Genomic DNA, 71,535 nt, shown 5'->3' on the forward strand with positions numbered 1-71,535 from the left:
GCCAACGTTCGCTCCAGACCGCAAAGCAACTATGCTTCTTGTCCGACTCCACTCGCTCCGCCTTCTTTTCCTCTCTTCTTCCTCTTCGTCGTCCGGTTCCCGATCTGGTTTCCTGTTTCTTTTAACTCTAACTTTTTCACCTTTTGAAAACAGTTCATAAACCATGAACCTTTTGAAAACAATAATAGTACATGGAATCAAAAATGTTTACAGTGGATGAAAACCACCACAACGGAAGTGACGAATCTGTAACACCACGTGCTCGTGAAGCACTTCACCCGCAAGAACGCCCTGGAACCAAGGTGGACGGGACCATTCCAGGTATTGCTGACTACACCAACCACTGTCTTTTGCGAGGGTAAGCCCTCCTGGATCCACGCCACGCACTGTAAGTTGGCTATCCAAGCACCAGACACAACACCACAGTAATTATGTTTTCAGTCACAGGTGTAATACTACTGATAGCGGTAGCATCTATTGGTAACGCGGTTAGGTGGGGCTGATAGCGGTCGCTTCGCGCTTATATTGGTGTCAGCCGTATCAAGCCGTGATCTGGCGGCTCCTCCCCCCTTCTTCTCCGAGATGGAGCACATGGGCAATGGCGTCTTGGGGCAATCAAACGAGCCAAACCAAAGGGCAGTGAACGCTGCCTGGCTGTTACTTTGCGGAGACGCGGATGAGGCGATTGGGGAATTGAAAGGGGCCTATCTTATTTGATTAATGCAACGTAGAGTCAAACTATTGGAAACACAGCCTTACCTGAAACACATAATAATGAAATAACTATGAAGAGAGCCTATGTTTCGCTACGTGTTGCGATGTGGACTAACTAGGGGACGACCTTTGACCTTTACAAGAAATGGAGGTATTTACAAAGGGAATTATTTACAACGGGTATATTTACAACACTTTACACGCTCCAGCGATCGTTACACGTTACACGCTTTACACGCTCAAAACCCCAACAATATTTACGATATTATTATTACTATATTATATTATTACTATATACTTATATTATTTACGATATTATAAGCCTGGTGTTGGCTTAGCGGTTAGGGTGCCGGCTTGGGATCCTAGGATCCTGGGTTTGTAATCCCGGTCGATCGCTGAATTAACGCCAGGGGGGTTGACTCAGCCTGTCATCCTTCAGAGGTCGGCAAATTGAGTACCAGTTCACTGGTAATTCCCTGTGTGTCCCAAGAGGTGACTAACGGGGTTGGTGGCAGGAAGGGCATCCGGCTATAAAACATTGCTTCAAAAAGGGGACCGTGCTGCCCAAAAAAGGCCAACCCCTGCTCTGCAGGGAAAAATGGCCTCTAAAGGTGGTTCTATTATTACTATTATTATTATTATTATTATTATTACGAAAATGATACGACTGTATTAAGAAACCTGGGCAAATTTGTCCAAAGCGGCCTGAAGGTGAGGGATGAAGGTATGAAGCCTAAGGCCTATACATAATGTGTCGTTGGAAGATCCGTAATGCCTATGCTTTCGATATTTGATGGTCATTTTCACAATCGGTTTGTTTGTGTTTCACACTGAATGGAAAATTTAAAGGTAGAGGAGCTTGCAGATTGTAATGCATGACAGGGTTGACAATATATTCTGCCTGAATGGCATAGAAATCAAAATGGCGGTGTCAAAATGACATCACCCCTGTCACGTGGCCAGGTCCACAGCTCTGATTGGCGTACATTTGTGAGGGACATACATACATACATACATACATATACACATACATACATACATTAGGAACAGAAAAACACTGTTCTAGACGGCTTTGCACTATGGGCTACACTGTAAAAAAATCCGTGTCACTCAGACCAACGAACGCCAAGAAAATGAATTTTTAACATGCGAACATACACATATGTACATATATATACATGTACATGACCGATCCATTAACCTCGCTTTTCAGCGCAGTGTAAAAAAGGAATGTAGCGAGCAAAACAACTCCATACTAGGTGAGGTTTGGGAACATGAATCCCCCGAAATTTTTGAAAAATTCATGTCAATTTTTTTGGGTCATTTTGGGGGTATTTGTGTCCAAATTGAAACCAAAAAAATTGCACCCATGTCCAAAGTAAGCGGTTCAGTTTGGCATTTTAAATATGAAATAGGCACTGCCTAGAAATGAATGAAACCGTTCAGAATTACTCTTTAGAACCCCTTAGAATTATCCTTTGGAACCCTTAAGAATTAAAGTTTCGAACCCCTTAGATTTACCCTTTGGAATTACCCTTTACAACCCATTCGAATAATCCTTTAGAATCACCCTCTAGAATTACGCTCTAGAATTAAACTCCAGAAATACCCTCGAGAATCACCCTTTAGAATCACCCTTTAGAATCACCCTTTAGAATTATCTGCTGGAATTATCCTCGAGAATTAAACTCTAGAATTACCCTCTAGAACCCATTAGATTTACCCTTTCGGACCCTTTACAATTACCCTTTAGAAACCATTACAATTACCCTTTAGAATTAAAAATGGTGGGTTAGAACGGTTCTTCATTTTCGATGGAAGGACGGACATAGCCCAATATTGAAGCGGCTACAACACTTAAAAACTAAGCAAATAAAAACGTGATAATTGGAGGAATTTGGTTTATTTCACCTGAACATCCATTGCTGGGAGGATTATTTTCAGTTAATACAGCATCTTATTATCTTAAAAAAATTAATGAACACTGAATACCACATACCTTTCAAGGACTTTTGATACACTAGTAGGCCCTTTTTGTATTATTATTGTTATTTTTAATGAGATATCGCCCGGCACAAAGCCTTTAAGGACACGAGGTGGGGGGCACACAAAGGAAAGTATAAATATTTGACAGAAAGGAGGAATCTATTGACATTCTTGTTGAATTGAGGTAAGTTTGGTCCAAATTTTCATTAGCCTTCACAGTTTTGCAGCATACTTGCCTGCTTGAGCATTAACTTACCTCTCACTGGGCCCAGATATGCATGGGCCAGGGTGGGAGATGGGCGAGGGGGGTGAGGGTGGGTACAAAACCAGAGCATTCACTCACTACCCCTTCAAACTCGTGAAACTGGAGGGGTTTTCCTGAATCACTGAATTGAGAGCCCGACAGATTTATTTAATGTGGTCGTGGTGCAGCACAGGCATTGCGGGCCAAATGGTCCCCTCCTGCGTCAAGGTTCGTTGGTGAGATTTATTGGTCTGGGATTGAAGTGGTCACAAACTTCACCGTGACCAACAGACATTATCAGGTTTTGTATTTGTGTGCAGCAGAATCGCGTTTTTACTTCATGCAATGTAAAGATGGCACTTCGGTATTTTCCGTGAAGTTCACAGAAGGGAATGGGGAAGAGAAACCCAACAATGGACTCTATTTCCAAATTTATCGACGAAGGCAGACTTTCTGCTGCCTGGCTATACGGAAGTTAGTATTGTTAGTAAGTGAGTTCCGTGCTCTATGGAAGGCGTTTCACCCATGCATTTGACATTTTTAATGTCATACGTCACATGCCACAATGAAACATTGTATGTCAACTCAAAAAGCTGTACACCGTCATGTGACCCCTCCCATGTGATCCCACCCAAACTCCATCACGAGTATAACCTACTGATGTTGCGAAAGTCTGGATGCTCAACGGACGGTGAAATGGAGAGAGTGCGGTTGGTTGGTCCCATAGCCCCGGCCACAAAGCGCCTGTGGCCCGTTTCGGCCCAGACCGCATCAGCCGTACGCCTCGCCAAGTCGGCTGCCTCAAGGTTCAGTCGGTATGCCTGCGCACGCGCATCGAGGAGTGAAAAGGTCATTGTGGATGGGGTGATCAGAAAGTGCCGCATGACGGTGTCATCCACACAATAGCTTTTTTTTCTTCTTTTTTTTTGTATACAGAATCGAGGCTCGTGAAAGAGCGAACATTTATCACACAAACAAATCAAACAGACAAACAAAATATATCAAAAGATGGAGCGGTGGACAAGATGGGGAGAGAGGGAGAAGCACACAAACACAACATTTGAGAGCAGGGACATCGGGAGATGTGTGGGAGGGAGAGGGCTTGGGGGGAGGAGGCGTGGGAAAGGGGGGGGGGGCGGTGGGAGAAGTATAAAACACAAGGACACCAAGGACTTCCAGAAAAGAAGTTGGTATTTCAAAAAAGTGGATCTGGGGTGAAATAACGGGGGTAGAAAAGATCAAGGTTATGGATGGGGGAAGATAAGAGATGGTGGTGAACAGCTGTTTTAAAGACCTGGAGGGTGGAGTGGGATTGAAGGGAGTGAGGGAGTTTGTTCCAGAGGCGGGAGAAAAGAGGAATGAAGGAGTGAAGGTGAGCAGAGAGTCTTGATTTTGGCAGTTTAACCATAAGAGGGTTGCAGGCAGATCTTGTTTGACCTGTAGGAATATTTGGGGGACAGAGCCCAGAGATAGCTGGGGGAGCAAGGCCGGAGAGGAGTCGATAGAAGATGGAAAGACCACCAACCTGCCTGCGGTGAGTGAGTGAGAGGCCCTTGGAGTAAGCTTCATCGCAGGAGATTCCAATGATTCTGAAAGCTTTGGTTTCAACAGCGTGAAGCCGAGCTAGGTGTGAGGCAGGAGCACCAGCCCAGAGGGCAGAGCAGTACTCCATTGAGCTGCGGATGAAAGCCTTGTATGTGGTGAGGAGCTCAGGTGTGCCAAGGAAGGACTTCGCACGACAGAGGCTGCCCAGTCGGCGACTGGCTCTGGAGGCCAGATTTGAAATGTGGTTTTCCCAGGAAAGATCATGATCATAATAATAATTGATGATCATAATAAAATCATAATAAAATGATCATAATAATTGTCTACTTATTTGTGTACTACTATGGTCTGGTGAATTGCCCATTCCCACGTCCTATTGGATTTGGGTTTGAGATGCAACATGAGTGCGATGGACCAAATGGCCATTTCCTGTTTCAAAAATTATCTTATTATTTGTGAGAATTTCAATGAGTTGCTCGGACTGACCAGGTGAGAGAGCTGGTAATCGCTCTGTGCGACACTCGTACTGCTGAACGTGTTTGTCTCAATAATGTCCGCTCCGGCCAACAGGTAATCCTGCCACACACGACCACAACATGTTATTACATGAACAGACTCAGAAAGTTCAGTATTTTTCTCGACCTAGTAACATCTCGAGCCATTTCTGACAGGTTTCCAGCACTTTTCGCCCACCCGGTGGATCTTGCGGACCACATCGGGACGGGTGAGAGTCAGAAGGTCATTGTTTCCCTGAAGGTTGCATTTGTGCTCCGAGAACTCGCTCCCATGGAAATCACTCTCCTGGAGCTTGAACTGCTGCAGACATGTCCCCATTCCACCATCAAGCACGAGCACCCGTTGTCGTAGCAGCTCCAGCAGAGCGGCCTCCGAATCACCTGCAGCGGGAGGACAACACGTGGACCTCACGAGTTTCAGGACATCCTTGTATATCGTGAACTGTACAATGTCTTCTGTCTAAGCTCTGTCTAAGAACAGCAGTAACTGTTCACATGTTGACGTCAAAATTGTCTTGCTACGAACACGACGAACTGCTACGAACACACAGGTCAAAGGCGGTGGGAGGGATTTTCGAAGCTCCACAGTCCACACGGTCTCCACGTTTTTCGAAGTTAAGTCTGTTCACAATTGTATTTTGTCGAAACTGTATTTATCTTTCGGTGTGTGAAGTTATTGTGTGCAACTTTGGTTGTTTCTCGGTGTTTATCTTTCATAAATTGATCGTCTGTTTGCCGTGTCGCGAGCAAGGCCTTTGCCGCGTCGCGAACGATTTGAAATCGAAGTTAAGTGATTGTTCCCATTTGTATTTTCGTTAAAACTGTATTTATTTATGGTGTTGTACGTATATTGTGTCCCGACGAAGATTTTTCGGTGCAAATCTTTCATACCTGTATTGAAAATCGTGTTAATTCGTGTCGTGTCTTGAGGCCATGTACAGTGTGCACTGTACAACCTTGACGCTTTGTTTTTCTCTCAGCGGTCCGTCGTTTGTGATACAATAACTTTCGTTCTCTGTATTCCCAGTCTTTTCACCCATAGCCTACTTCCTTGTGTAAATCTCAACTCAAAAAAAAAAAAAAAAAAAAAAAATTTCCTTCTCTGTTCTCATTCGTTTATTCATACTTATTCGTTCGTTCGTTCTTCGACCACGTGTTTCTCCCCCATTTCCCCAGATAGTTTTCACTCATTAACCTTCAATGTTTACACTTTCCCCTCAAGTTATGTATTCCGTCATATTTTATAACACCTTTTTCTTCTTCTTCTTTAAAAGGCTGCTTTCGACTTGCTCATCAAATCAATTCATCCCCAAAAAAATATCCATCTCCTATAGTGCCTTTTTTCTACATTCCCTAAACTCTCCTGCACTCCATCCTCCATCCAGCGTCCTTAAACGTATTTTTAACTCGAAGGTCACAAGAAACTCATTTTGCAATAAATGTTCGTTTCCCATAAATCGTACACTTTCAAAAATCCAATCTCACCCCTCCCCTCCAAATCTTCCCCATAACCCCTCCCCTCCAAATCTTCCCCATCAACCCTCCCCTCCAAATCTTCCCCATCACCCATCCCTTTCAAATCTCCCCCCTTGCCCCCTCCCTCCTAAACTACCCCCTCACCCCTCCCCGCCAAGACGCCCCCTCGCCCCTCCCCTCCTAGACTCCTGCCTCACCCCTCCCCTCCAAATCTCCCCCATATCCCATCCCTTTCAAATCCCTCCCCTTGTCCCTTCCCTCCCAAACTCCCCCCTCACCCCTCCCCTTCAAATCTCCCCACCCTCATTGCTTCTCAATTTCCCCCCTCTCACTCCCCCTCCTCAAAGCGTCCTCCCCGCTTCTTCCCCCTTCAAACTCTCACCTCCATCTCCCCCAACCTTCTGCCTCGCTCTTCCCCCTCCTCAAATAACACCTCATTGTGGCTCACCCAATCACCATCAAACCTTTTGTCCGCCCCATCCTTCCCTTTCTCTGAGCTATTCTGAAATCTCTGACACACCTTCAACAGCTCTCCCTACCTCTTCCACCTCTTCCACATCTTACCCTACCCCTCCTCCCCCCTGTTCTGTATCTGATGCTCCCCCTTCCTCTTCATTAACGGTATGGACCTCAAACATCCGGGGCCTTCGTTCAAACTTAACTGATCTCTCCATACAGGTTGCTTCTGTCAAACCAGACGTGATCTGCTTAACAGAAACTTTCCTCCTTTATGATGTCTCTGATTCCATAGTATCTCTCCCGGGCTACTCCCTCCTCCGGTATGATAGACCTGAGCCTCGTCCTGGAGGCGGGGTTGCTATCTTTATCAAAAACTCTCTTCCTCACTCGCCCTGCACTGCACTCTCTCCACCTCACACCCAGGAATACCTCTGGCTACGGCTTCCCCTTCGCTCCCACCTCTTGTTCAAATGTGTGTTGTACCGTCCACCAAACAGTGATGACTCCATCTACATCTCGCTGTCTGATGATATGGACCAACTTCTATCTACTCATCCCAACTCTCTCTTCCTCATATGTGGTGATTTCAACTGTCATCATGCCAGTTGGCTGGGTGTGGGTACCTCTCTCACCAGCCATGGCTCCTCAGCAAAGGACTTCTGCGACTCACTGGGACTGACACAATCTGTCAATTTCCCGACCCGGATCTCAGTCAACGGAACATCTTCTCTTCTGGACTTGGTTATGACTAACTTCCCTGAAAATGTCTGCTGCTCTTCTTCTGCTCCGATCGGATCATCTGATCATGTCCTTGTTAAAGTGGACATCTCTCTGACCATCCTCAGGGAGCCTGCTCAGCGTCGACGAGTCTGGCATTTCACTCAGGCCAACTGGCACGGTCTTCAAGCAGCCATCAATCATCTGGACTGGTCTCCCATCTCTACCACCTCTGACATCAACTCATCCTGGGAATTCTTCCAAAGTAAATTGCTCTCTCTCATGCACAGATTTATCCCATCTCGTCTTCAGTTGTCATACCCTTCCTCCCGTCCATGGTACACGGAATCTTGTGGTGAGGCTGTTGCCCAGAAACAACTTGCCTTCGTCTCCTGGAAAGCAAATCCAACGGAAGGAAATCTCATTTCCTTTCACAAAGCCCGAAACAAGTGTGTGTCCACCCTCAGGAGAGCCAGGAAACAATATCTCTCCGTTCTCAAGACCGAACTCTCTTATCTGTCTCCCTCTTCCAAATCCTGGTGGCGTCTGGTCAAATCCGTTTCTGGTGTTTGTTCCCCCTCCATCCCCTCCCTTACCTCAAACGGCTACACAGCTGACTCCGCACGTGAAAAAGCTGAATGCCTCAACTCTGTGTTTGCCTCTAAATCTTGTGTCCCAAACCCATCCCTCTCTGTACCCACCATACCCAGTCGTACCCTGCTGCTCCTGGACTCCGTGTCCTTTCCTCCTGACAAGGTGGAAAAGTTTCTGTCAACCCTCGACTCTGATTCTGCAACTGGTCCTGACGGCATCAGCCCACGGGTCCTAAAATCCTGCTCTGCTGCTCTATCTCACCCTCTCTCTGTTCTCTTCACCCTCTCTTTTGCTCAAGGTCAACTGCCATCTGCTTGGAAATCAGCCAACATCACCGCTTTGCACAAAAAAGGTGCAAAAACAGATCCTAGCAACTACAGACCAATCAGCCTTCTCCCAATTATCAGCAAAGTCATGGAATCCATCATTGCTTCGGATATGAAATCTTTCCTCTTCTCCAATGGCTTGATCTCTGATCATCAATTTGGTTTCAGACCAGGTCACTCTACTCTGGACATGCTGCTTCTGCTGTCTCAACAATGGATGGAGGTCCTCAATGCCAAACAGGAAATTAGAGCTGTCTCCCTCGACATATCACGTGCCTTCGACACGGTCTGGCACCCCGCTCTGCTCACCAAACTCTCCTCCTTTGGTATCCATGGAAATCTCCACGCATGGCTGGCGGACTTCCTCTCTAGTCGTCGTCAACGTGTGGCCCTGAATGGGTTTCTCTCATCTCCTCTTCCTGTTCAGGCTGGAGTTCCCCAAGGCAGTGTTCTGGGCCCCGTGCTTTTTCTGGTCTTCATCAATGATCTCTCTGACTCTCTCGAAAATCCTCTCTATCTCTTTGCTGATGACTCCACTCTCTGCCGCTCCATTTCTCTTCCCTCAGATCGGCAGTCTGCTGCCTCCTCGCTCTCTGAAGACCTGGACAAAATCACAGACTGGTCAAACAAGTGGAACATGTCTTTCAATCCTGACAAATCTCACACTCTTACTATGTCTCTCCGAAAAGATCGACTGGACAACCCTCCCATCTACTTTCTCAACAATCCTCTCCAAGAAGTTCTGTCGCTCAAGATTTTGAGTCTCACTATCTGCCATGATCTTTCTTGGGAAAACCACATTTCCAAGCTGGCCTCCAAAGCCAGTCGCCGACTGGGCATCCTCCGTCGTGCGAAGTCCTTCCTCGGCACACCTGAGCTCCTCACCACATACAAGGCTTTCATCCGCAGCTCAATGGAATACTGTTCTCCCCTATGGGCCGGTGCTCCTGCCTCACACCTAGCTCGGCTTCACGCTGTTGAAACCAAAGCTTTCAGAATTATTGGAATCTCCCGCGATGAAGCTATCTCTGAGGGCCTTTCACTCACTCACCGCAGGCAGGTAGGTGGTCTTTCTGTCTTCTACCGACTCCTCTCCGGCCTTGCACCCCCAGCTCTCTCTGTGCTCTGTCCCCCAAATATTCCTACAGGTCGCACAAGATCTGCCAGCAACCCTCTGATGGTTAAACTGCCGAAATCTCGGCTCTCTGCTCACCTTCACTCTTTCATTCCTCTTTTCTCCCACCTCTGGAACAAACTCCCTCACTCCCTTCAATCCCACTCCTCCCTCCAGGTCTTTAAAACAGCTGTTCACCACCATCTCTTATCTTCCCCCATCCAAAACCTTGATCTTTTCTACCCCCGCTAATTCACCCCAGATCCACCTTGTTTGAAATTCCAACTTCTTTCCTGGGAGTCCTGGCAGTGTCCATATGTTTTATACCTCTCCCACCGCCCCCTTCCCATGCCCCCCCCCCCCCCCCAAAGCCCTCGCCCTCTCTCAGATCTCTCGATGTCTCCATGTCTCTCGGTCCCTGCTCTCAAATGTTGTGTTTGTGTCCTTCCCCCTCTCTCCCCATCTTGTCTACCGCTCCCGATGTTATATGTTTTATGTGTCGGTTTGTCTTTCTGTGTGATTAATGTTCGCTCTTTCACGAGCCTCGATCTTGTATACAAAAAAAAAAAAAAAAAAAAAAAAAAAACAATATTAATCATTGAACCAACCAATCACTATCCCTCAATCTCACGATTTTCATCCATCCATTGTATCCCTCCATCTACCACTCCACGAGAAACACACGTGTGCAGATTAACTATTAAAGTGAAATTTATTCAGCTGCAATACATTATATTGTAGCGGTTACCGCTGGATGTACATCATCGCCTTGCACCGGCCAGAACACGGCCAGACGCGCCTCTCCCGGGCATGCCCGGACTCACTGTTCCCGGGCACGCCCGAACCTCCCGGGCACGCCCGGTCTCGTCTTTCCCGGGCTCGCCCAGAGCGCCCGGGCATGCCCGCTATCGCCTTTCCAGGGCTCGCCCAGAGCGTCCGGGCATGCCCGCTCTCGCCTTTCCAGGGCTCGCCCAGAGCGCCCGGGCATGCCCGCTCTCGCCTTTCCCGGGCTCGCCCAGAGCGTCCGGGCATGCCCGCTCTCGCCTTTCCAGGGCTCGCCCAGAGCGCCCGGGCATGCCCGCTATCGCCTTTCCAGGGCTCGCCCAGAGCATCCGGGCATGCCCGCTATCGCCTTTCCAGGGCTCGCCCAGAGCGCCCGGGCATGCCCGCTATCGCCTTTCCAGGGCTCGCCCAGAGCGTCCGGGCATGCCCGCTCTCGCCTTTCCAGGGCTCGCCCAGAGCGTCCGGGCATGCCCGCTCTCGCCTTTCCAGGGCTCGCCCAGAGCGTCCGGGCATGCCCGCTCTCGCCTTTCCAGGGCTCGCCCAGAGCGTCCGGGCACGCCCAGCCTCGACTTGCCAGGCCGCAGCCAAACACGCCCGGGCAGGTCCAGACTCGCCTTTCCAAGGCTCGCCCTTGATACCCGGGCATGCCCGGTATAGCTTTTGCCGGGCAAACTTCCCGACATAAATGTGTATATATATTGTTGCCCGATAAACGGGCTTGTCAGAATACCTGAGCTGTTTGGTTTCAATAAAGCAACTCGGACGAATTCCGTCTTTGGTCGCGTCAATTCTTTCGACTCGCGTTGGAGCGCAGTTCCTTCAATATAACTGTTTAGATGTGAAGCTGATATAATGGACAAATTACTATATTAATACAGTAGGTATTTGTACGTGTACATCTTGTAATACGCTTAACATCAACGAACACAGTGTGCAAAGCTTTTACCCTGTAGGTAGACACTCATGGTGGAAGCTTTCACGCTGAACAGATGCGGTGGAGCGGCCAAAGCAGGGAACCCGGAATGGAGGCGGGCCGAAGCTGGGATGAAGGCGGGGCCAAGGCGGGATGGAGGCGGGGCGAGGCCGGGATGGAGGCGGGGCTGAAGAAGAAGGCAAAGCGAATCCGCGACGAGGGCGGAGCGAATCCGAGATGAGGGCGGAGCGAATCCGCGATGAAGGCGGGGCGAATGCGGGATGAGGGCGGAGCGAATCCGCGATGAAGGCGGGGCGAATGCGGGATGAGGGCGGAGCGAATCTGGGACGAGGGCTGGACGTTACAAAGGAAAAGTTTAAATGCGAAGTGGAACAGAAAAGCACAAAATAATGATGAAGTTAAGATAAAGTGGAGAAAATAAATACTTGAGGTAAAGTCCGAAGAAGCATAGGCAATAGCAAAGAAATATTTAAAAATTGTGATAAAGCCGAATCCGTCCACTCAGGCTGCGCCAAACTGAAAGACAGACGGCGAACTCCCGTGGAGTCCAAACCTCATTCCTGACTCGCTCACTGATTGGCTGTACATGTTGACATTTCCCCCCAAAGATCTATTTTCATTGGCTGAAAGAACTTGGGGGCTGCCATCGATTTACAGCTTCAAGAGGATTAGGTTAGGCCAAGTTTAAAAAAAAAAAGTTTCTCGTCCGGACTTTTTTGAAAAAGGAGGAGGGAGGCCTTACTATTTACTATTTTCATTTTTTTTGCTATTTTTTTCTAAGAATTTTTTTGTTAAGAATTTTTTTTGTGATTGTATTTTCTTTTACGAAATAAATGAAAAATCAATACTGCAGAAATCTAGGCCTACTTTATTAACTACAACAGGGCCTAGATACCGAGCTTCTCACTCAGAGACCCACGTTGTACTCCCACCTCCCACCATTAAACCTACATCATAGGGTAGGACTATGGCCTGACTGTATTCACACTTCAGAATACACGAAACTACAACTAGTACTAGGCCATCCAAGTATAGCGTTACAGCTACATATGGATTTTTTAATGCACCAAGTATTTATAAACAAGTACACTAGAAAATGTATGTCTTGATATGGCTTAAATATTTACGCTATATCACGACACTGAAGGAGCTGGGGCTCCCACGTCGATCAGAAGAATGGACGCGACAAAAAGCTGGAATTCATCTGAGTTGCTTTATTGAAATCAAACACTCAGGCACTCTGAAAAACCGTTTATCTCTCAGCAATATATATCTATTCCGCCAGGGGGTTTGCCCAGGCCCGGCGCCAGGGGGCGTGGCCCAGCGTCCTGGCTGCGGCCTGGCAAGTTGAGGGCGAGCCTGCCCGGGCGTCCTGGACGAGCCCGGCATGGTGATCGCTCCGCGTCCTTGATAGGTGCAAGGCGATTGTGAAAACTCAGCGGCAGCCGCTACACACGTCCCCCCAGAATCGACTTGCACCGGCAGGGTCAATTTGAGGGGGGTCCTGACGACCCGGCCGAAGCGACCCCTGGCGGGTCGTGGGAGGGGGTCCGGTGAGGTGGTGGGCGGTCGAGTGGGGGGCACCGTGGACGGGGGGCGGCCTCGCCGCGGCGGAAGGGCCACCCGTGGTGGGTGGTCGACGTCCACGTGTGCCGGCTTGAGGCGGTCCACAGCAATCCGGTCCGACCTGCCGCCGATGTCGATGACGAACGACTTGTCGTCCCGTCGCAGCACCCGGAAGGGCCCGTCGTACGGCGGCTGGAGTGGCCACCGATGTGCGTTGTGACGCACAAAAACATACTCCGCTGTGCGGAGTGCTGGGGGGACGTAGGACTGGGGGTCACCGTGGCGGGATGTTGGCACGGGGGCAAACCGTCGGGCGGCCTCCTGGAGGTCCGAGCGCTGGTGAGCTGCGGACCAGGGACTGGTAGCGTCGGGCACAAATTCGCCCGGGACGCGTAGCACCTGGCCATAGATGCAGTGCAAATGTTCACCGTTGTATCCCTACACCGGGACCGGGTTGTATCCCTACGCCAGAGCTCGGATGGCGCTGCTGTGAATCGGGCCTTGATTGGCAGAGTGAATAAACGCGTACGACAATTGATCGCAGTTTGTCGAGATACTTTACATGGCGACGAAGGTAAACATCTAGACCATGACATCTTTCGGCCATATCGATGAATTCGACCCTCATGAGGGGGATTTTGACACGTATTCTGAGCGTTTGTCTTTCTACTTCGAGGCGAACGGCATTGCGACCGAAGGCCTGATGAAGGCCGTCTTCCTGTCCGTTTGCGGAGGTGAGACGTTCACACTCGTTAAAAACCTGATTCGGCCTCGGACAATCCAGGAGCTCACGTATGCAGAGCTCAAGGCCGCTTTGAAGGAACATTGCAACCCATCTCCTTCAGTCATCCTGTGTCGGTTTAATTTTTACATGTGCAGACAGCAGCAAGGTCAGTCGATCGCAGACTTCATTGCACACCTCAAAAAACTGTCACATCTGTGTGAGTTTGGGGACACGATTGATGACATGCTTCGTGATTTGCTGGTGGTTGGCATGTCCGATGACCGCACTCGTAGACGCCTGCTTGCTGAGAGAAGACTGACGTTCCAAAATGCCAGAGACACCGCAATTTCCATGGAAAGTGCTGAACGCAACGCTACAAGCATCGGTGCCACTCGCTCATCTGGTACCAGCCCTGCTGTGAATCGGTTGGATCATGTTCAGCCACAACGTTGGAACAAGGCTCCTCGTCAGAAGCCAGTGCAGTCTCAAACCCACAACAACTGTTTTCGGTGCAACGGAAAGCACACTCCGGAGACGTGTCGGTTCAAAGATGCCACCTGCCATTTCTGTTCGAAAACTGGCCATATTGCTCCAGCTTGCATCACTCGCAAATCGGGAAAAGGAAAAGCTGCTGACAAGATTCATCAGTTTATCGGTTCGGAGGAACCCGAGCTTGACCAGGTGAGCTCTGTTTCCGACAACTCAGAATCGTATGACCTGCTTCATATTGATTCTCACCATAGGCGGGACCCTCTTCTTGCCAATGTTGTCGTCAACAATCGACCATTGCAAATGGAGGTCGACACTGGTGCGGCCGTCTCGCTCATCAGCCATGCTGTTTTCACAAACCTGTGGAGTGATGCTGACCGACCCCATCTGAAACCTACTACCTATGGACTCTCCACCTATACAGGTGAGAAGATTGTTCCCTGCGGTACATGTGATGTCACGGTGGGCTACGATAACCGTGAGTTTCACCTACCCCTGATCGTCATTCCTGGAAAGGGCCCTTCCTTACTCGGCAGGAACTGGTTGAGCATAATTCGACTGAAGTGGGAAAGCATTCATCAACTCCGGGCAGCCAATGTTTCTCCTACCGCAGCATACACACTCAAAAATGTGCTGGATACGTACCCGGATGTCTTCAAGGATGAGCTTGGAACCTTGAAAGGACATACGGCTAAACTCAGGGTTGACCGGGATGCCAATCCTATATTTTGCAGGGCTCGCCCAGTCCCTTTCGCCCTGCGTGAGCGGATTGACAAGGAACTGGATCATCTTGAAAATCTGGGGATCATCGAGCAAATCCAGTATGCCGAATGGGCGGCGCCCATCGTTCCAGTCATAAAATCGGACCAGTCCATCCGCATATGTGGAGATTATAAAATGACCGTGAACAGGTGTTCTTCATTGGATAAATATCCAATCCTGAGGATCGAAGACCTCTATGCTCGTCTCACGGGAGGCAAGACTTTTACGAAACTCGATCTCAAATCCGCCTATCTACAGCTCTGCTTGGACGAGAATTCGAAACAGTATCTTACCATCAACACGCATCGTGGGTTGTATAGGTACCACCGACTTAGTTTTGGAGTGAAATCTGCACCTGGAATTTATCAGCGTGTCATGGACAGTTTGTTTGCCGCCGAACGCAACGTCGTTTGTTACCAGGATGATATTCTGGTTACTGGTCGTACGGACGCGGAACATCTACAGAACCTGGAGAGAGTTCTGAAGAAGACTTCGGACTCCGGCCTACGTTTGCGTCGAGACAAGTGCAAGTTTATGGTGCCATCAGTCACGTACCTGGGTCATACGATTGATGCCGAGGGTCTACACCCGACAGATGAGAAAGTCCGAGCTATCAAGGATGCTCCTTCTCCACGAGATGTGACCGAATTGAAGTCATACCTCGGTTTGCTTCAGTTCTATGGTCGTTACATCCCGAATGTGACCGACGTTTTGGGCCCCCTTTATCGGCTTTTGAGGAAAGGAGTCTCCTGGAGCTGGGGGTCTAGTGAACAATCAGCATTCCAGACCTCTAAGGATCTGCTCAAATCGTCCAATGTTCTCGTTCATTTTGATCCAGAGAAGGATCTTGTGCTGACATGCGATGCCTGTCGGTATGGAGTGGGGAGTGTATTATCGCACGTGATGCCTGATGGTACAGAAAGACCGGTTGCATTTGCATCCAGAACGTTGACCCCGGCAGAGAAAAACTATTCCCAACTTGACAAGGAAGGATTGGGAATCGTTTTCGGCGTTGGCAAATTTCGCCAGTACCTTCTTGGACATCATTTCACGATTCGCACTGATCACAAGCCGCTGATCAGTCTGTTTGGTCCAACTAAGGCGACATCTGACACACTACCGCCCAGGATCATCCGCTGGTCCCTGTTTCTCGCTGCTTATGACTACACCATATGTTATAAGCCCGGTTCGTCTATCACAAATGCAGATGCCATGAGTCGGTTACCCCTTCCAGAATCCGTTGATGATTCGCCTACACCAGGATCCATTATCGCACTGATGGATCATCTGGAAGATTGTGCTGTCGATTCTGGCCAGATCCGCACTCATACTCGACGAGACCCCGTTCTGTCCAGAACTGTCCAGGCTGTACAGCTTGGATGGCATTTGCTACCTGAGGGTGACCCAGATTTTGCGACTTTTAAAGCACGTAAAAACGAACTCAGCGTGGAAAATGGTTGCCTACTCTGGGGATGTCGTGTCGTGATCCCGAAAAATCTGCGTTCCAGGGTCATGGATGAAATCCATGACTGTCACCCCGGGATTGTGAAGATGAAGTCACTCGCCAGAAACTATGTGTGGTGGCCGAATCTTGATGCTGATATCGAACATCATGTTCGACATTGTTACCCCTGCCAGAGCACCCGGAATACACCTGCGAAAGCGCCACTGCATCCCTGGGAATGGCCCAGCGAACCGTGGCATCGCCTACATCTCGATTATGCCGGGCCTATTAACGGCAGCATGATTCTAATAATTACGGACGCGCACACAAAATGGATTGATGCCTATGTGACGCGTGGTACTACGTCAGCCATTGTCATCGAAAGACTCAGACGCTGTTTCGCCACTCATGGTCTGCCCAGGATGATCGTGAGTGATAACGGTTCGTGTTTTTCCAGTACCGAGTTTGCCAAGTTCACACGTCGGAACGGCATCAAACATAAGTTTGTCAGCCCACATCACCAGGCTTCAAATGGCTTGGCCGAACGATCCGTGGGAATCATCAAATCCGGATTGCAGAAACTTCAGGAGGGAACCCTGGAAACAAAGCTGTCTCGTCTCCTGTTCAAATACCGCATCACGCCACAATCAACAACCGGTGCAGCTCCGTCTGAGTTATTGATGAAACGACACTTGAGATCGACACTTGACAATCTCAAACCAGACATATCATCAAATGTTTATCAGAGCCAGCTTAATCAAAAGTTGGTGCACGATAAGACGTCCAACAGTCGATGTATCAACATTGGAGATCCAGTGTTTGCCCGAAATTTTGGTGCAGGTGCGACGTGGCTACCGGGAGACATCATCGAGAAGCCAGGTCCACTGTCCAGTGTGATTCGCCTGCAGGACGGCCGCAAAATTCGTCGACATCAGGACCACATAACCTACCGTCACTGTGAGTCGATGGAGCCTGTAGCATCGTCACAGTCAGGACAACAGTTCGACCCGCCACTGCCGGAGATCGTCGTGGCCGCTCCAGCCAGCTCGGATGCCCCGAAAACCTCTGCAAACGCTACACCCTTCGTGGAGACCAAAGGAATCACCTCGGACTCTGTATCCACTGGTACACCGCGACCCAAAGGAATCACCTCGGACTCTGTATCCACTGGTACACCGCGACGCTCAATGCGTGAGAGAAAAGCACCCGACCGGTTGAATCTTTGAAGATGTTTTTTTTCACGTTGACACATGTTCTATTTTCACGTATTTTCATTATTCTCATAACCGTTTGCACACATATTTTCACATGTTTTGGAAATGTTGCTTTTGAAATGTCAATTCTGGAAATCTAGCACGTATATTGCTCTTGGTAATTTTGGACTTAAAGGGGAGGATGTCATGTATGCAGTGCAAATGTTCACCGTTGTATCCCTACACCGGGACCGGGTTGTATCCCTACGCCAGAGCTCGGATGGCGCTGCTGTGAATCGGGCCTTGATTGGCAGAGTGAATAAACGCGTACGACAATTGATCGCAGTTTGTCGAGATACTTTACAGCTGTACATGTTGACATTTCCCCCCAAAGATCTATTTTCATTGGCTGAAAGAACTTGGGGGCTGCCATCGATTTACAGCTTCAAGAGGATTAGGTTAGGCCAAGTTTAAAAAAAAAAAGTTTCTCGTCCGGACTTTTTTGAAAAAGGAGGAGGGAGGCCTTACTATTTACTATTTTCATTTTTTTTGCTATTTTTTTCTAAGAATTTTTTTGTTAAGAATTTTTTTTGTGATTGTATTTTCTTTTACGAAATAAATGAAAAATCAATACTGCAGAAATCTAGGCCTACTTTATTAACTACAACAGGGCCTAGATACCGAGCTTCTCACTCAGAGACCCACGTTGTACTCCCACCTCCCACCATTAAACCTACATCATAGGGTAGGACTATGGCCTGACTGTATTCACACTTCAGAATACACGAAACTACAACTAGTACTAGGCCATCCAAGTATAGCGTTACAGCTACATATGGATTTTTTAATGCACCAAGTATTTATAAACAAGTACACTAGAAAATGTATGTCTTGATATGGCTTAAATATTTACGCTATATCACGACACTGAAGGAGCTGGGGCTCCCACGTCGATCAGAAGAATGGACGCGACAAAAAGCTGGAATTCATCTGAGTTGCTTTATTGAAATCAAACACTCAGGCACTCTGAAAAACCGTTTATCTCTCAGCAATATATATCTATTCCGCCAGGGGGTTTGCCCAGGCCCGGCGCCAGGGGGCGTGGCCCAGCGTCCTGGCTGCGGCCTGGCAAGTTGAGGGCGAGCCTGCCCGGGCGTCCTGGACGAGCCCGGCATGGTGATCGCTCCGCGTCCTTGATAGGTGCAAGGCGATTGTGAAAACTCAGCGGCAGCCGCTACACACGTCCCCCCAGAATCGACTTGCACCGGCAGGGTCAATTTGAGGGGGGTCCTGACGACCCGGCCGAAGCGACCCCTGGCGGGTCGTGGGAGGGGGTCCGGTGAGGTGGTGGGCGGTCGAGTGGGGGGCACCGTGGACGGGGGGCGGCCTCGCCGCGGCGGAAGGGCCACCCGTGGTGGGTGGTCGACGTCCACGTGTGCCGGCTTGAGGCGGTCCACAGCAATCCGGTCCGACCTGCCGCCGATGTCGATGACGAACGACTTGTCGTCCCGTCGCAGCACCCGGAAGGGCCCGTCGTACGGCGGCTGGAGTGGCCACCGATGTGCGTTGTGACGCACAAAAACATACTCCGCTGTGCGGAGTGCTGGGGGGACGTAGGACTGGGGGTCACCGTGGCGGGATGTTGGCACGGGGGCAAACCGTCGGGCGGCCTCCTGGAGGTCCGAGCGCTGGTGAGCTGCGGACCAGGGACTGGTAGCGTCGGGCACAAATTCGCCCGGGACGCGTAGCACCTGGCCATAGACAAGCTCGGCGGTGGATGCCTGGAGGTCTTCCTTGGGGGCCGTGCGAAGGCCCAAAAGGACCCACGGCAGCCGGTCGGCCCACCCGACGTCTTGAAGGCCGGCCATGAGCGCGGCCTTCATGGAGCGGTGGAATCGCTCGCACAACCCGTTTGCTTGGGGGTGGTAGGCCGTAGTACGGTGGAGCTTTACCCCCAGGTTGCGGGCGACCGCGCCCCACTGCTCGGAGGTGAACTGTGGACCACGGTCTGACGAGATGTCCGCCGGTGCGCCGAAGCGGGCGACCCAGGTGGCGATGAAAGCCTGCGCCACGTCGGCGGTGGTGGTGGAGACGAGGGGCACGGCCTCCGGCCACCTGGTGGTCCTGTCCACCATGGTGAGCAGGTGTGTGAACCCCCGTGATGGGGGGAGGGGGCCCACCAGATCCACGTTGACGTGGTCGAAACGTCGTTCGGGCACGGTGAAAGGTGCCAGCGGGGCCTGGGTGTGTCGGTGGACCTTGGCCCGTTGGCAGGCCGTGCAGGCGCTGGTCCAATCGCGGACGTCCCGACGAAGGCCGTGCCAGACGAAACGCGCCGACACCAGCTTCTGGGAAGCTTTCCGGCCCGGGTGGGAAAGGCCGTGGAGGGAGGCGAAGATGCGGCGTTGCCAGGCGACGGGCACGATGGGGCGAGGCTGGCCTTGGGAGACGTCGCAGAGCAGGACAGTGTCCGCGCAGGGGATGTCGGCCAGGCGGAGGCCCGTGTCCGCCGCCCGGAGGGCTTGCACCGTGGTGTCGGTGGTTTGGTCCGCCACCATAAGCGCAAAATCCACGCCCAGGTGGACCGCGTTCGCGCTGGCCCGGGAAAGACAGTCGGCCACGGCGTTGTTTTTGCCGGCGACGTGCCGGATGTCCGTGGTAAACTCCGACACGGCGGAGAGGTGGCGCTGTTGGCGGGCCGACCATGGCTCCGTGACCTTGGCCATGGCGTAAACCAACGGCTTGTGGTCGACGAACGCCGTGAAAGGACGGCCCTCCAGGAGGTGGCGGAAATGGCGGACGGCCAGGTGTAGACCGAGGAGCTCCCGGTCAAACGTGCTGTATTTGAGCTCGTTCGGCCGGAGCTGCCGGCTGAAAAAAGCGAGTGGCTGCCAAACCCCGTTCACCCATTGCTCATGTACGGCGCCCACCGCGTAGTCGGAGGCATCCGTGGTGAGGGCAATGGGAGCGTTGAGCACCGGGTGAGCGAGCAGTGTTGCGTCGGCGAGGGCCCGCTTTGAGCCTTGGAAGGCCGCGTCCATTGCTGCGGACCAGGCGATGTCGTGCTTGGCCGGCTTGCCCCGGAGGGCTTCGTAGAGGGGCCGCATGAGCTGAGCAGCGCGGGGCACGAAGCGGTGATAAAAATTCACCATTCCCAGGAATTCCTGCAGGGCCTTTATGGTGCGGGGACGTGGGAACGTGGTGATGGCCTCGACCTTGGTTGGCAGCGGCACGGCCCCGTTCTTGGTGATGTGATGGCCCAAAAAATCAACGGCCGTCGTGCCGAAGTGGCATTTGGCCGGGTTGACGATGAGGCCGTGCTCGCTGAGGCGCTCGAACAGTGTTCGGAGGTGGAGGAGGTGCTCGGCCCGGGACGTGCTGGCGACGAGGATGTCGTCCAGGTAAACGAAAAGGAACGGCAGGTCACGCAGCACGCCGTCCATCAAGCGCTGGAACGCCTGAGCCGCGTTCTTGAGACCAAACGGCATCCGCAAGAATTCGAATAAGCCGAACGGCGTGATGACTGCCGTTTTAGGGACGTCGGCCGCCCTGACAGGTACCTGGTGATATCCCCGTATGAGGTCAATTTTTGAAAAAATGACCCGTCCCGCCAGACGGGCGGAGAAGTCTTGGATATGCGGGATCGGGTACCTGTCGGGGGTGGTAGCGTCATTCAGACGGCGGTAGTCGCCACACGGGCGCCATCCACCCCCCGGCTTTGGCACGATGTGCAGTGGCGAGGCCCACGCGCTATCGGAGCGCCGCACGATGCCGAGGTGCTCCAACGCGTCGAATTCGGCCTTCGCTACGGCGAGCTTGGCTGGGTCGAGGCGACGGGCCCTGGCGTAGACCGGCGGGCCCGTGGTTGGTATGTGGTGCTCGATCCCATGCCGTACTGCGACGGCCGAAAACGTCGGCCGCGTGAGGGCCGGGAACTCCGTGAGCAGGCGAGCAAACTCGTTCGCCGCCGGGACGGTGCATGCCAGCTCGGTCGGCGCGGAGCTGCTCAATGTGCATACCAGGGAGCTGAAGGTTTCAGCGTTGATTAAACGACGCCGTTGGACGTCCACCAGCAGTCCGTGTGCGCAGAGGAAGTCGGCGCCTAGCAGAGCCACGGGCACGTTAGCGGTTACAAACGTCCAAGCAAAGCGTTGGCCGCCGAAGCAGAGGGTGACGTTGCGCGGGCCGAAGGTGCGGATAGTCGATCCGTTGGCCGCAACTAAGGAGGGGCCGCAAACCGCGGATTGCCTGTCCTGGTCAGAGGCGGGTATGACGCTCAGTTGGGCGCCGGTGTCGCACAGGAAGCGCCGTCCGGACGCTGTATCCGTGATGAACAGTAAGTTGCCCGTGTGGCCGGCGCTCATGGCTGGTAATGAACGCCGGCCCGGCCGTTTCCCGGCCTGCCGAAGGTGCACGGGGGTCGGCATGTCCGGGCCTTCTGTCCGAACCTGGCATGATAGTAACACCACGCTTGGTCAGGTGGAGGCCTCGGTCGTCGTGCCGGAGGTGGTCGGCTCGGTAGAGCGGCCGCCAATGGCGTCGGCAGTTCGGCCGTCGACCGTGCCGGGTGCTCGGGCGCCCTGGGTGTTGCGTCGGACGGCGGTGGGTCCCATGTCGCCGCTACGATGCGCTGTCCTGCGGCGGAGATCTTGTCGGCTTCTCTGGCAAGGGCCCGGGGATCTGTGATCGTCGTGCTTGCCAGGGCGAGGCGTACCGGGTTAGGCAGCTGACGGAAGAACAGCTCCCGGAACAGGAATGCCGGAGAGTGCTCGCCGAGCAGTGAAAGCATGTAGTCCATGCGCTCGGAAGGGCGCGTGTCGCCGAGCTCAGGCAGATCGAGCAGGCGCCGTGCGCGTTCCGCCGATGGGAGGGCGAAAGCATCGAGGAGCAGCTTCTTAATCGCGCCGTATTTGTCAGCGGCTGGCGGGCTTTCGAGGAGGCTCAGGGCGCGGGCCGCAGTAACCGACCCGAGCGCAGCTACCACATGGTGGAAGCGGGTGTCGTCGGCCGTTATGCTTCGCAGGGCGAACAGGGACTCCGCCTGTGCGAACCAAACCGCCGCGTGAGCCTCCCAGAAGGTAGGCAGTTTAAGGGCGACTGCCGTGTCCATGTCGATAGGTCACCAATGAAGGAGCTGGGGCTCCCACGTCGATCAGAAGAATGGACGCGACAAAAAGCTGGAATTCATCTGAGTTGCTTTATTGAAATCAAACACTCAGGCACTCTGAAAAACCGTTTATCTCTCAGCAATATATATCTATTCCGCCAGGGGGTTTGCCCAGGCCCGGCGCCAGGGGGCGTGGCCCAGCGTCCTGGCTGCGGCCTGGCAAGTTGAGGGCGAGCCTGCCCGGGCATGCCCGGGCATGCCCGGGCGTCCCGACCGAGGCCTGGCAAGTTGAGCGCGGGCCTGCCCGGGCGTCCTGGACGAGCCCGGCATGGTGATCGCTCCGCGTCCTTGATAGGTGCAAGGCGATTGTGAAAACTCAGCGGCAGCCGCTACAACACCAACTTACTTTCGTTGTTTGGTATCCATCACCAATGTCATCTCCATCGTCAAATTCTCCACTGGCAAATTTACTTTTAGCGAAGAGATCGTTCAACGTTCGCTTCTCATCTACAACTGATCTCGCGAACCAAGACTTCAAACCTTTTGTCGACGAACGAATGCTTACACACACGAATATCGTTATATTTCCTACTCAAATTTGTACCATTAAAAGTACTAGGGCATGCCCGTACGTGGGTGCAATGCCCGTACGTGGGTACGTGGGTACGTGGGTGCGAGTACGGTGACAATCCCCCCCCCCCCCCTCTATTTACATGAAATGGTTTGGTCCATGAAATGTTTTGGTCCATTCGCAACGCCAAAGCGAACGGCGAACGGCTTGCGAGTACGGTGACAATCCCCCCCCCTCTATTTACATGAAATGGTTTGGTCCATTCGCAACGACCACAGAACCCCCCCCCCTCTATTTACATGAAATGGTTTGGTCCATTCGCAACGCCAAAGCGAACGGCGAACGGCTAAATCGCCATAGCTCGGTAACTACTTGTCCGATTAATTTCAAACCTTGAAAAGGCACATCCTCGGGTCCCCAGCAATATACCTGGCAAGTTTCAAGTATATCGGACCCGTGGTTGTCGAGAAACAGCGGTCACAGACAAACATACAAACATACAAACATACAAACATACAAACATACACACAGAGATGACTGGAATTATAGATAGATGAAATGCAAGATTTTTACACGTATTAATTGCACTTGCCCAGTGCACAACCGCTGCGAGAATTGACCGTCTTTAGCACAAAGTGTCTGCGTTAAGCCTAGCATGTATTAACCAGGAAGTTCCGTTAGAGGGCGTGATCCATAATAGTTCAGATCATCAATGCACAAGATACGATCAGCAAACGCCCGGAAACGGCAAGTTTTAGACCGAGTTTCTTCGCAAAACGATTTTTTTTTAAACAAGTATATATTAAAAAAAAAAAAAGTATTAAATAGTAAATAAAAGTAGGCGGCGACTAAAAAGGAAGCGGGCGGGGACGAGAAACATTTTTTTTTTTTTTACTTGGCCTTATCATTATCAAGATGCTTGAGCGCTTCCATTCCATGATGTTTACGGTCACGGACATTGTAAAACGCTGAAATGGCACCGAGTTCCGTGTAATTGATTTGGACTCGTCCAAGTGAACCCTGTATAAATATATAATAATTAAAACAACAAGGAACGTCAACGAACAAGGCCATTGGGCCCACCAAGGCCTAGGCTAGTATAAGATTACCAACCTATGGTTCCGACAAACGTCCGTTCTTTACCCTTTTAATACTGAGAATCAATAAATGAAGCAGCGGTTGACCCTTTATAAAGTCTTTGGTATTAATCGACCAGGTTCGAACCGTCGACTCCCCAAACTCAAAGCGGCCGCTCTAACCATTTATTGATGCCTCATAGTTTTTTAATTTGTTTTTTTTTTTCTTTACTGTTTTTTCCTGAATAATTATATTGTGGCGAGCACGAAAACACACTGGCGTGGTGACTTCATTCCACGCACAAAGTGGGCGGCGGCCATGCCCAAGGGGTAGGCGTGGCCGCGGGATATACACCGGGCACGCAGCCCCGAGCGCGCCAGTGTTACAGTGAGCTCAGAGAATAAAGAACGTTTGAACCTACCGCGTTGTCCGCTTCCTCCTTGGTAGCAAGTAGCGCGCGTAACACCGCGCTTCATTGGTGACCTTCGACATTCTGGTCAGCCGTCGCTGACCAACCGAACCCGCCACAGCATGGCAACCAACGCGGTCTCCATCAAATTACCCGAGTTCTGGGAGGCACAAGCCGAAGTTTGGTTCCTGCAGGCAGAAGCCCAGTTCCAACTTCGAGGCATCACGGTCGACGAGACCATGTACTGCCACGTGGTCGCCTCCCTCGGGCCCGGCGCGGCCGCCCACGTCGTGTCGGTCCTACGACATCCACCGGCCGAGGCAGGTACGAGGCGATCAAGCGCATCCTCCTCGCCACGTTCGGCCTCACGGTGGACGCATGAGCCGACCGCCTCTTAGACCTTCCTGAGCTCGGTGACACGCGACCATCGGTCCGCATGGACCATATGTTGTCGCTGATGGGCGACGAAACCCTGACCGCTCTGTTCCGGGCGTTATTTCGTCGCCAGCTGCCGGCACGAGTCCGCCTCGCGTTGGCCCGTTCTACCACAACGGAACCCCGAGCTCTCGCTGCCGAGGCCGACAGGTTTTTCGCGGCGTTGGACATGCAGGCGAGTTTTGCCGCGGCCATCGCGGCTCCCGAGGCTGATGATGCGCCACTCCTCGTGGATCTCGGGGCTGCTGCCGATGCGCCACACCTCGTGTCCGTCACCACACGCCGCCCACCACCACCGCCGCCGCGAAGAAAACCGCGACCTCCACCGCCGAAGCCGCCCACCCGGTGTTTCTTCCACGCCAAGTTCGGCCACGAGGCTCGACAGTGTCGCCCGCCGTGCTCATTCGGCAGGTCGGGAAATGGGCGAGCCGGCGCTCGGTGGCAGCTTTGAGCGTCGGCGGTTCCAACAGCTTGCTGTATATAACGGACACCTTGTCCGGGCGCCGTTACCTGTGCGACACGGGAGCGCAGGTGAGTGTCATTCCTGCCGGTACGTCTGACAAGCAAACCGTGGGCCGCGGCCCCGCGCTGCTTGCGGCCAATGGTACATCTATATGCACGTACGGAAAGCGCTGCCTCCCACTGCAGTTTGGGTGACAGGTTTTCCGATGGTCGTTCGTCACAGCCGACATGCCCATGGCACTGCTCGGCGCGGACTTCCTATGCGCTCATGGATTATTGGTAGATGTAAAGCGCAGAAGGCTTGTTCAGGTGGAAACGTTCAGCTCGCTCGCATGCGCGCTGCCCCGCTCGTTGAGCAGCTCACAGAGTGGCTCATCGAGCGGCTCGCCGAGCGGCTTGTTGAGCGGTTCCGTTCCGGCCAGGTTCATCTGCACGCTTCCGGCAGCGAACAAATTTACCCGCCTCTTCGCCGGTTTCCCGGCCCTCACGAGGCCCACCTTCTCGGCGGGGGCTGTTAAGCATGGGGTGGAACACCACATCTCCACCTCCGAGCCACCGGTCAACGCCCGGGCACGCCGCCTCGAGCCGACGAAGCTCGCCGTAGCTAAGGCGGAGTTCGCTACGCTGGAGCGGCTCGGCATCGTGCGGCGCTCCGAGTGCCTGCGCGTCGCCGATCCACATCGTGCCCAAGCCCGGCGGGGGATGTCGACCGTGCAGACTACCGGCACCTCAACGACGCCGCCACCCCCGACCGCTACCCCGTCCCTCACATACAGGACCTCTCCGCCCGGTTGGCGGGTATGTCCTTCTTTTCAAAGGTGGACCTCGTACGCGGCTACCATCAGGTCCCCGTCAGGCCGGAGGACATCCCGAAGACGGCGGTCATCACGCCATTCGGACTTTTCGAATTCCTTCGGATGCCCTTCGGTTTGAAGAATGCGGCTCAGGCGATTCAGCGCCTTATGGACAGTGTCTTGCGCGGCTTAGACTTTTTATACGTCTACTTGGACGACATCCTCGTCGCCAGCACGTCCCGCGAAGAGCATCTTCACCATCTCCACACGCTTTTCGGACGTCTGGGCCAGCATGGCCTCATCGTGAACCCCGCTAAGTGCCGGTTTGGCGTCACCGACATCGACTTTTTGGGGCACCGCGTCACGAGGCACGGGGCCGTCCCCCTACCGGCCAAGGTGGAGGCGGTGAGGGGGTTTCCACGCCCCGGCACGATCAAGGGGCTCCAGGTGTTCCTGGGCATGGTAAACTTTTACCATCGTTTCCTGCCCCGCATCGCTCAGCTCCAGCGCCCCCTCCACGAGGCCCTCAGAGGGAAGCCGGGCAAAGGTGACGTTACCTGGACCGAGCAGATGGATGCGGCGTTCGTGGACGCAAAGCTCGCCTTGGCTAACGCCACCATGCTCGCGCACCCGGCGCCCGATGCACTGATCGCCCTCACCACCGACACCTCGGACTACGTGGTGGGTGCGGTACACGAGCAATGGGTGCGTGGTGCTTGGCAACCGCTGGCGTTCTTCAGCCGGCAGCTTCGCCCGCCCGAACGCCGTTAAAGTACCTTTGACCGCGAGTTGCTCGGGCTCCACCTGGCGGTCAGGCACTTCCGCCATCTGCTCGAGGGCCGTGCGTTCACGGCCTTCGTCGACCACAAGCCGCTGGTCTACGCGATGAGCAAGGTCACCGAGCCGTGGTCGGCCCGGCAGCAGCGTCACCTCGCGGCCGTGTCCGAATACACGACGGACATCCGGCACGTCGCAGGGAAGGACAACCCGGTGGCGGATTGCCTTTCCCGGTCCGTCGCCCACGTGGTCCACCTTGGCATCGACTATGCCCGGATGGCGGTGGACCAGGCCGCCGACCCCGGTGTCCAGGCCTTGCGGACCGCCGTCACGGGCCTCCACGTCACCGAGGTGCTGTTCGACGGCGCGGCCACGGCCCTCTTGTGCGACGTCTCCCTCGGGTGGCCTCGCCCCATCGTGCCTGCGGGCTGGCAGCGCCAGATTTTCGACGCCATCCACGGCCTGTCCCACCCGGGCACGAAGGCCTCCCAGAGGTTGATCGCCGACAAGTTTGTCTGGCATGGCCTCCGGAAGGCCGTCCGCGGCTGGACCAGGACGTGCCTCGCGTGCCAGCGCGCGAAGGTGCACCGGCATACCCAGGCCCCGTTGGCCCCGTTTACGGTGCCGGCACGTAGGTTCGACCACGTGCACGTGGACCCGGTGGGACCTCTGCCCCCCTCGCGGGGTTTCACCCATGTCCTGACCATGGTGGGCCACACCACCCGTTGGCCGGAGGCCATGCCTTTGGCGGCGACGACGGCCGCGGACGTCGCGCAGGCGTTCATCGCCACCTGGGTCGCCCGGTTTGGCACCCCCTCGGCCATCTTGTCCGACCGCGGCCCCCAGTTCACCTCGGAGCTCTGGGCCGCGGGGGCTCGGGGTCCAGCTGCACCGAACCACAGCCTACCACCCCCAGGTCAACGGCCTGTGCGAGCGGTTCCACCGTTCGTTGAAGGCCGCGCTCCGGGCCACCCTCCGCGACGGCGGCTGGGTCGACAAGCTCCCCTGGGTCCTGCTGGGCCTCCGGACGGCGCCCAAGGATGACCTGCGCGCATCCGCAGCGGAGTTGGTCTTTGGGCAACCGCTGCGGGTGCCGGGCGAGTTCCTCCCCGACCCCACGGCACCATGGTCCCCGGCGCAGGAGCGCTCCGCCCTGCAGGAGACCGCCCGAAGGTTCGCCCCGTTGCCGACGGCGCACCACGGGCACCCACCCACGCACGTCGCCCCGGAACTTCGCACCGCGGAGTATGTCTTTGTCCGGCACGACGCCCACCGGACACCACTGCGGCCCCCGTATGACGGGCCTTTCCGCGTGCTGGAGACCGGGGTGAAGCACTTCACCTTGGACATCGGCGGTACTCCCGACCGCGTCTCGGTGGATCGACTCAAGCCGGCCCACCTCGACGTGGACCACCCACCGCCGATGGCTCGGCTCCTGCGTCGGGGCCGCCCCCCTGCGGGTGGACCCCGGGCACCGCCCAGCCCCGCCGGTACGCCGCCCCCCGGTCCAGCACCCATCCCGGGTACAGCCGGAAGCATCCCAGCTGGCATCCCTGCACCCCGGACGCCGCCGGTCGCCAGGGGGCGCTTCGGCCGGGTCATCCGTTTGCCCCGCAAACTGGCCCTCCAGGTGCGCGGGAATTCTGGGGGGGGCGCGTATGGCGAGCACGAAAACCCACTGGCGTGGTGACTTCATTCCACGCACCAAGTGGGTGGCGGCCAGGCCCAAGGGGTAGGCGTGGCCGCAGGATATACACCGGGTGCGCAGCCCGGAGCCAGTGTTACAGTGAGCTCAGAGAATAAAGAACGTTTGAACCTACCGCGTTGTCCGCTTCCTCCTTGGTAGCAAGTAGCGCGCGTAACACCGCGCTTCAATATCTTCCAGACCCATTGATTTGTTTACTCGAAGGCGGTAAAGCGAGAGGTGTATGTTAACAGAAAACGTAGCACTGTATATATGTTTGAATAAAATAGATACACCTGTGGGCCTGTGGCGGACACGATGGCTCGCTGGCGCGATGACATCATTCCGCGCACCAAGAGGGTGTCGGCCACGCCCGAGGGGTAGGCGTGGCCTCGGGATATACACGGCCACACGGGGCTCATAGCCCCGAGCACGGGTGCTGTCGTTTGATCCCAATCACTAAAATAATATTCTGATACGAGGTGGAACAAAAACGGACTTTCCAATCTGATCCTAAAAACATTCCCTTTCTGAGGGGAAAAATGGTTCGGAATTGTTGGACGTATTTTGAGTTACCATCTTCCCATTATTGTTATTTTTTCTTCGTGCACCCTTTACCTAATTGTTTTATCTCTTCTTTCTCGATACTCGTTTTTTAAAATCATCTCTTGAGGATTATGGCGGTGCAGATAACGGCTTGACAATAGATGGTGTATTGACACATGTCAGTTTAGTTCAGCTGGTCTGTCGTTTAGTTTTTCGCTTTGATTGGAAAATAAGGTACTTTGATGATAAAGTTATTGATTATTCAGTGTTATATGTGTGTTACTGTTGTTCTAAATCTGAAGAAAAACCTTAATCTTGGCAGAATCAAGGTAATACCATTTCATTTGCACGTGTGAGTTTACTAACTTGTCCTGTCACTCATCACTGTCAGTCACACATTTACGCGCCAAGTAGCCTATAATTACGTACTCTTTATTTCTTTGCCCTTTTCACTGCTTTTAACCGCCTCATTTGTTATTTTACCGTTGAATGTGTTGTGGTGATTCATCGTACTTATAAAGGCCTTTTGTGTGCAGGACCTTGTGTGAGGTGGTAAACGCAACCTACAAAAGGATGGCTGGGGTGCTGGAGGAAAACGAGGCGCATGGAAGTGATGGAGCTGGCGAGGGTGGGGAAGCCGTGGAGATTCTCACGGTCGCCGTACGGACGGAGGATCCACCAGATGGAGCGAACGCCGCCCTTGGAGGCGCCGAAGAGCCGGGCAGGGTGGTGCTGATGGTGCGGGACGGTGGGTGTGCTACAGAGAGCGAGTCTGCTTCCAATCGGCGCCCGAGGCTTTCCTGCAGCTTTCCCCGACCGGTGCCGATATTACGGCTCCCACGGGGACCGGGAGGAGGAAAGGGATTTGACCCGAGCTCGGCTCGCTTTAAGGCTCTGTTCACTCTACCCGGGCTGGGTGCGGGTCACGCAGACTCTGCACGAGCTGACGAGGATCGTGCGGTGCGTGCGACGTTGCGTGAGCGTTTCGTACGTTGCCTGCTCGCCCTCGGAGGACGGCCCGCCGAGTTCACCCTGTACGAGCGATTGCGCATGCGCGCCCGGTTCACCTGCGCCGATGTACCTTTTAGCAGCGTGGCCGTTCACGACCTGGAGACGCCCCTGGGCAAACAGCCGGCAGCTCTGCTGCGCGCGAGTGACGTCATCGTGTTCCAGGTGCAGCTTGCAGATTCCGAGGCCGCCGTGGGTTGACGTGGACCCGTGGGTGTGACCATGGTCGCTCCTCTTATCGGACACCTCGGTGCTGTTTCTACCTCGTCCGTTTTGTATATATTTCTGGTGGATTTCCCAGTTCGAGTCCCAAATCCTGTAAATACCTGTTTAAATATTGAGCTCTATTGGGTCGATTTCTCAGGTGTGTTTTGCTCTGAACAAAGCTGCACCTCTTGATGCCACGAGCCATCCCTCGCAGTTCAGTTCATTTATCACAAGTCTGTGTTCCCATTACTTCTGCTATCACATTATACTTTGGTTTTTTTTTTCTTTCCAAGGACCGCCTTTTCTGTGGCAGAGGGGAGGTCGAGAAATATTTTCTGTTTGGATATAATGAGGAAGAAGAGGAAGCATTGCCACTTTATTACCTTATTGGACTTCCTGCTTTTCACAGCATTTTTGCTTCCAATCCCAATGGAAATGTGTGAAAGATTCCATTTCTTCGATGATCTTGTGGCGTGAGAAACCTTTGCTTACCGAACGGGACAGGCCGGCCCCAGGTTGAGTTTGTGACACTCGTGTCTGGGACGTTCGACCTGATCGGACGAGTGTCCGTACTGCCAGGAAGTCCCAAAAGACGTATAACATGCATGACAAGTATATAAAACATTCTCAAGACAAATGCAAATTTTGAAAAAACAAAGTTTTTAAAATCCACAATTTTAATATTTGTCGTTACAATGACAACAACAACAACAACATGCATTTTAAGGCCATTTTCCCTGCTAGAGCGGGGGTTAGCCTTGCGGTCCCCATGACAATCTTCTCCATTTTGCCCTATTTTCTGCATCTCTCCTTGTTAACCCCCTTGCCCGCATTTCTTCTTCCACCATCTTTAGCCAAGTCTTTCTCGGTCTTCCCCGTCTTCTACTTCCTTCTACATTCATTTCCATCACTCTTCTCAACCAGTCACTTTCATCCTTCCTCAACACATGACCAAACCATCTCAACCTGTTCCTCTTCACAGCATCAATCACAGGCTCTATTGCCATCATCTTTCGCAATTCATCATTTGTCTTCCTCTCTCTCAACGATACTCCGCACATCCGTCGAACCATTCGCATTTCCACCCTTTCCAGCCTTCGTTGCTGCTCTACGTTCATTACCCATGTCTCGCTCCCATAAATCATAACTGCCATAATCATTCGCATGCCGTTACAGCCGATAAATATTTATTTATACATACATTCAATAGGAGATTTGAATCGTAGAAACGTTTCTCTGATTTTACGCCGACGGTGTTCTGTGCGCACGCACAAAAAGGTATTTCTGAAGGGTCATCAATTGATTTCTCGTGATTTCATTATTTCCGACCCCTTGTGGTTTCTTCTTCATATGTCAACATTATACAGGCCTAGTAGCCTCTGAGGCCGAACAGGCATCTAGCACCACACCAAGACTCCCACACCCACATATTCGTTTTATCTTCCGTTCTTGCTTTTCACAATTTATCCCAATCCGTTCCCCTATGTACATAATAAATAGATTTCCCTCAGCTGTGACCTCGTGTTCCAGTGTTTTCAATCCAGGAAGATGGCAGGTTGACCGGTGGCGGAAGTGGTGTATGTGAGGTATTGAACTCATTCCCTTGATGAATGTACTCGTGTGTTGCCGAAAATGCTGCGGTCAGAAGGTCACGGTTGCTCCAGGCAAGGGCCGGCATGAAGTATTGCCTGAAATGAAGAAACGAGAAAGGCCTTGCATTATCAACCGGAAGGTAAAATATGGTAAAACAAGGAATGCTCGTCGACCCGAGCTTTTATGATGACACGTATGTTTAAATCCACATGTTTCATCTCATGTCTGCTCATCTATTCTGCAGATTTGCAACTTCCCATGTACGATGGATGAACAGCCGACCGAACCTCATCGTGTGTGTTTACTGCTGGTGTTGTACCCCCACAATCTTTATCGTTGTTTAAATCAAATGAATAACGGTGCACGGTTACTGCAGTGGCGATGGTCGGAAGGAGGAAGTCAAACACTTGGAAGATAAAGTTTAATAAAAAAATTCTTCTTTTTTTGCCAATCCTGGGAGAGTATCTCTCAGGAAGGCCTAACGAATCAGAACTAGCCTGAAGCCATGCTCTCCCATGAGTGTCAATCAGACCGACAACTTCTGCAACGTTTAGTAATGTCCACCAACGTGCCGTACTATGGTGTACTTTGGCCTCTGAAATATGAACTGAAAACTTCCGTTAATCTGGAGGGGCAGGTATTGGATAGCTGCAGCGAGCCAATCGTAGCACAAGGGCGTCGACACAATGTGTGGACAGTGCAAACCCAGTGGGAGGAAATGTGGTCATTTACACACAAATAAATATACGAGTAATTGGACTTGAAGGAAATACATAAGTTTGTGTAACTAGAATATATCGATCGACATGGCAGGATGGTCTCGAGTTCCGCACTACTCCCACTCCAGGTTGTCTCGTCTGGGTTTGAATCCTGACCCAGCTATAAACGATCATCCTGGTGTTTCACTGGCAAGGTTTCAGAATCATTGGAATCTCCCGCGATGAAGCTAACTCCAAGGGCCTCTCACTCTCACCGCAGGCAGGTTGGTGGTCTTTGTCTTCTACCGACTCCTCTCCGGCCTTGCTCCCCCAGCTCTGTCTGTGCTCTGTCTCCCAAATATTCCTACAGGTCGCACAAGATCTGCCTGCAACCCTCTTCTGGTTAAACTGACGAAATCAAGACTCTCTGCTCACCTTCACTCTTTCATTCCCCTTTTCTCCCGCCTCTGGAATAAACTCCCTCACTCTCTTCAATCCCACTCCACCCTCCAGGTGTTGAAAACAGCTGTTCACCACCATCTCTTATCTTCCCCCATCCAAAACCTTGATCTTTTCTACCCCCGCTAATTCACCCCAGATACACTTCTTTGTAATTCCGACTTCTTTCCTGGAAGTCCTAGCAGTGTCCATGTGTTTTTTACCTCTCCCACCCTCCCCCCCACCACTCCCATTTCCACACCTCCTCCCCCAAGTCCTCTCCCTCCCACAGATCTTCCGATGTCCCTGTTCTCTGCTGTTGTACTTGTGTGCTTCCCTCTCTCTCTCCATCTTGTCTCCCGCTCCCTTTATCTTATGTTTTATGTGTCCGTTGTTTTTTTGTGATTAATGTTTGCCCTTACACGAGCCTCGATCTTTTATACCAAAAAAATTAAGGGGATTCATGAATGTGTGTGCTGTTCCTCGGATCGACGATAAACTTGGCGTCCTCTCTACCGACATTGGTTGATGGACTTAAAGATCACGCAAAGTGTCCGCAAAGGGTAGGCAAGCTAAATCCGGCACCCTGTGCAAATTCCAAGTTACCTACCTAACTTCCCGACTCGGAGTGGCGACCCAACCTGGACTGTGTCCCAGGAAACTGATTCACCAGCACATCTGCATCGGGCATTCATTACTGAGGATCGATCCGATCCTCCACCATTTTGCATCAACCCACCTGGCATTCTGTCATAGAGGAAACCAGTGAGGGGGAATGTGCTGGAATCATGAAGAGGTTGCTCGGTTGTGGAAATTCCCAGGCTGAGGAGCGATTCCAGTTCATCCAGCAAGTCCCAATTGAGGATTGAGACGCCAAATCCATCATCAAGTCGGTTCATTTTTGATGACTTGGTGATTTGCAAATCGCTTTCACCGACACCAAAACCGTGCTGGCCCGATTCTGTTACGTCACCACCACACCAACTTCCGGTGTACAACGATGGGGATTCAGCATTGAAGACGCAGTCATTCCGCATCTCAAGTGCGTCAAAGTTTAGCCGGAGATCGGCCTCAATAACAGCGCCTTGTAAGGAAGGACCCGGATTTTGTAGGCACAGGAAAGAGGAGTTCCTGCTACTTGGGTTTGAGAAGTTGTTTGAAGTCTTCTGTGGTGGTTTCTCTGAGATACCGCTTCCAGTAACAGGTGGTGCCGCGGTGTGGAGGTGCGTACAAGGTACTACCACAGCCGGAGAAGGACACGTGACAAAGTTGTCATTGGATGGAATAGCTACATGATGGGAATCTGATCCCCAGGCCCACGAATGCTCTGATCTCAAGATTTGGTCCACCAGCTCTGCCAGGTCTTCACTCAACTCCGACAGGTCCTCATCCATTCTTGCCCTCTTTGCTGGCACTGGATCCTCTTGGCTCAGACCGTTGTAATTTGACGGGGTCTCATCATTTCCACACAGGTGTGTAGGCTGAGGTGCCGCCTCAGCTTCGCCATTTCCAGAGGTGCCAGGAAGTTGTGGGCACGCGCAAAATCCCTGAATTGGCGTGGCTTTGTGAGGAACAGGGATTCTGTGTTTATTAACGGAACTTAATTCGGATTGTCTGGGCCTCGTCCTCAGGTGAGTTACAGAGGATGAAATGGTGGAGACCTCGGATGACTGTGAAGCAGGAGTCAAAGATCGGTGCGTGCAATGTCCCCTGTTCCTGGGATTGATGTTTGCCGAAGTGTCAGTTACATGAGGAGATATGGATGATGCTTTGGGATTTGAAGGTACCGGGGTTTGATGGAGAAGGAATTTCGCCACCTGTTCACTGTCATGACACGTGATACACAGCGATTGGTCAAAGGAATTGAGAATATAACATTCAAATCAAAGCTCCAATTGCAACCTTTCAAAAAAAACGTTTTACTTCCAGGTCTAGCACCAACGACGGTTTCAAGGTAAACTCACCTGATAATCGAGTTTGTACACCGGATCGTATGTGGATCTCGCTTCCGCATTGCTGTCACCTGAACCCACAACCATTGTCCTGACTTGGTGACCATCTTTAGCACTCCCTCACAAACCACCTCCTCTCCACTCACTGCCAAGGATGGAGGGAGGAATTGTGCAGGATGAAGAAGAAAGCCAAAAGGATTGTGCGTAATCGAGACACGATTTGAAAAGGAGGACAGGTTTGCAATTCCACAAACAAATCATACGCGTCATCGCTTTTCAACAGGTAAAACACCGCGATGGGCCCAACATTAGTTTATCTCTACTTTGAATTTTGAACACCGATGATGTCATAACACAAGGGGGTCAACATTATTATATCAGCCTGTAACAAATTTTGACCCTGCCCCCACATACACAAGGACAATGCATACATAATAAATAGATGGGCCCAAAGCAAGTGGTTACCTGTACGGCTAGAGTGTTACACAACGACTTACAGCACGTGGAGTGAAGCATCCGAGCCTCAGAGAGATGATCTGGGTGCACCTGTCGGTACCAGGAAGAACCACTCAGTTCTTCTGGTTGGAACTCCAGAAAGAAAGACGTGCTGGAGGATGAGGAAGCCGAGGTAGATTTCAGGTATCACGTTACTAATAAAACCTGATATTAGGCCCAAAGTCGTTTGTTTGAAAAATCATGGGAAGGCTTCATCGTCAACAGATCGGCGAACTTGATCAGGAGATTGATGCGATGGGGGAGGAAGTTGGCGTAGGAGGTGGGTGGGATGGGGGGAGGGGGTAGGAGGTGGGTGGGATGGGGGGAGGGGGTAGGAGGTGGGTGGGATGGGGGGAGGGGGTAGGAGGTGGGTGGGATGGGGGGAGGGGGTAGGAGGTGGGTGGGATGGGGGAGGGGGCAGGAGGTGGGTGGGATGGGGGGAGGGGGTAGGAGGTGGGTGGGATGGGGGGAGGGGGTAGGAGGTGGGTGGGATGGGGGGAGGGGGTAGGAGGTGGGTGGGATGGGGGGAGGGGGTAGGAGGTGGGTGGGATGGGGGGAGGGGGTAGGAGGTGGGTGGGATGGGGGAAGGGGGTAGGAGGTGGGTGGGATGGGGGAGGGGGCAGGAGATGGGGGGAGGGGCAGGAGGTGGGTGGGATGGGGGGAGGGGTAGGAGGTGGGTGGGATGGGGGGAGGGGTAGGAGGTGGGCAGGAGGGGTTGGGGAGTTGGGGTAGGAGGTGGGTGGGATGGAGGGGGGGGGTTCAGAGGGGAGGTTGAAAGAATGTATAGAGTATATAATGGGAGGGGAGGGTCAAAATTGTGCAATTTTTGAATACCTAATAAATGGAAGCCCCTTTCATCCTATTTAACCATGTATATTGTGTTCAACATATGAGGTATGTGCATTCCCTCCAATCACCTGGTACAGCATGAACGGTATTTCATATCCAGTTCGTGCCATGTGCAGAACGCCCATTGTGCCGGTCCAGAGTGGGAACCAGGCCAGGCAAGTGGACGGCACATGGCCACCAGGATCTCCCCACTGAGGGGACTCTCCACCTTGGAACTCCAACACACTCGGTGACCCGTTACCTCCACCACGCGGTTCCTTCTACTCCCCGCACGCCGCAGTGTCCGAGATGTGACCATACGACACACAAAGGTTACCTCTGTGGGACAGAGGGATGACATTACATTGTTTGGAAAGTATCAACTTATCGGTTTTACCACTTGACCTTCGACCGAAAGAGTTTGCTTAACCCAGAGACAAGGACATCCATGTCTCTAATTCTGTGTCTCCTTCTCTTGTGATATTTTAATAAAAGTTCTGACCGACAACATGGAGCTACATCCACTGCTGAACAAAAGTGGCGGACAACATAATACATTTACTATACTGATGCACCATGTGTACCATACTCCGTCACAGAGCGTCGGTGCTGCTGTGGCCACATAATACATTTACTACACTGATGTACCATGTGTACCATACTCCGTCACAGAGCGTCGGTGCTGCTGTGGCCACATAATACATTTACTACACTGATGTACCATGTGTACCATACTCCGTCACAGAGCGTCGGTGTTGCTGAAACAGTTGCTTGGCAATGGTTATACTGGATGGTTTTGCCATTGCTTTCCCAGCAGTTGTTAGCGCAGGAATTTGTTGAGGGTGCTGGAAATAACTCGCCGACGCTTCATGAAAGACACCATGGGATATTTAACCTCCACCAACTAATGTTAGCAGACGGGGCGCCAGTTTAACGTCCATCCGAGGAACGGCACACACATTGACGGATCACTCCACCTGTGAAACATGGGATGGCACTTTATATCTGGGTGGGATTCAAACTCGGGCAAGACGACTCAAGGTGAGTCTGCGAGGGTCAGCCAAATCCAGATCCAAAGTGAGTTTGTGACGACATCCGTACAATTTGCATGTGAGTTTGTGACGACATTCCATACAATTTGCCAAATCCAGAACCAATGTGTTGCCAGACTCCATATTCCTCTGTGAGCATGCGAGTTTGTGATGATATTCCGTACAATTTGCCAAATCCAGAACCAAAGTGTTGCCAGACTCCATATTCCTCTGTGAGCATGCGAGTTTGTGATGATATTCCGTACAATTTGCCAAATCCAGAACCAAAGTGTTGCCAGACTCCATATTCCTCTGTGAGCATGCGAGTTTGTGATGATATTCCGTACAATTTGCCAAATCCAGAACCAAAGTGTTGCCAGACTCCATATTCCTCTGTGAGCATGCGAGTTTGTGATGATATTCCGTACAATTTGCCAAATCCAGAACCAAAGTGTTGCCAGACTCCATATTCCTCTGTGAGTTTGTGACGATATTCCATACAATTTGCCAAATCCAGAACCAATGTGTTGCCAGACTCCATATTCCTCTGTGAGCATGCGAGTTTGTGATGATATTCCGTACAATTTGCCAAATCCAGAACCAAAGTGTTGCCAGACTCCATATTCCTCTGTGAGTTTGTGATGATATTCCATACAATTTGCCAAATCCAGAACCAAAGTGTTGCCAGACTCCATATTCCTCTGTGAGCATGTGAGTTTGTGACGACATTCCGTACAATTTGCCAAATCCAGATCCAAAGTGCTGCTAGACTCCATATTCCTCTGTGAGCATGTGAGTTTGTGACGATATTCCGTACAATTTTCCAAATCCAGATCCAAAGTGTTGCCAGACTCCATATTCCTCTGTGAGCATGTGAGTTTGTGACGATATTCCATACAATTTGTCAAATCCAGATCCAAAGTGCTGCCATACTCCATATTCCTCTGTGAGTTTGTGACGATATTCCACACAATTTGCCAAATCCAGAACGAAAGTGCTGCTGGACTCCATATTCCTCTGTGAGCATGTGAGTTTGTGATGATATTCCATACAATTTGCCAAATCCAGAGCCAAAGTGCTGCCAGACTCCATATTCCTCTGTGAGCATGTGAGTTTGTGATGATATTCCATACAATTTGCCAAATCCAGATCCAAAGTGCTGCGAGACTCCATATTCCTCTGTGAGCATGTGAGTTTATGACGATATTCCATACAATTTGTCAAATCCAGCTCCAAAGTGCTGCTGGACTCCATATTCCTCTGTGAGCATGTGAGTTTGTGACGACATTCCATACAATTTGCCAAATCCAGATCCAAAGTGCTGCTAGACTCCATATTCCTCTGTGTGCATGTGAGTTTGTGACGATATTCCGTACAATTTGCCAAATCCAGAACCAAAGTGTTGCGCGACTCCATATTCCTCTGTGTGCATGTGAGTTTGTGATGATATTCCATATAATTTGCCAAATCCAGAACCAAAGTGCTGCTGGACTCCATATTCCTCTGTGAGCATGTGAGTTTGTGATGATATTCCATACAATTTGCCAAATCCAGATCCAAAGTGCTGCTAGACTCCATATTCCTCTGTGAGTTTGTGATGATATTCCATACAATTTGTCAAACCCAGATCCAAAGTGCTGCTGGACTCCATATTCCTCTGTGAGCATGTGAGTTTGTGACGATATTCGACACAATTTGCCAAATCCAGAACCAAAGTGCTGCTAGACTCCATATTCCTCTGTGAGCATGTGAGTTTGTGATGATATTCCATACAATTTGTCAAATCCAGAACCAAAGTGCTGCTAGACTCCATATTCCTCTGTGAGCATGTGAGTTTGTGACGACATTCCATACAATTTGTCAAATCCAGATCCAAAGTGCTGCTAGACTCCATATTCCTCTGTGAGCATGTGAGTTTGTGACGACATTCCGTACAATTTGTCAAACCCAGATCCAAAGTGCTGCTAGACTCCATATTCCTCTGTGAGCATGTGAGTTTGTGACGACATTCCATACAATTTGTCAAATCCAGAACCAAAGTGCTGCTAGACTCCATATTCCTCTGTGAGCATGTGAGTTTGTGACGACATTCCATACAATTTGCCAAATCCAGATCCAAAGTGCTGCTAGACTCCATACTCCTCTGTGAGCATGTGAGTTTGTGACGACATTCTATCCAATTTGCCAAATCCAGATCCAAAGTGCTGCTAGACTCCATATTCCTCTGTCAGCATGTTAGTTTGTGACGATATTCCATACAATTTGTCAAATCCATAACCAAAGTGTTGCCAGACTCCATATTCCTCTGTGTGCATGTGCGTTTGTGACGATATTCCATACAATTTGTCAAATCCAGATCCAAAGTGTTGCTCGACTCCATATTCCTCTGTAAGCATGTGAGTTTGTGACGACATTCCATACAATTTGCCAAATCCAGATCCAAAGTGCTGCGAGACTCCATATTCTTCTGTGAGCATGTGAGTTTGTGACGACATTCCATACAATTTACCAAATCCAGATCCAAAGTGCTGCTAGACTCCATATTCCTCTGTGAGCATGTGAGTTTGTGACGACATTCCATACAATTTGTCAAATCCAGAACCAAAGTGCTGCTAGACTCCATATTCCTCTGTGAGCATGTGAGTTTGTGACGACATTCCATACAATTTGCCAAATCCAGATCCAAAGTGCTGCTAGACTCCATATTCCTCTGTGAGCATGTGAGTTTGTGACGACATTCCATCCAATTTGCCAAATCCAGATCCAAAGTGCTGCTAGACTCCATATTCCTCTGTCAGCATGTGAGTTTGTGACGACATTCCATACAATTTTCCAAATCCAGATCCAAAGTGCTGCTAGACTCCATATTCCTCTGTGAGCATGTGAGTTTGTGACGACATTCCGTACAATTTGCCAAATCCAGATCCAAAGTGCTGCTAGACTCCATATTCCTATGTGTGCATGTGAGTTTGTGACGATATTCCGTACAATTTGCCAAATCCAGAACCAAAGTGCTGCTAGACTCCATATTCCTCTGTGAGCATGTGAGTTTGTGACGACATTCCATACAATTTGCCAAATCCAGATCCAAAGTGCTGCTAGACTCCATATTCCTCTGTGAGCATGTGAGTTTGTGACGACATTCCGTACAATTTGCCAAATCCAGATCCAAAGTGCTGCTAGACTCCATATTCCTCTGTGAGCATGTGAGTTTGTGCCGACATTCCGTGCAATTTGCCAAATCCAGAACCAAAGTGTTGCTAGACTCCATATTCCTCTGTGAGCATGTGAGTTTGTGACGACATTCCGTGCAATTTTCCAAATCCAGATCCAAAGTGTTGCTAGACTCCATATTCCTCTGTGAGTTTGTGACGACATGCCATACAATTTTCCAAATCCAGATCCAAAGTGCTGCTGGACTCCATATTCCTCTGTGAGCATGTGAGTTTGTGACGACATTCCATACAATTTGCCAAATCCAGATCCAAAAGACTCCATATTCCTCTGTGAGCATGTGAGTTTGTGACGACATTCCGTGCAATTTGCCAAATCCAGAACCAAAGTGCTGCTAGACTCCATATTCCTCTGTGAGCATGTGAGTTTGTGACGACATTCCATACAATTTGCCAAATCCAGATCCAAAGTGCTGCTAGACTCCATATTCCTCTGTGAGCATGTGAGTTTGTGATGATATTCCATACAATTTGTCAAATCCAGAACCAAAGTGCTGCTAGACTCCATATTCCTCTGTGAGCATGTGAGTTTGTGACGACATTCCATACAATTTGTCAAATCCAGATCCAAAGTGCTGCTAGACTCCATATTCCTCTGGGTGCATGTGAGTTTGTGACGATATTCCATACAATTTGTCAAATCCAGATCCAAAGTGCTGCTAGACTCCATATTCCTCTGTGAGCATGTGAGTTTGTGACGACATTCCGTACAATTTGTCAAACCCAGATCCAAAGTGCTGCTGGACTCCATATTCCTCTGTGAGCATGTGAGTTTGTGACGATATTCGACACAATTTGCCAAATCCAGAACCAAAGTGCTGCTAGACTCCATATTCCTCTGTGAGCATGTGAGTTTGTGATGATATTCCATACAATTTGTCAAATCCAGAACCAAAGTGCTGCTAGACTCCATATTCCTCTGTGAGCATGTGAGTTTGTGACGACATTCCATACAATTTGTCAAATCCAGATCCAAAGTGCTGCTAGACTCCATATTCCTCTGGGTGCATGTGAGTTTGTGACGATATTCCATACAATTTGTCAAATCCAGATCCAAAGTGCTGCTAGACTCCATATTCCTCTGTGAGCATGTGAGTTTGTGACGACATTCCGTACAATTTGTCAAACCCAGATCCAAAGTGCTGCTGGACTCCATATTCCTCTGTGAGCATGTGAGTTTGTGACGATACAACAACAACAACAGGCATTTTAAGGCCATTTTCCCTGCAAGCGCGGGGGTTAGCCTTGCGGTCCCCGTGACAATGTTCTCCATTTTGCCCTATTTTCTGCATCTCTCCTTGTTAACCCCCTTGCCCGCATTTCTTATTCGACCATCTTTATCCAAGTCTTTCTCGGTCTTCCCCGTCCTCTACTTCCTTCTACATTCATTTCCATCACTCTTCTCAACCAGTCACTTTCATCCTTCCTCAACACATGACCAAACCATCTCAACCTGTTCCTCTTCACAGCATCAATCACAGGCTCTATTCCCATCATCTTTTGCAAATCATCATTTGTCTTCCTCTCTCTCAACGATACTCCACACATCCACCGTACCATTCGCATTTCCACCCTTTCCAGCCTTCGTTGCTGCTCTACGTTCATTACCCATGTCTCGCTCCCATAAATCATAACACTTCTCACACATGCAGCATACACTTTTCCCTTCAGCTTCAACGACACTCTCCTCCTCATCAGCACGCCACTCAGTTCCCGAAACTTCTTCCATGCACATCTCATTCCAGCAACCGTGCCGAGTCTGATCCACCTTCTCCATTCAGCATGTCTCCAAGGTAACAATGTTTTCACACCTTCCAGCTTCACGCCGTCTCCAAGATCCAACTCAACATTTCCTCCATCTGCAGCTCCCTCTGTGCACACCTTACACTTGAATGTAGCTGCCACACTGGTTAATGACCCTCTCAACCCACTACATTTTTGATGAACCCACTCAGCGCACATTGTACATTGAATGGAATTCACTCCGACACCCTTCCTGCACACAGCACATAGCCGCTTCCCAGTTCTTTCCACCTCGCCACATGCTTTACCACATGCCATCACCTTCGTTTTTCCGATATTCACCTTCAGACCTTTTGTCTCCATACATTCCTTCCACTTGAGTTTGCGACGATATTCCATACAATTTGTCAAACCCAGATCCAAAGTGCTGCTGGGCTCCATATTCCTCTGTGAGCATGTGAGTTTGTGACGATACAACAACAACAAAGGCATTTTAAGGCCATTTTCCCTGCAAGCGCGGGGGTTAGCCTTGCGGTCCCCGTGACAATGTTCTCCATTTTGCCCTATTTTCTGCATCTCTCCTTGTTAACCCCCTTGCCCGCATTTCTTATTCGACCATCTTTAGCCAAGTCTTTCTCGGTCTTCCCCGTCCTCTACTTCCTTCTACGTTCAATTCCATCACTCTTCTCAACCAGTCACTTTCATCCTTCCTCAACACATGACCAAACCATCTCAACCTGTTCCTCTTCACAGCATCAATCACAGGCTCTATTCCCATCATCTTTCGCAAATCATCATTTGTCTTCCTCTCTCTCAACGATACTCCACACATCCACCGAACCATTCGCATTTCCACCCTTTCCAGCCTTCGTTGCTGCTCTACGTTCATTACCCATGTCTCGCTCCCATAAATCATAACACTTCTCACACATGCAGCATACACTTTTCCCTTCAGCTTCAACGACACTCTCCCCCTCATCAGCACGCCACTCAGTTCCCGAAACTTCTTCCATGCACATCTCATTCCAGCAACCCTTGCCGAGTCTGATCCACCTTCTCCATTCAGCATGTCTCCAAGGTAACAATGTTTTCACACCTTCCAGCTTCACGCCGTCTCCAAGATCCAACTCAACATTTCCTCCATCTGCAGCTCCCTCTGTGCACACCTTACACTTGAATGTAGCTGCCACACTGGTTAATGACCCTCTCAACCCACTACATTTTTGATGAACCCACTCAGCGCACATTGTACATTGAATGAAATTCACTCCGACACCCTTCCTGCACACAGCACATAGCCACTTCCCAGTTCTTTCCACCTCGCCACATGCTTTACCACATGCCATCACCTTCGTTTTTCCGATATTCACCTTCAGACCTTTTGTCTCCATACATTCCTTCCACTTGAGTTTGCGACGATATTCCATACAATTTGCCAAATCCAGAACCAAAGTGTTGCGAGACTCCATATTCCTCTGTGAGCACGTGAGTTTGTGACGATATTCCATACAATTTGCCAAATCCAGAACCAAAGTGCTGCGAGACTCCATATTCCTCTGTGAGTTTGTGACGATATTTCATACAATGTTCCAAATCCAGAACCAAAGTGTTTCAAGACTCCATATTCCTCTGTGAGCGTGTTTTTTTTTTGTTGTTGTTTGTTTTTTGTTGTATACTGAATCGAGGCTCGTGAAAGAGCTGACATTTACTTCACAAACAAATCAACCAGACAAACAAAATATATAAAAAGAGGGAGTGGAAGACAAGATGGGGAGAGAAGGGGAAGCACACAAACACTTGAGAGCACACAACTTTTGAGAGCAGGGAGATGTGTGGGAGGGAGAGGGCTTGTGGGGAGGAGGCGTGGGAAGGGGGGGGGGGGTGGGAGAAGTATAAAACACAAGGGCACCAAGGACTTCCAGGACAGAAGTTGGTATTTCAAAAAAGTGGAATTGGGGTGAAATTAGCAGGGGTAGAAAAGTTCAAGGTTTTGGATGGGGGGAGATAAGAGATGGTGGTGAACAGCTGTTTTAAAGACCTGGAGGGTGGAGTGGGATTGAAGAGAGTGAGGGAGTTTGTTCCAGAGGCGGGAGAAAAGAGGAATGAAGGAGTGAAGGTGAGCAGAGAGTCTTGATTTTGGCAGTTTAACCATAAGAGGGTTGCAGGCAGATCTTGTGCGACCTGTAGGAATATTTGCGGGACAGAGCCCAGAGAGAGCTAGGGGGGGCAAGGCCAGAGAGGAGTCGGTAGAAGACGGAAAGACCACCAACCTGCCTGCGGTGAGTGAGTGAGAGGCCCTTGGAGTTAGCTTCATCGCGGGAGATTCCAATGATTCTGAATGCTTTGGTTTCAACAGCGTGAAGACGAGCTAGGTGTGAGGCAGGAGCACCAGCCCAGAGGGGAGAGCAGTATTCCATTGAGCTGCAGATGAAAGCCTTGTATGTGGTGAGGAGCTCAGGTGAGCCAAGGAAGGACTTCGCACGACGGAGGATGCCCAGTCGGTGACTGGCTTTGGAGGCCAGATTTGAAATGTGGTTTTCCCAGGAAAGATCATGGCAGATAGTGAGACCCAAAAGCTTGAGTGACAGAACTTCTTGGAGAGGATTATTCAGAAAGTGGATGGGAGGGTTGTCCAGTCGGTCTTTTCGGAGAGACATCGTAAGAGTGTGAGATTTGTCAGGATTGAAAGACATGTTCCACTTGTTTGCCCAGTCTGTGATTTTGTCCAGGTCTGCAGAGAGTGAGGAGGCTGCAGACTGTCGATCTGAGGGATGAAGAATGGAGCGACAGAGAGTAGAGTCATCAGCAAAGAGATAGAGAGTATTTTCAAGAGAGTCAGAGAGATCATTGATGAAGACCAGAAAAAGCACAGGGCCCAGAACACTGCCTTGGGGAACTCCAGCCTGAACAGGAAGAGATGAGAGAAACCCATTCAGGGCCACACGTTGACTACGACTAGAGGGGAAGTCCGCCAGCCATGCGTGGAGATTTCCATGGATACCAAAAGAGGAGAGTTTGGTGAGCAGAGCGGGGTGCCAGACCGTATCGAAGGCACGTGATATGTCAAGGGAGACAGCTCTAATTTCCTGTTTGGCATTGAGGACCTCCATCCATTGTTGAGAAAGCAGAAGCAGCATGTCCAGAGTAGAGTGACCAGGTCTGAAACCAAATTGATGATCAGAGATAAAGCCATTGGAGAAGAGGAAAGATTTCATATCTGAAGCATTGATGGATTCCATGACTTTGCTGATAATTGGGAGAAGGCTGATTGGTCTGTAGTTGCTGGGATCTGTTTTTGCACCTTTTTTGTGCAAAGCGGTGATGTTGTCAGATTTCCAAGCAGATGGCAGATGACCTTGAGCAAAATAGAGGGTGAAGAGAACAGAGAGAGGGAGTGAAAGAGCGGAAGAACAGGATTTTAGGACCTGTGGGCTGATGCCGTCAGGTCCAGTTGCAGAATCAGAGTCGAGGGTTGACAGAAAAGGACACAGAGTCCAGGAGCAGCTGGGTACGGTGGGTACAGAGAGGGATGGGTTTGGGACACAAGATTTAGAGGCAAACACAGAGTTGAGGCATTCAGCTTTTTCACGTGTGGAGTCAGCCGTGTGGCCGTTTGAGGTGAGGGAGGGGATGGAGGGGGAACAAACACCAGAAACAGATTTGACCAGACGCCACCAGGATTTGGAAGAGGGAGACAGATAAGAGAGTTCTGTCCTGAGAACGGAGAGATATTGTTTTGCTGGCTCTCCTGAGGGTGGACACACACTTGTTTCGGGCTTTGTGAAAGGAAATGAGATTTCCTTCCGTTGGATTTGCTTTCCAGGAGACGAAAGCAAGTTGTTTCTGGGCAATAGCCTCACCACAAGATTCCGTGTACCATGGACGGGAGGAAGGGTATGATAACTGAAGACGAGATGGGATAAACCTGTGCATGAGAGAGAGCAATTTACTTTGGAAGAATTCCCAGGATGAGTTGATGTCAGAGGCGGTAGAGTTTGTGACGATATTCCATACAATTTTCCAAATCCAGAACCAAAGTGCTGCGAGACTCCATATTCCTCTGTGAGTTTGTGAGTTTGTGACGACATTCCATACAATTTGCCAAATCCAGATCCAAAGTGCTGCCAGACTCCATATTCCTCTGTGAGCATGTGAGTTTGTGACGATATTCCATTCAATTTGCCAAATCCAGAACCAAAGTGCTGCCAGACTCCATATTCCTCTGTGAGTTTGTGACGATATTCCATACAATTTGCCAAATCCAGATCCAAAGTGCTGCTAGACTCCATATTCCTCTGTGAGTTTGTGACGATATTCCATACAATTTGCCAAATCCAGATCCAAAGTGCTGCTAGACTCCATATTCCTCTGCGAGTTTGTGACGATATTCCATACAATTTGCCAAATCCAGATCCAAAGTGCTGCTAGACTCCATATTCCTCTGTGAGCATGTGAGTTTGTGATGATATTCCGTACAATTTGCCAAATCCAGATCCAAAGTGCTGCTAGACTCCATATTCCTCTGCGAGTTTGTGACGATATTCCATACAATTTGCCAAATCCAGATCCAAAGTGCTGCTAGACTCCATATTCCTCTGTGAGTTTGTGACGATATTCCATACAATTTGCCAAATCCAGATCCAAAGTGCTGCTAGACTCCATATTCCTCTGTGAGCATGTGAGTTTGTGATGATATTCCGTACAATTTGCCAAATCCAGAACCAAAATGCTGCTAGACTCCATATTCCTATGTGTGCATGTGAGTTTGTGATGATATTCCATACAATTTGCCAAATCCAGAGCCAAAGTGCTGCTAGACTCCATATTCCTCTGTGAGCATGTGAGTTTGTTATGATATTCCGTACAATTTGTCAAATCCAGATCCAAATTGCTGCTAGACTGCAGGTTCGTGTCCCACTTCATGTTCTCCGTTATCCCAAATGTAACTTTCAATTGAAATGACGTGGTTCCTTGATCATAGAGACGTCTGTATACAGACACATTGAAGCAAATGCTAAACCGCACTTTGCGCTTCGTGCGAGGGGTAATAAAATACCCCAGTTGGGGACATCAATCTGTCCATAAGGTTCTTCTCTAGTACGTGTGAATTTGCCGAAATGTAATGGAATTTTACTTACTGTCGCCATTACGAGCTGGAGCATGCAGTCGCTTGTGGATCTCCATATGGTCCGCTGGGTCAATCACATCATACAGGCTGTCTCCCTGGGACACCAGGTCCACCTGAAAATAAGGTGACAAGGTGGGTTGCGAGACATGGGTGCCCCAATATGACATTTGATATAAACAAAGAATCAAACAAGGAATAATGAAGCAACCAGGCGGATTGTTCAGTGAGGTTACAGACTGAGGGTCTTTCTCATTCAAGTTGTTGAGTGCCAGATGTGAGGAAGAGCTTGGAATTTGGACGAGATACTGGGCAAAAGGTCGACTGGAAAATACCACATGGGATAATTAGCATCCACAAGCATGTGCAAGCAGATGGGACAACCGGCTTAACCTTCCTCTGAAGAATAGTTAGCTTCATGACGTAGTTCTCTCTGTTGATGCTGCACAAGATGGAAGTTTTAGTTGGATCAGATTGTGCTGGAAAAGGAATCCAGCTTCAATTCAGCTTGTCCAACCCCCCCCACCCCCCCCCGCCCCCGGGCCCCCACTCATGTCCTCCTCCTCCCTTTGATCTCATTCTTCCCCGTGCCCATTCTTCCTCGAAGTGTCCCTCTACCTTGCTGATGGTGTGGTCATACCCTCCCCCTTTCCCACTCTGTTCTTGTTCTGTGACGTTCTGGTCCATGGTATTCCAGCTTTTGCATGAGCCTCGACTCTGTATCCAAAACCAAATCCAGGACCAGACGAGTCCGTTATTGTAATAATCTCCCCTAATTAAATAATTCTGAGCACGGTGTAAGTGTGGTTTTGTGGCTGGGATTGTAGGTTTGTGGCTGGGATTGTGGTTTTGTGGCTGGGATTGTGGTTTTGTGGCTGGGATTGTGGTTTTGTGGCTGGGATTGTGGTTTTGTGGCTGGGATTGTAGGTTTGTGGCTGGGATTGTGGTTTTGTGGCTGGGATTGTGTTTTGTGGCTGGGATTATGGTTTTGTGGCTGGGATTGTGGTTTTGTGGCTGGGATTTTGGTTTTGTGGCTGGGATTGTAGGTTTGTGGCTGGGATTGTGGTTTTGTGGCTGGGATTGTGGTTTTGTGGCTGGGATTGTGGTTTTGTGGCTGGGATTGTGGTTTTGTGGCTGGGATTGTAGGTTTGTGGCTGGGATTGTGGTTTTGTGGCTGGGATTGTGTTTTGTGGCTGGGATTATGGTTTTGTGGCTGGGATTGTGGTTTTGTGGCTGGGATTGTGGTTTTGTGGCTGGGATTGTGGTTTTGTGGCTGGGATTGTTGTTTTGTGGCTGGGATTGTGGTTTTGTGGCTGGGATTGTGGTTTTGTGGCTGGGATTGTGGTTTTGTGGCTGGGATTGTGGTTTTGTGGCTGGGATTGTAGGTTTGTGGCTGGGATTGTGGTTTTGTGGCTGGGATTGTGTTTTGTGGCTGGGATTATGGTTTTGTGGCTGGGATTGTGGTTTTGTGGCTGGGATTGTGGTTTTGTGGCTGGGATTGTAGTTTTGTGGCTGGGATTGTTGTTTTGTGGCTGGGATTGTGGTTTTGTGGCTGGGATTGTGGTTTTGTGGCTGGGATTGTGGTTTTGTGGCTGGGATTGTGGTTTTGTGGCTGGGATTGTGGTTTTGTGGCTGGGATTGTGGTTTTGTGGCTGGGATTGTGGTTTTGTGGCTGGGATTGTAGGTTTGTGGCTGGGATTGTGGTTTTGTGGCTGGGATTGTGTTTTGTGGCTGGGATTGTGGTTTTGTGGCTGGGATTATGGTTTTGTGGCTGGGATTGTGGTTTTGTGGCTGGGATTGTGGTTTTGTGGCTGGGATTGTGGTTTTGTGGCTGGGATTGTGGTTTTGTGGCTGGGATTGTGGTTTTGTGGCTGGGATTGTGGTTTTGTGGTTTTGTGGCTGGGATTGTGGTTTTGTGGCTGGGATTTTGGTTTTGTGGCTGGGATTGTGTTTTGTGGCTGGGATTGTGGTTTTGTGGCTGGGATTGTGGTTTTGTGGTTTTGTGGCTGGGATTGTGGTTTTGTGGTTTTGTGGCTGGGATTGTTGTTTTGTGGCTGGGATTGTGGTTTTGTGGCTGGGATTGTGGTTTTGTGGTTTTGTGGCTGGGATTGTGGTTTTGTGGCTGGGATTGTGGTTTTGTGGCTGGGATTGTGTTTTGTGGCTGGGATTGTGGTTTTGTGGCTGGGATTGTGGTTTTGTGGTTTTGTGGGTGGGATTGTGGTTTTGTGGTTTTGTGGCTGGGATTGTTGTTTTGTGGCTGGGATTGTGGTTTTGTGGCTGGGATTGTGGTTTTGTGGTTTTGTGGCTGGGATTTTGGTTTTGTGGCTGGGATTGTGTTTTGTGGCTGGGATTGTGTTTTGTGGCTGGGATTGTGGTTTTGTGGCTGGGATTGTGGTTTTGTGGCTGGGATTGTGGTTTTGTGGTTTTGTGGCTGGGATTGTGGTTTTGTGGCTGGGATTGTTGTTTTGTGGCTGGGATTGTGGTTTTGTGGCTGGGATTGTGGTTTTGTGGCTGGGATTGTGGTTTTGTGGCTGGGATTGTGGTTTTGTGGCTGGGATTGTGGTTTTGTGGCTGGGATTGTGGTTTTGTGGCTGGGATTGTGGTTTTGTGGCTGGGATTGTGGTTTTGTGGCTGGGATTGTGTTTTTGTGGCTGGGATTGTGGTTTTGTGGCTGGGATTGTGGTTTTGTGGCTGGGATTGTGGTTTTGTGGCTGGGATTGTGGTTTTGTGGCTGGGATTGTGGTTTTGTGGCTGGGATTGTGGTTTTGTGGCTGGGATTGTGGTTTTGTGGCTGGGATTATGGTTTTGTGGCTGGGATTGTGGTTTTGTGGCTGGGCTTTTGGTTTTGTGGCTGGGATTGTGGTTTTGTGGCTGGGATTGTGGTTTTGTGGCTGGGATTGTGGTTTTGTGGATGGGATTTTGGTTTTGTGGCTGGGATTGTGGTTTTGTGGCTGGGATTTTGGTTTTGTGGCTGGGATTGTGGTTTTGTGGCTGGGATTGTGGTTTTGTGGCTGGGATGGTGGTTTTGTGGCTGGGATTGTGTTTTGTGGCTGGGATTGTGGTTTTGTGGCTGGGCTTTTAGTTTTGTGGCTGGGATTGTGGTTTTGTGGCTGGGATTGTGGTTTTGTGGATGAGATTTTGGTTTTGTGGCTGGGATTGTGGTTTTGTGGCTGGGATTTTGGTTTTGTGGCTGGGATTGTGGTTTTGTGGATGGGATTTTGGTTTTGTGGCTGGGATTGTGGTTTTGTGGATGGGATTGTGGTTTTGTGGATGGGATTTTGGTTTTGTGGCTGGGATTGTGGTTTTGTGAATGGGATTTTGGTTTTGTGGCTGGGATTGTGGTTTTGTGGCTGGGATTGTGGTTTTGTGGCTGGGATTGTGGTTTTGTGGCTGGGATTGTGGTTTTGTGGCTGGGCTTTCGGTTTTGTGGCTGGGATTGTGGTTTTGTGGCTGGGATTGTGGTTTTGTGGCTGGGATTGTGGTTTTGTGGATGGGATTTTGGTTTTGTGGCTGGGATTGTGGTTTTGTGGCTGTTATTGTGGTTTTGTGGCTGGGATTGTGGTTTTGTGGCTGGGATTTTGGTTTTGTGGCTGGGATTTTGGTTTTGTGGCTGGGATTGTGGTTTTGTGGCTGGGATTGTGGTTTTGTGGCTGGGATTGTGGTTTTGTGGCTGGGATTGTGTTTTGTGGCTGGGATTGTGGTTTTGTGGCTGGGATTGTGGTTTTGTGGCTGGGATTGTGGTTTTGTGGCTGGGATTGTGGTTTTGTGGCTGGGATTGTGGTTTTGTGGCTGGGATTGTGGTTTTGTGGCTGGGATTGTGGTTTTGTGGCTGGGATTGTGGTTTTGTGGCTGGGCTTTTAGTTTTGTGGCTGGGATTGTGGTTTTGTGGCTGGGATTGTGGTTTTGTGGATGAGATTTTGGTTTTGTGGCTGGGATTGTGGTTTTGTGGCTGGGATTTTGGTTTTGTGGCTGGGATTGTGGTTTTGTGGATGGGATTTTGGCTTTGTGGCTGGGATTGTGGTTTTGTGGCTGGGATTGTGGTTTTGTGGATGGGATTTTGGTTTTGTGGCTGGGATTGTGGTTTTGTGGATGGGATTTTGGTTTTGTGGCTGGGATTGTGGTTTTGCGGATGAGATTTTGGTTTTGCGGCTGGGATTGTGGTTTTGTGGCTGGGATTGTGGTTTTGTGGATGGGATTTTGGTTTTGTGGCTGGGATTGTAGTTTTGTGGCTGGGATTGTGGTTTTGTGGCTGGGATTGTGGTTTTCCACATTTCAGGAAAACGAAGAAGATGAAAGTGAAAGTTTGAAGTATATTGATGAATGTAATGGAAGAACGTTTCACCCACCATGGAGAAGCCCAGGAAGTCAGAGACGTTCTTGGAGATGTGGACCAGTTTTCCTCCGGTTGTGGCCACCAGTAAAAACCCGCCCAGAGCTCCAGGTAGGTCAATCCCGGGCCAGGTGATGTCCAAACCAAGATCTGCAAAGGTTCGAACGAGTATCTCAAACTGACGGCTCCACCAACAGCGTATATTCTTAAAGCATCGGTGCAAAAGAAGAAGAAGAACATTTCCTGATTTCCTGCCACAGTGCAGTTGCTAAGTTACTAATCAAACCAATGGTGAATGTAATATCAGTGAACAAACAAATCGATTAACACAAATTATTGATATTTATCCAAATCGTACACATCAGCACTTGGAGCCTTCATTATGACGTCACATCACAACTCGTATACGCAACACCTGGTTTCTGGGTACAAATCGTTTCTGGGGTGTAGCTGCGGTGCCCCCTAACCCTTATACCAGGGTAGGAGTTTAGAATTTGGCCACGGCATCAGGACACAGTGGCCTACTCTTTCAATCCACAATCTTTAACCAATACCTGATTTCTGCCAGCCAGGTAGGCAGCGTGTCCGGCGTGCAAAGACACATGTCAGTGCCATGACGTGTAGATACGAGAGACGAGCTCTCACTGCTGCAGGTAGAGGAAGTAGCTGGCACAGCTGCCTGATCTCCTCATTCATCTGGTCTCTCCTCGCCTTGGATGCCCCTTTGGTGGGCCTGTCACACATGGAATTCAAGCAATTATAGTAATATTGAGTGACAAATGAGACAAAGTGTGGAGCAACTAAGTACACGCACAAGTCTTTGCCGAGAGCTCATGGACCAGTTCAGGTGTGCACCTGACCGTTTGATCCCATGATAAATCCGCTCAAAGAGCAACACTCGTCCTTGAGTTCTGGTCGTAATCACAGAGTCTTAGCGTTACATCCATGACCCATGTTACATGTGGCGAGTATGCATACATGATTTCCTACATATATGGAAGCGACTCGGCATATTCATTTACGTTAAGATGACCACGTGGGCGTCTACAGGACGTTACAAACAGCATCGACAGGTGGTTCTTCCCAAAGGCTTGTTTTTAGCTGCGTCGCAGACGCTGCTCATAGAGTGCCCTCTGCGTTGTTGTTGTTGTTGTTGTTGTTCTTCTTCTTCTTGTTGTTCTTGTTGTTCTTGCAGAGAAGACAAAACCTCAAAGCTCCACCCATTCTGGGAACCATAGCTCCACCCATTCTGGGAGAGCCTTCACATAAACAAATATCCACCATTTTATTAACTCGCATAGCTTTGAGGCCTGTTTTGTAGGCCCGTGGTGTCTTGCTCTCTCACACAGTTTTATTTCAAATCAAATTCGATATATCATTTCATTTTTCACAGTCGCTAACATAGTTTTAGACGGTTGAAAAAAAACGGGAAGAAAATCCGATGAAAGTTGCCCTTTATAGAACGAAATGAATTGTCAATGGCCTGTAACTTCAAGTCCATTGAGGTATTTTTTTTTTAAATCGCGGCATGCTCAGTCATACACCGCCCGAAATAAGAGACGGGAAAATGCCGAGATATATAAAAAATTCGTCCATTTGATGACAATCGTCACGATGAAATATTTAATTTATACGTCGTCACAATAATGTGGAGAGAGGAGCATAGCTTCGTTAACGTGTCGCCACACACGGGAAATTGCCGAGATATATATTTTTTAAATCGCGGCATGGTCAGTCATACACCGCCTGAAATAACAGACGGGAAAATGCCGAGATATATTAAAAATTCGTCGCCACACACGGAAAATTGCCGAGATATATTTTCACTTTGCACAAAAATAACATCAAGTAATCGAATCAATAGGAATGTCCTGTGCCTATAACATCGACGTTATAGGCACAGCTGCATCTAGGCATTGTGTAACATCGACGCGGCTTTTGTTTTAATTAAAACTTTTTGTACTTGTTTAGGAAGCCATTGAGAAAAGTTTCAGGTGCACGGGCTTCATATAAAAAGAGGACATTGCTGATTACTAAAAGATGATGCTTTCAAATTATCTTTGTTTACAAACAAACAATATATATATGTAGATGATGGTTTGAAATTATCTTTGTAAACAAACAAACAAACAATATGTATATATATATATATGTAGATGATGGTTTGAAATTATCTTTGTAAACAAACAAACAAACAAACAAACAATATGTATATATATATATATATATATATATATATATATATATATATATATATATATATATATATATATATATATATGTATATATATATATATGTAGATTATGGTTTGAAATTATCTTTGTTTACAAACAAACAATATGTATATGTGTATATATATATGGTTGAAGCAGATTGAAGGATGAAGACCTATAAATGGATATTCTATTATACAATATAATATAACAAAGCTTTATGTTTTGTAAATATATACAGAGAGCGACATCATTTCGTCATCTTCACAGCAACACGTGTCCCCGAGCGGATTGGTGGTGTTGTGCTGGTTTGGGTTCGATTCCAGTGGCTGCTGAGAAACTCAACCACCTCCAGCATATGTAGGACATGCGTCGCTCACCTGAAGGGCTTGCGCGTTTTTTGTGGGTATGACGTCCACGATTTTGACGTCATTTCCTGTGAAAACAAAACGAGTATTGTAAAGTTCGAACGGGATTTCAGTATCAATATCCTGGAACAATGCACAAGATCATCAAAAGGAATACGTTGCTTATCCTCATTAACAAGTTCGTTAATTTTAAGGGATTCACAAAGTTCATAAATATTGGAGTAAATGCAGCAAATGTAAAACATAAAATGTTTAAGAACTGGTGCAGCAAAGAACAACATGTATGGCCAAGATCTCTGGGAAATGCCGACGATGAGAGTATTCTGGGAGTTCGTTTAAGGAAGTTCCGATGAAAGTGAATGAAAACTTTTTCCGGAATCCCGTAACAAGGTCTATGGAGTCAATAACAATGGAAGAGCGATCGATCCGGACTTACCGCGCCCAGGTTTGGTCCGCAGGGTCTGCAGGAACCATTATTCACCTAGAGCTTTTATAGACCCCGCCGAGGGGGGAGTCAAGCGCACAGACCCCTCTCTCAGTCCGTCCTGATCACCCCCCCCCCCCTTGTTCCTGGACCCCCTACCTTCCACCCCTCCATCAGGTCTGCGCTCACGCCCCTCGTTGGACACGCACATCGCAGGACCCGCTGAAACCGCTCATACCTACTTCGGATGAAGATCATTTAAAAACACCTTTCCTTTTCTCTCTATTAAATCCTACAAAATAATAACATTCGTTGCCCTATAAAACTTCCCATAACCCCAAACCGGCCCTAATGGCTTCATCAACTCGTGTAATTCATAAAATTTAAACACTCGTTTATAAAAGCGCGCCTTTTTGGGGGGGGGGGGGGGGGGAGGAGTCGTGGTGAATCCAAACAAATAGACTTATTAATGGTTCTTGAACAATTGATGAAATTGAAGATAATATATGTCCCATTATCTGCTTGAGATATAAGATGTCACGGATACTTTGGCGCCCGCAGGGCGAGACAGGCTGATCGCTGCTGTCGTGACGGTGTCGATCTCAATCTGTCGATCACCGTGACCCCGCCGACTCGGTCGTCATTCAGTACGAACATTAAGCCGGCTGTCCTGGCCTCTTTTATTGAGCGATACTTCTTAACCTTTTAAAATTCCAATCAGTTCGGTTTGAAAATGTTAGAAGATCCCAGCACTTACCATTTAGACAAATAAATAGATTGTGCGTGTGCCAAAGTGTGTGTGTGTGTGTGTGTGTGTGTGTGTGTGTGTGTAATATATATATACACACAGTCGTGGCCAAAAATATTGGCACCCTCACACTTTTTTCAAATAACTCACAATTTTCTATAATAATAAGTTGAAATTGACAAAAGTATTTGGTCTCCACAATTCTTTATTTCCCTGTTAATATTACAGAACCTTTATTTTTGATTCAGAACTTAAAAAATTCTTTTAAATCAGAAAATAAAACGAAATGGCATTGACAAAAATATTGGCACCACAGACTTAATATTTGGTAGCACAGACTTTGGACAAAATAACTGCAGTCACGTGCTTCCGAAAGCCATGAATGAGCTTCCTACACCTCGCTACTGGGAGTTTGGCCCACTGTTCTTGTGCAAACTGCTCCAGCTCTTCCACATTTGAAGGGTGCCTCCTCCCAACTGCTGTTTTCAGATCTCCCCACAGGTGTTCAATGGGATTTAGATCTGGACTCATTGCTGGCCACTTCAGAACAGTCCAAGTGTTTCTGAGCTGCCTCTGGAACTGGGTGCCTTGAATGTGTGCATGGCATCATGAAATCAGGAGATTACCAAGGCATGTTGGAGCGCAATGTTCAACCCAGTGTCAGAAAGCTGGGTCTCCGTGGAAGGTCATGGGTCTTGCAGCAGGACAATGACCCCAAACACACTTCAAAAAGCACCCAGGAATTGGGAGAAGGCACCCTTCAAATCTGGGAGAACTGGAGCAGTTTGCACAAGAAGAGTGAGACAAACTGCCAGTAGCGAGGTGTAGGAAGCTCATTCATGGCTATAGGAAGCGCTTGACTGCAGTTATTTTGTCCAAAGTCTGTGCTACCAAATATTAAGTCTGTGGTGCCAATATTTTTGTCAATGCCATTTCGTTTTATTTTCTGATTTAAAAGGATATATTAAGTTCTGAATCAAAAACAAAGGTTCTGTAATATTAACAGGGAAATAAAGAATTGTGGAGACAAAATACTTTTGTCAATTTCAACTTTTTTTTTAGAGAAAATTGTGAGTTATTTGAAAAAAGTGTAAGGGTGCCAAATATTTTTGGCCACGACTGTATTTATAGGATGGCTCATTTTTTCCTCAAACGGCAGGTTCAAGTTAAATGGAGAAGAAAACGTGTCATATTGAAACGTACACGTCACGACTATTAGTCTAGTAGGAAGACTAGGTCCCCCTGCACCCCCCGGAGATATACTTCTAATCAGTGTTTCTAGATTGGAAAAAATGTGTAGAAAATGACTAGCTATGGCCCCAAGCTGAAATAATGTCCCACATACCATTTTTATGCAAATTACTGCTGCCATTATCAAAAAAAGACTAGGTCCCCCTGCACCCCCCGGAGATATACTTCTAATCAGTGTTTCTAGATTGGAAAAAATGTGTAGAAAATGACTAGCTATGGCCCCAAGCTGACAAAATGTCCCACATACCATTTTTATGCAAATTACTGCTGCCATTATCAAAAAAAGACTAGGTCCCCCTGCACCCCCCGGAGATATACTTCTAATCAGTGTTTATAGATTGGAAAAAATGTGTAGAAAATGACTAGCTATGGCCCCAAGCTGAAAAAATGTCCCACATACCATTTTTATGCAAATTACTGCTGCCATTATCAAAAAAAGACTAGGTCCCCCTGCACCCCCCGGAGATATACTGAAACTGGCAGTGACTGGTGATTGAAATGCGGTGCCTTTTTGTGTTTCAGGTCGAGGTACGTGAACTCCCCACGATCTACAGCAACCAGGAAGAGACTGATACCAGGGTGGTTCTGTACCTCCATCATGCTGCTACCATCGGATACAAGAACGCTGTAGTCAGAACACCGGACACAGACATCCTCCTGATCCTGCTCCACCATGCCCACAACATCAAGCTGACGGTGTACCTGGATACAGGGTCAGGGAAGCATCGCCAACTTGTCAACGTCTCTGAGCTGGCAGAATCCCTGGGAGAGGACTACTGTGCCACTCTCCTGGGGTACTATGTGTTCAGCGGAGAAGACTGCACCAGTGCCTTCAAAGGGAAGGGAAAAGTCGGGCCCTTGAAAAAGCTGGAGAAGAATCCCAGGTTTCACAGGGCATTCGGTGAATTTCACAGGGTATTTAGAAAAATAAAACTTTGTGTTAACGTCTGTGTAGACGGACCTTAATATGAGTCTATTATTTCGTAAAACTGTGATTATTTTGTAAATAAAGCACTAATTAGCATACTAGTATACCATAGACACATGTAATCATGTTATGAATAGTTCTATCATGATCTATGCCCTTCAAAACATGGGTCTAGACACCTTCATTTTTCAATTATCTGCAATATTGGCTGAGATATGTCAAAAATCGTTTTTTTGATAATGGCAGCAGTAATTTGCATAAAAATGGTATGTGGGACATTGTTTCAGCTTGGGGCCATAGCTAGTCATTTTCTACACATTGTTTCCAATCTAGAAACACTGATTAGAAGTATATCTCCGGGGGGTGCAGGGGGACCTAGTCTTTTTTTGATAATGGCAGCAGTAATTTGCATAAAAATGGTATGTGGGACATTTTTTCAGCTTGGGGCCATAGCTAGTCATTTTCTACACATTGTTGCCAATCTAGAAACACTGATTAGAAGTATATCTCCGGGGGGTGCAGGGGGACCTAGTCTTCCTACTAGACTATATTGCGTCATAAATTGTTCTTTTTCGGTGTGCTTTCGGTTCATAAAGGCCATTGAGCCAGCATGCTAGAATAAAAAAAAGGATTTTAAAAGGGGTATAAAATGTGCATATATGCGGATACAACATACCGGTAAAAGCCGAGAAACGTATTTTCAGTCTCCATGTCAAAGTTGCATACAGAGAAACGATCTCTTTTAAAGGGATGGGTGCTTTGCGCCTCCCTTCAAAAAGTTATGGATGGATTTGGACGAAACTTGTTGGACAGGTTGGGTGTGTGACAAGGACAAATCGATTTAACTTTGGTGAAGATCCGGATCCGGCTCGTATAATTTTTAAGTGATTCTTCACCATTGGGAGATCGGGCCAACAACAATACATAGCAGGACATCTCAAAAAGTTGTGGACGGATGATTTTGATTCAATGCGATTCTGTATTGTAGTGGACATGCCAAGTGCTTTTTGACTTAAAGTCATGATGCAATGGTCCCCTTTGACATAAAACTTCCTTAGGGCCACAGGAACAAAATTATCCAAAGACACAAGTTGTATCTTAAAATCCAAGATGGCTGCCATCGGCCATCTTGGAAAACATGGCTGACCCATAGCCCAGGAAGCATTTGTCAAAGAAACTATTATGATACATGTTTCCCAGCTAATTTGAGGTTACCGAAATCATTTCTGGCATCACTTCTGCATTGTGGATACATTGAAAGGTAAAGTCAGGTAAATGAAACATAAATTCGACATTTTAATTAAATTAATGACAACATGCTTTCGGGGTATTTTGATAACATTTTATTTATGAGAATGGAAATTAGACTTTATCATTCGAATAAAGACTTTCTCATTCAAATTAGACTCTTTCTCATTCGAATTAGACTCTTTCTCATTCGAATTAGACTTTCTCATTCAAATTAGACTCTTTCTCATTCGAATTAGACTTTCTCATTCAAATTAGACTCTTTCTCATTCGAATTAGACTCTTTCTCATTCGAATTAGACTTTCTCATTCAAATTAGACTCTTTCTCATTCGAATTAGACTCTTTCTCATTCGAATTAGACTTTCTCATTCAAATTAGACTTTCACATTCAAATTAGACTTTCTCATTCAAATTAGACTTTCACATTCAAATTAGACTTTCTCATTCAAATTAGACTCTTTCTCATTCAAATTAGACTTTCTCATTCAAATTAGACTCTTTCTCATTCGAATTAGACTTTCTCATTCAAATTAGACTTTCTCATTCAAATTAGACTTTCTCATTCAAATTAGACTTTCTCATTCAAATTAGACTTTCACATTCAAATTAGACTTTCTCATTCAAATTAGACTCTTTCTCATTCAAATTAGACTTTCTCATTCAAATTAGACTTTCTCATTCAAATTAGACTTTCTCATTCAAATTAGACTTTCTCATTCAAATTAGACTCTTTCTCATTCAAATTAGACTTTCTCATTCAAATTAGACTTTCACATTCAAATTAGACTCTTTCTCATTCAAATTAGACTTTCTCATTCAAATTAGACTTTCTCATTCAAATTAGACTTTCTCATTCAAATTAGACTTTCTCATTCAAATTAGACTTTCTCATTCAAATTAGGCTTTCTCATTCAAATTAGACTTTATCATTCGAATTAGACTTTCACATTCAAATTAGGCTTTCTCATTCAAATTAGACTTTCTCATTCAAATTAGACTTTCTCATTCAAATTAGGCTTTCTCATTCAAATTAGACTTTATCATTCGAATTAGACTTTACCATTCGAATCAGACTTTATCATTCAAATTAGAATTTATCATTCAAATTAGACTTTCTCATTCAAATTAGACTTTCACATTCAAATTAGACTTTCTCATTCAAATTAGACTTTCTCATTCAAATTAGGCTTTCTCATTCAAATTAGACTTTATCATTCGAATTAGACTTTCACATTCAAGTTGGACTCTTTCTCATTCAAATTAGACTTTCTCATTCAAATTAGACTTTCACATTCAAATTAGACTCTTTCTCATTCAAATTAGACTTTCTCATTCAAATTAGACTTTACCATTCGAATCAGACTTTATCATTCAAATTAGACTTTATCATTCAAATTAGACTTTCTCATTCGAATTAGGCTTTCTCATTCAAATTAGACTTTATCATTCGAATAAAGACTTTCTCATTCAAATTAGACTCTTTCTCATTCGAATTAGACTTTCTCATTCAAATTAGACTCTTTCTCATTCGAATTAGACTTTCTCATTCAAATTACACTTTCTCATTCAAATTAGTCTCTTTCTCATTCAAATTAGACTTTCTCATTCAAATTAGACTTTCTCATTCAAATTAGTCTCTTTCTCATTCAAATTAGTCTCTTTCTCATTCGAATTAGACTTTCACATTTAAATTAGACTTTCTCATTCAAATTAGACTTTCACATTCAAATTAGACTCTTTCTCATTCAAATTAGACTTTCTCATTCAAATTAGACTTTCACATTCAAATTAGACTCTTTCTCATTCAAATTAGACTTTCTCATTCAAATTAGACTTTCTCATTCAAATTAGACTTTCTCATTCAAATTAGACTTTCTCATTCAAATTAGACTTTCTCATTCAAATTAGGCTTTCTCATTCAAATTAGACTTTATCATTCGAATAAAGACTTTCTCATTCAAATTAGACTCTTTCTCATTCGAATTAGCCTTTCTCATTCAAATTACACTTTCTCATTCAAATTAGTCTCTTTCTCATTCAAATTAGACTTTCTCATTCAAATTAGACTTTCTCATTCAAATTAGTCTCTTTCTCATTCAAATTAGTCTCTTTCTCATTCGAATTAGACTTTCTCATTCAAATTAGTCTCTTTCTCATTCAAATTAGTCTTTCTCATTCAAATTAGACTTTCTCATTCAAATTAGGCTTTCTCATTCAAATTAGGCTTTCTCATTCAAATTAGACTCTTTCTCATTCAAATTAGGCTTTCTCATTCAAATTAGACTTTCTCATTCAAATTAGGCTTTCTCATTCAAATTAGTCTTTATCATTCGAATAAAGACTTTCTCATTCAAATTAGACTCTTTCTCATTCGAATTAGGCTTTCTCATTCAAATTAGACTTTCTCATTCAAATTAGTCTTTATCATTCGAATAAAGACTTTCTCATTCAAATTAGACTCTTTCTCATTCGAATTAGGCTTTCTCATTCAAATTAGACTTTCTCATTCAAATTAGACTTTCTCATTCAAATTAGTCTTTATCATTCGAATAAAGACTTTCTCATTCAAATTAGACTCTTTCTCATTCGAATTAGGCTTTCTCATTCAAATTAGACTTTCTCATTCAAATTAGACTTTCTCATTCAAATTAGTCTTTATCATTCGAATAAAGACTTTCTCATTCAAATTAGGCTTTCTCATTCAAATTAGGCTTTCTCATTCAAATTAGTCTCTTTCTCATTCAAATTATACTTTCTCATTCAAATTAGACTCTTTCTCATTCAAATTAGACTCTTTCTCATTCAAATTGGACTTTCTCATTCAAATTAGGCTTTCTCATTCAAATTAGGCTTTCTCATTCAAATTAGACTTTCTCATTCAAATTAGACTCTTTCTCATTCAAATTAGACTTTCTCATTCAAATTAAACTTTCACATTCAAATTAGGCTTTCTCATTCAAATTAGACTTTCTCATTCAAATTAGACTTTCTCAATCACATTAGACTCTTTCTCATTCAAATTAGACTTTCTCACTCAAATTAGACTCTTTCTCATTCAAATTAGACTTTCTCATTCAAATTAGTCTCTTTCTCATTCGAATTAGACTTTCTCATTCAAAATAGACTTTCTCATTCAAATTACTCTTTCTCATTCAAATTAGACTTTATCATTCAAATTAGTCTTTCTCATTCAAATTAGGCTTTCTCATTCAAATTAGACTTTCTCATTCAAATTAGACTTTCTCATTCAAATTAGACTTTATCATTCAAATTCGTCTTTCTCATTCAAATTAGACTCTTTCTCATTCAAATTAGCCTTTATCATTCAAATTAGTCTCTTTCTCATTCAAATTAGACTTTCTCATTCAAATTGGACTTTCTCATTCAAATTAGGCTTTCTCATTCAAATTAGTCTCTTTCTCATTCAAATTAGACTCTTTCTCATTCAAATTAGACTTTATCATTCAAATTAGACTTTCACATTCAAATTAGACTCTTTCTCATTCAAATTAGACTCTTTCTCATTCAAATTACACTTTCTCATTCAAATTAGACTCTTTCTCATTCAAATTAGACTTTCACATTCAAATTAGACTCTTTCTCATTCAAATTAGACTCTTTCTCATTCAAATTAGACTCTTTCTCATTCGAATTAGACTTTATCATTCAAATTAGACTTTCCCATTCAAATTAGACTTCATTATTCAACTTCGACTTTCTCATTAAAATTAGAATTTATCATTCAAAATAGACTTTATCATTTAATTAGATTTTCTCATTCAAAATAGACTTTATCATTCAAATTGGACTCTTTCTCATTCAAATTAGTCTTTCTCATTCAAATTGGGCTTTCTCATTCAAATTAGACTTTATCATTCAAATTAGTCTTTCTCATTCAAATTAGTCTTTCTCATTCAAATTAGACTTTATCATTCAAATTAGACTTTCTCATTCAAATTAGTCTTTCTCATTCAAATTAGACTTTCTCATTCAAATTGGGCTTTCTCATTCAAATTAGACTTTCTCATTCAAATTAGACTTTCTCATTCAAATTAGACTTTCTCATTCAAATTAGACTTTATCATTCAAATTAGTCTTTCTCATTGAAATTAGACTTTCTCATTCAAATTAGGCTTTCTCATTCAAATAATAGACTTTCTCATTCAAATTAGGCTTTCTCATTCAAATTAGTCTCTTTCTCATTCAAATTAGACTTTCTCATTCAAATTAGACTTTCTCATTCAAATTAGACTTTCTCATTCAAATTAGACTTTATCATTCAAATTAGTCTTTCTCATTGAAATTAGACTTTCTCATTCAAATTGGGCTTTCTCATTCAAATTAGACTTTCTCAATCAAATTAGACTTTCTCATTCAAATTAGACTTTCTCATTCAAATTAGACTTTATCATTCAAATTAGTCTTTCTCATTCAAATTAGACTTTCTCATTCAAATTGGGCTTTCTCATTCAAATTAGTCTTTCTCATTCAAATTAGACTTTCTCATTCAAATTAGACTTTCTCATTCAAATTAGTCTTTATCATTCAAATTAGGCTTTATCATGCTGATTTTTGCTGCAAATGACCCATTAAATACGTTTCTATGTTTCAGATTCAAAGTGACTAATCCAAAATGAATACCGGCAACTGTAAAACCAGGCCTGCTCTGGCATGGACACTCGTGACTGGAGCTTATGTTACATATGTCAATCAGACGAAAGAAATAAACCAACTATGGATCCCTCATCAGCTGTGAAATTGAGAAACAACCCTGGAAGACTTTTAGCCACTTATAAAGAAGTTGTGGACAATATCCAGGAACTTAAGGAATTAGGTGAACTGCCTGACTGAGAAATGAGTTTGGTGACCTCAAATTATCTGGGAAACATGTATCATAATAGTTTCTATGACAAATGCTTCCTGGGCATTGTTCGGTCATGTTTTGACAGGTCGGTCATGTTTTCCAAGATGGCTGACAGCGGTCATCTTGAATTTTAAGATACAACTTGTGTCTTCGGATAATTTTGTTCCTCGGGCACGAAGGAACTTTTATGCCAAAGGTTTTGCATCATGACTTGAAGTCAGCACCCTATTTTTAGCACTTCATATGTCCACTATTGTGATTTTCTTGTCTACTCAAGGATACAAAACGTAAACTGTTCACCTGGTGGAGGTATACTCTCTAATGAGCGCCGTTCTAGTTGCAAATGTTTTAATTATCTTCATATTTTTTGGAAAAACAAAATATTGTAACTATTTAGAACCTAGTAACGAGAATCAGGTCCAGTTTGTTACACGAGCCATTCATATTAATTATTTATTTCACTTTCAGTGATTAAATGTAAAACTTTTATAAATCAACCTGTTAAAGGTATCATTTTGCTCCATTCCCCCCCCCCCCCCCCTCTGTAATTTGACCTCAGGCTTCTTGTGAAATTAATATAAAAACTGCAGACACAGATCGATAATTAATTATTTTACAGCGGGGATGATGACGTCACGTCAATCCATTGCTGATTTTGACTTCCAATGAACCTTTGAATCCCGTTTTGAAGTTACTCCTTCGAATGATTTCCAACAACCTTAGCAAACTCGATCCTTCAAAGCCTATATATCCTCATGGGATGCTCTCGTTGGTTGGGGGATCCTAATGGGATGCTCGCGTTGGGTTGGGATCCTGATGGGATGGTCTCGTTGGGTTGGGATCCTGATGGGATGCTCTCGTTAGGTTGGGATACTTATAGGATGCTCTCGTTGGATTGGGATCCTTGCCACATTTTCTCGTTGGTTTGGGATCCTTGTGGGATGCTCTCGTCGGGTTGGGATTCTTATGGCATGCCCTCCTTGATTTTTGAATCCCTTGGGGATGCTCTCGTTGATTTTTGAATCCCTATGGGATGCTCTCGTTGATTTTTTTTTATCCTTATGGAATGTCCTTGTTGGGGTCCTGACAAAATACTCTAGCACTAGTTGGATTGGAATCCTGATGTGATGTCTCCTCTTGTTCTACAGAAAAGTCCAAAATGCAGAGCAAGTACCTGGAACTCAGGATCTACAGTTTCCTGAGCATTTGGAGAAATGGAATCTCCCGAGTGTCAGGTACAGGGGAGCACGTGGTAACAAGATTGGGACTTTTATTTTAAGGTTCCCGATTGTCAGATTTTTTCACATTGCATGGGGAAATTTTGCAACAATTAGAATATAAAGCAGTTTTTCAGAAAGCCTAATCATATTCTTCTTTACAATGTAAAGGCCCAAATTATTCCCTCCTTGCAGTGGGGTCGGCCAAGGAACGTTTTTGACCCAGGTCTTTCATGAACCGACTGGCTAGGCCTGATGTTTGACTGGAGGTGACTTGGGCAGGAGCAATCTGCCATTTGTTCAGGGTACCAGCGAGAACATCTCTACTCTGTGGGATGTTTAACGTCCACGAACGACCATCGCTTGCAGACGAATCATCTGGCGTGATGTATATCCGATGGACGCCATAGATCTTGATGCCCTGCAAAGTGAAACACCATGGACATGGAGTGACAGTTTTGTAAAGTATCTCGACAAACTGCGATCAATTGTCGTACGCGTTTATTCACTCTGCCAATCAAGGCCCGATTCACAGCAGCGCCATCCGAGCTCTGGCGTAGGGATACAACCCGGTCCCGGTGTAGGGATACAACGGTGAACATTTGCACTGCATACATGACATCCTCCCCTTTAAGTCCAAAATTACCAAGAGCAATATACGTGCTAGATTTCCAGAATTGACATTTCAAAAGCAACATTTCCAAAACATGTGAAAATATGTGTGCAAACGGTTATGAGAATAATGAAAATACGTGAAAATAGAACATGTGTCAACGTGAAAAAAAACATCTTCAAAGATTCAACCGGTCGGGTGCTTTTCTCTCACGCATTGAGCGTCGCGGTGTACCAGTGGATACAGAGTCCGAGGTGATTCCTTTGGGTCGCGGTGTACCAGTGGATACAGAGTCCGAGGTGATTCCTTTGGTCTCCACGAAGGGTGTAGCGTTTGCAGAGGTTTTCGGGGCATCCGAGCTGGCTGGAGCGGCCACGACGATCTCCGGCAGTGGCGGGTCGAACTGTTGTCCTGACTGTGACGATGCTACAGGCTCCATCGACTCACAGTGACGGTAGGTTATGTGGTCCTGATGTCGACGAATTTTGCGGCCGTCCTGCAGGCGAATCACACTGGACAGTGGACCTGGCTTCTCGATGATGTCTCCCGGTAGCCACGTCGCACCTGCACCAAAATTTCGGGCAAACACTGGATCTCCAATGTTGATACATCGACTGTTGGACGTCTTATCGTGCACCAACTTTTGATTAAGCTGGCTCTGATAAACATTTGATGATATGTCTGGTTTGAGATTGTCAAGTGTCGATCTCAAGTGTCGTTTCATCAATAACTCAGACGGAGCTGCACCGGTTGTTGATTGTGGCGTGATGCGGTATTTGAACAGGAGACGAGACAGCTTTGTTTCCAGGGTTCCCTCCTGAAGTTTCTGCAATCCGGATTTGACGATTCCCACGGATCGTTCGGCCAAGCCATTTGAAGCCTGGTGATGTGGGCTGACAAACTTATGTTTGATGCCGTTCCGACGTGTGAACTTGGCAAACTCGGTACTGGAAAAACACGAACCGTTATCACTCACGATCATCCTGGGCAGACCATGAGTGGCGAAACAGCGTCTGAGTCTTTCGATGACAATGGCTGACGTAGTACCACGCGTCACATAGGCATCAATCCATTTTGTGTGCGCGTCCGTAATTATTAGAATCATGCTGCCGTTAATAGGCCCGGCATAATCGAGATGTAGGCGATGCCACGGTTCGCTGGGCCATTCCCAGGGATGCAGTGGCGCTTTCGCAGGTGTATTCCGGGTGCTCTGGCAGGGGTAACAATGTCGAACATGATGTTCGATATCAGCATCAAGATTCGGCCACCACACATAGTTTCTGGCGAGTGACTTCATCTTCACAATCCCGGGGTGACAGTCATGGATTTCATCCATGACCCTGGAACGCAGATTTTTCGGGATCACGACACGACATCCCCAGAGTAGGCAACCATTTTCCACGCTGAGTTCGTTTTTACGTGCTTTAAAAGCCGCAAAATCTGGGTCACCCTCAGGTAGCAAATGCCATCCAAGCTGTACAGCCTGGACAGTTCTGGACAGAACGGGGTCTCGTCGAGTATGAGTGCGGATCTGGCCAGAATCGACAGCACAATCTTCCAGATGATCCATCAGTGCGATAATGGATCCTGGTGTAGGCGAATCATCAACGGATTCTGGAAGGGGTAACCGACTCATGGCATCTGCATTTGTGATAGACGAACCGGGCTTATAACATATGGTGTAGTCATAAGCAGCGAGAAACAGGGACCAGCGGATGATCCTGGGCGGTAGTGTGTCAGATGTCGCCTTAGTTGGACCAAACAGACTGATCAGCGGCTTGTGATCAGTGCGAATCGTGAAATGATGTCCAAGAAGGTACTGGCGAAATTTGCCAACGCCGAAAACGATTCCCAATCCTTCCTTGTCAAGTTGGGAATAGTTTTTCTCTGCCGGGGTCAACGTTCTGGATGCAAATGCAACCGGTCTTTCTGTACCATCAGGCATCACGTGCGATAATACACTCCCCACTCCATACCGACAGGCATCGCATGTCAGCACAAGATCCTTCTCTGGATCAAAATGAACGAGAACATTGGACGATTTGAGCAGATCCTTAGAGGTCTGGAATGCTGATTGTTCACTAGACCCCCAGCTCCAGGAGACTCCTTTCCTCAAAAGCCGATAAAGGGGGCCCAAAACGTCGGTCACATTCGGGATGTAACGACCATAGAACTGAAGCAAACCGAGGTATGACTTCAATTCGGTCACATCTCGTGGAGAAGGAGCATCCTTGATAGCTCGGACTTTCTCATCTGTCGGGTGTAGACCCTCGGCATCAATCGTATGACCCAGGTACGTGACTGATGGCACCATAAACTTGCACTTGTCTCGACGCAAACGTAGGCCGGAGTCCGAAATCTTCTTCAGAACTCTCTCCAGGTTCTGTAGATGTTCCGCGTCCGTACGACCAGTAACCAGAATGTCATCCTGGTAACAAACGACGTTGCGTTCGGCGGCAAACAAACTGTCCATGACACGCTGATAAATTCCAGGTGCAGATTTCACTCCAAAACTAAGTCGGTGGTACCTATACAACCCACGATGCGTGTTGATGGTAAGATACTGTTTCGAATTCTCGTCCAAGCAGAGCTGTAGATAGGCGGATTTGAGATCGAGTTTCGTAAAAGTCTTGCCTCCCGTGAGACGAGCATAGAGGTCTTCGATCCTCGGGATTGGATATTTATCCAATGAAGAACACCTGTTCACGGTCATTTTATAATCTCCACATATGCGGATGGACTGGTCCGATTTTATGACTGGAACGATGGGCGCCGCCCATTCGGCATACTGGATTTGCTCGATGATCCCCAGATTTTCAAGATGATCCAGTTCCTTGTCAATCCGCTCACGCAGGGCGAAAGGGACTGGGCGAGCCCTGCAAAATATAGGATTGGCATCCCGGTCAACCCTGAGTTTAGCCGTATGTCCTTTCAAGGTTCCAAGCTCATCCTTGAAGACATCCGGGTACGTATCCAGCACATTTTTGAGTGTGTATGCTGCGGTAGGAGAAACATTGGCTGCCCGGAGTTGATGAATGCTTTCCCACTTCAGTCGAATTATGCTCAACCAGTTCCTGCCGAGTAAGGAAGGGCCCTTTCCAGGAATGACGATCAGGGGTAGGTGAAACTCACGGTTATCGTAGCCCACCGTGACATCACATGTACCGCAGGGAACAATCTTCTCACCTGTATAGGTGGAGAGTCCATAGGTAGTAGGTTTCAGATGGGGTCGGTCAGCATCACTCCACAGGTTTGTGAAAACAGCATGGCTGATGAGCGAGACGGCCGCACCAGTGTCGACCTCCATTTGCAATGGTCGATTGTTGACGACAACATTGGCAAGAAGAGGGTCCCGCCTATGGTGAGAATCAATATGAAGCAGGTCATACGATTCTGAGTTGTCGGAAACAGAGCTCACCTGGTCAAGCTCGGGTTCCTCCGAACCGATAAACTGATGAATCTTGTCAGCAGCTTTTCCTTTTCCCGATTTGCGAGTGATGCAAGCTGGAGCAATATGGCCAGTTTTCGAACAGAAATGGCAGGTGGCATCTTTGAACCGACACGTCTCCGGAGTGTGCTTTCCTCCGGAGTGAAATGGCAAGTTTATAACTGGGTCGAGATTCCAACCCAAGCTGGAGAGCACAAAGGAGAGTACAGCACCTCAAGCTCCACCATGCCAGCTCATCATGGACGAGCTTGTAACATTATTAATACTAACAAATGTACCTGCCCTACAGGCGGGGCTTCAATTGGGAGGCCCAAATGAAAAGGCAAAATATCAGAAATTGAAGGGTTTTTTATTTTAAACTATTTATATAAACATCTGTTAAATCATATCACACGCAAATCATCAAAATCAAAACAGTATTTGAAGAATTTCAATAAAAGCCACATCACTGTTCATATCTATATAATAATAGCGTAAGGACTCGACTTTGTTATCCCTTTTACGCCGCACCCAGTGACCCGATGCCCACGGCACTAATGGATTTACGATCTACGAACCGCGCTCTTTGTTTATCACATACAGACATACTCGAAAAATCTGAATTAGCCGACTTTGGGGCCCAAAAGCATCCGATTAACTGCCGATACGACGCCATCTTACGACGCCATCGTATTGGCGTCTGCTGGGCGAAGGCGAAGCAAGCCGTCCGCTGATTGGACAGTCGAAGGCGACAGCAAGCCGTCCACTGAGTGGACAATCCCAGAGTGGTGCTATGCCGATTCCTATTACGAATCCATTCATTTTTCAAAAGTATATCGTAGCGTTGTCATTTAAGTAGATTGCAATAAATACGTTGTTCATATACGCACTCTTCATTCTCATCTTTCTTCCTAACTCTTACTCAGACAAGCAAATCCCCTATGCCATCCATAATGGTACACTCTATCCATACACCACATCCTCCCTTCCGTGGATGTTCCACGGGTTTCGGCTAGTCGGTAAATATTATTCCATCGTGTTTGGAAAAACTGGAAAATTGGAAAAATTGAAAATTGGAAAAACAATACAGCCATTTTACTCCAGGGGGTCCCAGGATTACCCACCCAAAATGTCGTTGCGATCGGTTCAGCCGTTTTTGCGGTACCTGGGAACAGACGGACAGACATTTGTTGAATTACGTATAGTAAGAAGATTACGACGTGCACGAAGCAACAAGCAGGGACCATACATGATACATGATACAGCAATTGGTTCACTCTGTCCGTTTGTCTGTCAGTCAGTACAGCTGTCGGTCTATTAATGGAGGAATTACGGACTTCATTTCATCTGATTTTCATATTTTGAACACAAGAGAGCACGAATTGTAACATGAATCAGAACGCGTACCGTGGCTACAGCTTAGCCAGCAGTACTTATCCCTGAATCTGGCAAAATGTACCGTCTCGTCCCGATCGCGCATGCGCACTGAGTAACATAATTTCTTTCCTGTCTGCCTGACGGGCAATAAAAAAAATTGAAAAATCATTCCAAATAGGAAACTTACTGTTTTTAAGGAAGTCATAATGGACACAATCAACAGGCAGGGATAACTAATGTAACGTGTTCAATAAGGTGGTGTAAAAGACGCTATGTAAACGGTGATAAACTTCCGGGGTTTTTTTTTCTTCAACCTTAAATATTTTTTTTTAATTATATACTTAAACACTAGAACACAAATAACCTTTTTGGTACTTTCAAAAACCTCCAGTTTTGTAGTAACCTTCTGGGCCAAAATATGACGCCATTTTACGTCATCTCGACCAATCAAATGTGCCGCTCGCGCTCTCGGCCTTGTGGAATATCGAGATTCAAACAAAATGGCGGCTCCTAGTAAATATAGATCGTGCTCGGAAACGCAAATGAAGAGTCGTTTTTCCTCAAGACTGCACGGGGGTAATGTTTTCCATGAACCCTGTCGTTATATAATACATGAATTACAAGGACAAATTAAAATACTATATATGGGGTTTTACCAGTGATCAATGATCGTGCACCAAGTGCTCAGATGGGAGGTTTATAACCGTTTTGAGCATGCGAGTCCTG

The 71,535-nt window shown here is 47.8% G+C and overlaps 3 protein-coding genes across 5 annotated transcripts; 1 reads left to right on the plus strand and 2 right to left on the minus strand.

Annotated features, from left to right (window-relative positions):
- Window positions 1-3,456: 3,456 nt before the first annotated feature.
- LOC144888530 (methionine synthase-like) lies at window positions 3,457-29,282 on the minus strand. 2 transcript variants are annotated; one of them, XM_078766860.1, is made up of 5 exons: window positions 29,198-29,282; window positions 11,420-11,740; window positions 5,183-5,385; window positions 4,976-5,065; window positions 3,457-3,765 (listed from the first exon to the last, which is right to left on the minus strand). In XM_078766860.1, exons 2-5 carry the CDS (start codon window positions 11,436-11,438, stop codon window positions 3,586-3,588), a joined length of 492 nt encoding a protein of 163 aa, XP_078622986.1. In that variant the 5' UTR covers window positions 11,439-11,740; window positions 29,198-29,282; the 3' UTR covers window positions 3,457-3,585. The 2 variants fall into 2 exon arrangements, with proteins under 2 accessions (XP_078622986.1, XP_078622987.1); XM_078766861.1 differs by having other exon boundaries at window positions 29,038-29,260.
- A 491-nt stretch (window positions 29,283-29,773) lies between these two features.
- Window positions 29,774-32,179, plus strand: LOC137437466 (gem-associated protein 7-like). 2 transcript variants are annotated; one of them, XM_078766864.1, is made up of 2 exons: window positions 29,774-29,799; window positions 29,984-32,179. In XM_078766864.1, the coding sequence occupies exon 2, from the start codon at window positions 30,021-30,023 to the stop codon at window positions 30,654-30,656; it is 636 nt and encodes a 211-aa protein (XP_078622990.1). In that variant the 5' UTR covers window positions 29,774-29,799; window positions 29,984-30,020; the 3' UTR covers window positions 30,657-32,179. The 2 variants fall into 2 exon arrangements, with proteins under 2 accessions (XP_078622990.1, XP_078622989.1); XM_078766863.1 differs by lacking the exon at window positions 29,774-29,799 and adding an exon at window positions 29,836-29,872.
- LOC137437463 (uncharacterized) lies at window positions 32,167-54,817 on the minus strand. The gene is made up of 9 exons (XM_078766862.1): window positions 54,723-54,817; window positions 52,683-52,861; window positions 52,145-52,278; window positions 47,812-47,914; window positions 36,756-37,005; window positions 35,841-35,950; window positions 35,356-35,488; window positions 34,131-35,215; window positions 32,167-32,350 (listed from the first exon to the last, which is right to left on the minus strand). Exons 1-9 carry the CDS (start codon window positions 54,773-54,775, stop codon window positions 32,304-32,306), a joined length of 2,094 nt encoding a protein of 697 aa, XP_078622988.1. The 5' UTR covers window positions 54,776-54,817; the 3' UTR covers window positions 32,167-32,303.
- Between the last annotated feature and the right edge of the window lie 16,718 nt (window positions 54,818-71,535).

The sequence above is a fragment of the Myxine glutinosa genome, chromosome 12, assembly GCF_964187855.1.
Source record: "Myxine glutinosa chromosome 12, kmMyxGlut1.1, whole genome shotgun sequence".
NCBI classification, from domain to species: domain Eukaryota; kingdom Metazoa; phylum Chordata; class Myxini; order Myxiniformes; family Myxinidae; genus Myxine; species Myxine glutinosa.

Excerpts from the sequence above, each read along its gene's own strand:
- LOC137437463 (XM_078766862.1), bottom strand. The coding sequence starts at position 54,775 with ATGACGTCAAAATCGTGGACGTCATACCCACAAAAAACGCGCAAGCCC. Across the intron at positions 47,915-52,144 it reads ACTTCCTGGGCTTCTCCATG|GTGGACCTGGTGTCCCAGGG; the intron begins GTGGGTGAAACG and ends CCTTATTTTCAG. Across the intron at positions 35,951-36,755 it reads TACCGTTCATGCTGTACCAG|CACGTCTTTCTTTCTGGAGT; the intron begins GTGATTGGAGGG and ends CTCATCCTCCAG.
- LOC137437466 (XM_078766864.1), top strand. The coding sequence starts at position 30,021 with ATGGCTGGGGTGCTGGAGGAAAACGAGGCGCATGGAAGTGATGGAGCT.
- LOC144888530 (XM_078766860.1), bottom strand. Across the intron at positions 5,066-5,182 it reads TGGTCCGCAAGATCCACCGG|GATTACCTGTTGGCCGGAGC; the intron begins GTGGGCGAAAAG and ends CGTGTGTGGCAG. Across the intron at positions 3,766-4,975 it reads ATTACCAGCTCTCTCACCTG|GCATACCGACTGAACCTTGA; the intron begins GTCAGTCCGAGC and ends GCGCGTGCGCAG.